Consider the following 72,089-nt stretch of genomic DNA (forward strand, 5'->3'; position numbering starts at 1 on the left):
CATTCCGTATTGGCTCATGGTTGTGTAAACAGATTTTTATGATATTTAATTCTTTCTGTTTTGCTCTAGAATATAAGGACAGTATTCAATCCAACTCCCAAGTAATTTGTGAACCAGATTACCCTTAATGTTTTCTAGTTCTGTCAAGAGGGAAAAATTTTCTCTGAGATTGGATTGGCATTACTATTTTTCCCCGAGGTGCGAAGATCCGAGGGAAAAATACAGGACTTTGCCAGTACAACCAAGGATGAATATTTCCCTCTATACTTTTGAAATAAAGGCCTGGTATATTTGTTTTATATATTTTACTTTTAATAAGTTAGAACAATAGATCTTGATGATCTGAACCAAAATATAGATAATGTGCTGCGCTGACTGACCTATTTTTCCTGAAGCCACACGCTCGGCGGAACGCGGATGAGTGCCCGCACCGTCCCTTCACGGGACTTGCCTGGTAGAGACCCGGGGGGGGGGGGGGGCACTTCCATTGACGAGTGGATACCATGCGCGACCATGGGGTCTCGAAAAGCACCTAAACACGTATTTTCCATATTCTGAAAATGCACCCCTTAACAAGTATTGGCATGTGAAACCCTACCCTTAACAAGTATTGGAAACAAAACGATACTCTTGGCAAGTATTCCCTGAATTGACCCCTAAACAAGTAACAGTTACAACAATATTTTTATTGTTATGTCACTGTTGTCGGTTTTACCTTTACCTGATTAGGTTGAGTACAGCCCCATCTCCCACATCTCGCGCAGAATCGTACTCTAAACACGTAGTGTCGACTCTTGGGGCAAAAAGTACATCCTTTATAAAAACGTTTTAGTCTTAATTTTTTACACCCTCGCAAATTTGACCCTAAACACGTTGCTTTCCTAGCGAAAATAGATACGCTTTTTTATTATTTTAGTGTTTTTGACACCCTTATTACGGTACGTACGTAACGTGCCCTATCTTGAAAAAGACATCTTTTTTATGTGTTTTTTTGGTCGCGCATGGTATCCACTCGTCAATGTAAGTGGCCCCTCCGGGGTAGAGACACCTCACTGACTGGTGCGTCCGAGAGATTGCTTGATCTGTGACGTCAGTGATGGAATATTGTGCTATTCCATCATTGTAGAATATTTGAAAAAAATGTTTTGTTGATATTTTATATGCATGTACATTTTAATTGGAGAGTGGGAAATCTAGGACATCAGACAGTTCTGGTGACTCATGAATGCAGCACAGTAAAAACTTGTAAAATCTCTTTATAGATTATTCAATTCTATCCAATTAAGAAATGAAATATCCTACCCAGATATTATTTGAAGGAAAATGCAACTGTAAATGTTATTGTAATGGCCTGATTCATCAAAAGAAATACTGCTAACAGATATGTAATTGTACCACAGTATATATGTAGAATATACACATTTTGTTGAGTAGATCTCTGTCTTGCACTGTGTTTGACATTTATGCAAGCTTTTGGAGTGATAGAGATCAACGATTTCCTGAACAAGAATGCTCCATAGTTCCTATGTACTATAAATAAGCCCAGCATCATCCTAATATAGCTCTCTGTTCTTTTCTATGATGTGAGTAAGTTGGCTCTCAATCAGCTGACTATACTCAATAATAATATTCCCAAAATAAACCTGTCCAATCATTAGATTGCTCCCTCTGGTGTTTAAGATTGTTATTTCTGAAGTTTTTTATATCTAGTCAGCACAGCCATTCAGTGACTTTTCTCTTGAAGTTCCAAATGACTGGGGTGAAATATGTTGTTGTTTTTTGTGGTAGTGGTGGTAGGCTAGATGGAGTGGGGGCTTTTTTTTTTTCTTTCTTTTTTTTTTGAAGATCCTGAATTTAGAATTATCTTTATTTTATTGTAAAAATCATATCCATGGCATTACAAGTTTTTATTGAAATTAGTTTTGTTTTTTATTTAACTATTTTTGCTTTCATGTTTTATCAAGTAGCTCTAGAATTTTATCTTCATATCGAACTGACATTGCAGATTTTGAGGCAATGGATTTTGTAGAGTTTGTTTGAAAATCTAATATTTGTTCATATAATATTAGACATACCTTTGAGAAAAAAATAAAGGAAAATGGGAAAGTTGTATTTTTTTTCTTAACTTATTTATGGAATACAATGAAAGCATTGATTGAACCCACTGGAAGAATTGTATACCACTGAATTGGCTAGCTGCCTTAAATGAGTTCATATTTCATTCCTCAATTCACAAAACAACCATCAATCAAATATACAATAGAATGCTCATCAAGATGAGTAAGAAGCAAGTTGGGTTTTAGCAGCAGGTTTATGATAGTTAAAATCATGAGTAGCAAGAGCTACCCCATTGACCCTCTATAGCCTCAGCTATTTTGAAATTGCGCTGCCCGAGGGGGGGGGGGGCTTATTTGCCGCCCTCCCCCCCCCCCAGATTCCGGTATATTGTCATGACAAAAATTGGCACACGCATCACCATGATGTAATCTCCAAAATTGGAAAGTTAATTGTCCTATTAAAAATAATGTGACAAAAACTACATGTACCATACAAAAGTAGATGAAAGGAACTCTCAGCAAGAGTACCCCGGTTTGTAGAAGATTGCCCTCTTGTGTTCAGATTATAGACAGTCTCCAACACAGTGCTCATTGTACACAATATCTATCCAACAGGCTCTCCTCTTGTTGACGAATTGGAACCATTTGATTTAGGAGAAGACTGACCTCTAGTGTCTGTAACTGAGAAGTCTAGTACATTGCAGTGAAATTAGGTTAAAAAATTATCTAGTTCAGAATAATTGATGCCCTTTCTTGTGATTCTTTTAGCAGTAGTTAATTTAAAATAAAAGTTTACAAAAAAATCACGGTCAGGTTAACACATGTCATTCTTTAGTTCATTTTAATATTTGTTTATTCTTGTTTTCCTCCTACAGTTTGTTCAACACTCTTGTTTTTTTTTTTATACAATTATAACACTTTAAGTTCAGGCCAAGTATGTTTTCATCTACTGGTAGCAATTTTTATGTATACATGATAAAATGAACAGTCATTGACATTTATTGTTCAAACAAAATTTTTTTCCCCCTCTCTTCAGTAATGAAGTGGAGGCTTCTGCAAATGAGACACATATTTGGGAATTCTATTAAAAGTCTTTCCTCCATTATACTGCAGAGTATGAAATGAAAAGTGGATACTATTGATTGAACTGCTAAGTCTTTGATAGTCATGGTTATTACCTTAATCCCGTTTAATGTCCCCAATCCCTGGCATTAAAGATCTTGTCAACTACTGGGTATTTCATCAAAAGGTGGTTTCAAACCGCCTCGATCATAAGAATCCCCGTTAAATTACGAGAACTTTTTTAGGCTAAAAAATACCCGTTAATTATTCCTGCATTAACACCGCCCCGAAACATACCCTTCGGGATAAATTCCTGAAGTTAGGAGCATGCGCAGTATGGTCTGATAAGCAGGCAAGGCGCGAGATTCAAAACCACTAGCTCAGCAGCCACCCACGGCGCCCGCGCCCAACTACACGCTGGGCTAAAAGTTCCCGTAAATTGCTTTCACATTGCCAAAATACCTGCGACCTTGGACCTTGGAAAAATCCCCGCGAAAGTTATTGTAATTTTGCCGAGTACCTACTATTTAGTGGGTATTTTCTTTCGGGGATATTACGCGTAATTTGCTTTCATATTGCCAATATTACCTGGTATTTTCTGATCGGGTAAATTTCCCGATCAGAAAATACCTGGAACTGACGAACTTCGAGGCGGTCTGAAACCACCTAAAGAGAACACACCTTTGGGATGAGTAGGGGTGAGAGGTTGTTAAAGATTTCAAGCAAAATCATTTTATGATCCATTCACAATTCTTTCACATCATTTTTTTCTCCCCTTTCTCTCTCACCATCTCTAGCTTTCTCTATTTTTTTTAGAGTCGTGGTAAGATGCAGAGGGTGTTTAAGAAACAAGTGCGCTAATCTGAACGAACAAATAAAAATAAGAGTTATCCGCTTCACCCTATCAGCTCACTCACTTCCTTGATGCACCATCCAGCACCCTTTTAGCTTCCCTCTCGCCCTTGGGAGATGAGATTCACAATGGCTGCTCCATTGCCTGGGGAATTCAAATGACGTTTCCCTGCACCGCAAGAGATCTTTATTCTTTTCCCTTTCTATTGTGTCATCTTCTCCTTCATGAAGACCATCAACTACCCCTATTGTAGGGGCTAATAACCACTTCTCACACCAGCAGGGACTGTGCGTGGAGACGAGATGGGTAATTGCTGAAAGAAGAGTCCTTTGCATTCAAGTCTCCTTTTTCCTCTTCCTCCTCCTTCTCCTTCTTCTTCTTCTTCTATTCCTTCTTCTTCTTCTCCTTCTCCTTCTCCTTCTTCTTCTTCTTCTACTTCTTCTTCTTTGTCTTCTCCTCCTTCTCTTCTCCTCCTCCTTCTTCTACTTCTTCTACTTCTTCTTCTTCTACTTCTTCTTCTTCTTCGTTGTCGTCTCCTCCTCCTCCGTCGTCGTCTTCTCCTCCTCCTCCTCCGTCGTCGTCTTCTCCTCCTCCGTCGTCGTCTTCTCCTCCTCCGTCGTTGTCTTCTTCTCCTTCTCCTTCTTCTTCTTCTACTTCTTTTTTCCCTTACTTTATCTCCCTTCTGTCTTTTTTTGTTATCTTACCAGTCAGCTCATCTTTTTTTCAGATGTTAAAGCTCATCTCAGCAGAAACATAATTTCTCTGAAGCATTTCACGAAACAAGTGATTATATACTACTGAAATCCTTGCATGTGATTGGCTGAGATCAAATTTGTCAGTGAAAAATCAACTGACAAGATGCTCCATGAAACCGTGGACCTACTAAGGTCCATGATGAAACACACCACACAGAATATGAATAAGCCCTTCACCCTTTCCTATCTGTAATATCCTCCATTAACATATTGACAATGAATAAAGATAATGAAAACATTGATAAAAGAGACATTTCTCTTCTTCCACAGTTTCTCCAAATATACATGGCTCTGGTTTGGTATAGGTTTCATGTTTGAGATATTTGTTCTAGTTCAGAATAATAAGGGAATATAAGCTAGAGATTTACTAGAGAGCAGTAATTGCTGATGTAATTGCCATATCTGATATGTCTATTATCAATTTATTTCAGCCGCCATCACTAACATGGATTTAGTGGATTCCAAAGCACAATAAATTTATTACCTATTTTGACTGCTTTCACAGACATTATCCATCCCTTCCAAATTTCGCTATTAGATTTGTTTTGATTGGATTCTGTTGCCTTTTTCTTATATTGTCATGCAACTCAATCACAGCACATTGAAACAAAAATGACCTGGGGCAAGTGTAGGCCTACAGTTTGAACGACATTCTTTGATAAATAATTTACGACCATTTATCTATTGATCCCTTGTGAGTACTAGAGATGCTTGTGGCTTTCATCCATATAATTAATATCTGACATATTTTGATTGATAATGTGTTGAAATTATGGGTATTCATGTAATTTTGTCCTTATCCGATTTCCACCTGTAAAGTCCTATTCAGTGCATTAGATTCACTCGTCTTAATACAATGGAGATAATTGAAGGGGATGACCATCGATATACTGATCCCATCAATTTAATGAAGACCTCTTGTATTGTTAACATGAGATCAAGGATTTTCTATCAATAAAAACAGGATGTAAACAACTTCAGTACAAATAGAAAAATAGATTTCGATTCAGTTCAGCCAGAGTACAGCACTTATCTTCTCAACGAATCCGAATATTTTAGTTTTCATTGGTTTTATAAAGTGGACAGAGGTAAAATTAAAAACATACAAGTTTCTTCTATCCCTAAAACAATAAATGATTTGGAGTTATTATGATTGTTTTTCTATTTGGATAGATGTGGATAGTAAAAAATATAGTTTTTAAAATGTACTTTAATTTTGAGAATTAATATTGTGGAATCTGTAATTGAATATTTTTTGGGGTAGCATTGCATCATGATGACTGTTTGGCATACTAGATGTTTGAATCACCCATCCATTTCTTACCAGGGTTGGGGCTTTAAAGAATCTTGTAGGAATCTTAAAAGGAAGGAAGAAGACCTCATTGTGAAGGAATGTAGTAGCCATTGTCCAGTTTTTTGGTGAGTGACCATCAAGTGGACAAAGAACGATACACATGACAGCTCATCTAGCTCTCAGAGGTATCGATTGGCTACTGGCTCCTTTCATTTCTTCATGCTGCAATGCCCGTTCATCAAACCCCCTTCTATTCTTTGTTTCTATCTTCCTTTGTGATGGAAGGAGGGATGGTCTACTGATGATGCCCAACCAAGAAGGGTATGGGGGGAGAAACCCACAAGCCACAATAAAAGGGTTATAATCAATTGCACAAAAGTCCCGTGAATAGATCTGAATAGGGATCATAAAAGGAAAGCAAATAAAAGAAGGTTGGTTTCATCTGGCTTCCTGAAGAATGCTGGCCCTACAATCTTGGTTTGATTCACAGGATTAATGCCTAAGCCGATGTACAATGCAGATTAGCAGTCTTAAAAAAAAAATGAAAGCTGAGATTGTAAGTCGGCGAAGAGAAATGAGTGATGGAAAGCTGCGGTAATGTCTGATTGGCCTCTAAAAAGTGTCTCTCCTTCTAACAGGTGTGTGGATTTTAGCCGCTGGCCTGGGCCCCGGGGATGATTTACACCTCTATCTGCTTTATATCGAATAAAGTTACCTTTTCTTTTGCAAGGTGACTCATCCCTTTAAATTCTAAAATCCTTTCCTTAAAGATGTTACGCTACAAGGTCATAAGATAGTGATGTCTTCAGAATGTTACATCCCCATTATTATGACCACTAGCAAGAGTTGATAGAAATAAAGTTTACTCACCCTAAATTATTAAAACCATATTAATTTTGCCGTAAATGTAGTTATTTCATCTCTGAATTAATGGAGAATGAGAAAGGGAACATTGCAGTGATGAAACCATTAATTCATTTTCTTCATAGTACCGCAGGCAGTATCACTGAATTTTCATACTGTAGTAGCTTTAATAGAAAGGATCTTCACAATGTCCCTTTCTTGTGAACTAGATATCATTTAATGAAAACTATTATTAAAAGTTTAATATTAAAGCATTAATGCAGACTCGAATTCAGGGGCACTCTTTTAGCATAAAAAATGATTAAACAATTTTGATCATTCAGTGGACGTCTATTGCTCCAAGTTTGATTTTCTTTAAAAAGATGACCAGACAATATTTGTTCATTCTACCTTATTGAGCGGAGGATCCAACTCATGAGCACTTCATGTCTTTCATATTCCAGCCAATCTCTTTCCTTTCTTGATAATTATAGTACTAAGTTTTTATATAAGAAAGTCAAAAAGGGGCCTAAGCTTTCGATCCTAGCAGAATCTTCGTCGGAGGCAAAAAAAGTTTTTATATAGTGCAAATTACTGTTAAGTCTAATAGCATTCTAAAAAGAAGGAATGAGAGCAAGAAAGAAAAATAAAATATTGAACCTGTATATGTCATCACCTTTTATTTCTCTATTTTTATTTTAAATTCCAAAAGTTCTTTTTCAGGACTCTCCATGTTCTTTTTCAGGACTCTCCATATGGTGATGTGTTAAACCTCACTTACATTTAAACCTTCTTGTGTGTTCATCATGTTTTTGTTTTGTTTTGATTTTTTGTGAAGTGCACACCTAGTTACCAATAATACATATAGCATTTCCATTTATTTGAATGCAGTATGAAATAAAAAGAGCATTGTCGATTAAATGCCTTGCTCACAGGGATAGGTGCTGCAGCCGGGGATCGAACCTCGGACTCTCCATGTACATGTATAGCCAGACGCCTTAGACCACTCCGCTTCCGCACCTTCATGTCAAGAAGTGACTGGAAGACAAACGGGAGAGGATTTCAGGAAGAGTTTTGTCAGTGATTTTTACTGACAAATTAGCTCTTGGCCAATCGGATGCGAGGTGCTCCAGTTGCTTATAACATCTGTCACTGACAAAAATCTTCGTGAAATGCTCGCAATGACCACTTTCTGTTCTCTACATTGTTAATTCTGATGCTCAAACAATTCCAAATTTAATGAAGTCTGATTCCATGAACTTCTTGCAAAATTTGGGAACATTTTTAGTTTACAAGAAGTTGTAGTTTATGACTGTTCCCCAGGCCGGTAGATTTGAAATATTCATACTGCAAAATTGCAAATCTAGGGCAAACAAGTCTATTGGACTTGATGAGTGTTCATTATATTCATAGAAAACATCAAGTATGAAACTCACTCTTTATTGTTTCTTTTCTAGGACTTGGGAAACGTTTCATGGAAGGATTTGTGAGATATTTTATCTGATAAATATCTGTTTTATCAAATAAAAATGTGTTTTATCTGACAGTTACCTAGGAACTGTGCTTATCAGCCAATTATAATCTATGAAAATTGTCAGATCTGACAACTTGTCGGACAACAAACATTGATGAACTGATCCCCTGAAATCAGTTCAGTAATGAACCAAATCAGTAGTCAATAATATCTTTAGTTTCAAGCAGAAAAGTGTTTGCATCACAACATTACATTTTGATTAATCTGGACAGCTAACATTCTTCAGAAAAATTAATTAGGCCTATAGATAAAAACACATTGATTACTTCCTGTTGCTCTAGTGTGCTCTATTATAGTTATATCCCGATTTCAAGAAAAGAGATTTCTCAATTGTTCAGGTTCAAGACCGTGGGTTTTATTTTGAAAAGACTTCTAATTTGTGAGTCTCTCTCTCTCCCTCCGCCCGCTGGGTCTGAACAATTAGCAATCAAGGTCCTACTTCAAGATCATCAGCATGAATAGTAGGATCAGAATTGCCTTCATTAGGGTTCAGATTATTGCTGGGAAAACCTCAAAATAATACTTAATTTAGAAGTAAGAATAGAATCCATACCTCAACGTATCTAGCATCCTTTATATTTTTCATTTCCTTCTATACGTTTTTTTAAGTGTTTTCTCTTGTACAATTGAAACCCCTCACATTCTCATGGTGTTTGAAATAATTTATGAAATCATTTCATGGAAAATATCTTGTATCTTGACTTTGGAGTCTTGAATTTGTTTCTTATTTCTATAGTTGAATTCAAGCCAATTGCAGGGATAGTACCCCTTTTTTAGCTAATCATTTAAAAATTTTAAATAAAAATATATATGATTGACATTTCCAATGGATAATTAATTTGTTAAACATGATAGACTTACTGTTACAATCAAATCTTGCAATTTATTTGTTATGTTACCAAAGTATGGGGTCTCATTAATTCCAATCATAAATTGATACAAAAGAAAAAATGACTCAAAGCGAGAGCAAATATTGCTCCTGACATTGCAGCTATAGAGTGAGTCTTTTTAGGTCAGAGCCTGTGGGATCATTTAGAGGCCCTCTGTATGTGATTTACGGTCTGTTTTCAACAGTTGTTCTGGCTAACAACCTGGTGTGCCTACACAAGAACAGTGAGGATTACCATTGTAAAAGGTGAATACTTTCTAAACCAGCCCCAGGGTACACGCGGCATGGAAGGTCCCATGTGCTCTTATACAGCAGCAGCACCCTTTCATAATCACTAACGCAGCAATGAGTAGGTAGATCTAGGGGGGAAGGAAGGGGAAGGGGAGGGGGTTACAACTAATGCATGAAATATCAAACCCTACATTTTTTTTCTCCATCAGGTGAGAATCAATCTGACCAATTATTTCCAACAATTATTCCATGGAAGTTTATCGGCCGAGAACACTAGTTTGTAATACTGCACGCCTGCTAGAAATGTATCCGCTTCTGCATTGTACCTAAGTGTCAGAAACCCAGTGTACTATTGCAAAAGATCGTGACGCTGGCCAAAAAATCCCCATCACCCGTTGTACGTCAGTGGGCCTTGTGTCAACACCGAAGTAGTTTTCATGCGGAATGTCGGAAACAGCTTGTCAATTTGTCAATCAATCTTGCAATTGGCAACACCTGGGCTTATCTAGACCAGTCACTATTGTGGCATTGACCAAATCTATAGGTGTCATGACGTTTGAAAATTCAATCGATGGCGGCAACTCTTTGAAATTTAAGTACCTGTGCTCAGTTATTACTGACTTAATTGTACCCGTATTCATTCCAGAAAAGTTCTTTTGACTGGACAGAAAATAAAATTCACACTCTGTGACTGTATGAAACCATAAAAATGTTTATTGTATTCATTAACCATTTCAATTTTAAAAAGAAATATATTCTTTTTTTCTTGCATTAATCTCCTAATAGTATTACCCATTTGAATAAATCTTTCTTGAATACTATCAATACTTTCCATGTTGTTTTCCTTCTTTATACTTTGTATCTGACCTGTGACTCTCTTAAAAAGAAATTGTTACAATATAATATGACCACTGTTCCAGAATAAAGTTTTATGGTATCCCTCAAATATGGTTAGTTTTGATCAAATCCTGTTTTTTTTTAAGGTTATGGCTCTATTGAATCGAGGTATTGAGTATATGTAACTGTTAACAGCAACTGAAAGCATTCTAAATCATTCAGCTTTGGATAGTGTAATGATTTTGCTTGTATCTACAATTGTGATTTCCCTTCAGATCTTCCTTGTATAGACATTTGAAACCAAACAATACCTAAAATAGTGAAATGGGACTAAGCAGATAAGAAGGTTCTTATTGCTTTCTTTTCTCCTCAAAATTTTGCATTATCTGTTTTAATCAGATGATCTCATATTGTGCAGAAACATATCCCCATAAGACAAGCTAATCACCATTGTCCGCATTAGAATTGGAGCTTAGTGCTAAGGATCAAGAAAAGAATTAGTCCAGATCTTCAAATCCTCATTGTCCACTTCAAATACTTGTATATGAACCCTTCTGTTAAAGGTTTAGGACCTTTCTCTGTGAAAATCGTTGAAATGGAGACATCATTGTACTGTGAAAATTTGGTTCATTATAAGTTCCAAACTGTATCAGTTTGATCCATGGAGAAAAATTACACAGGAGCTTGGGGTGATTTTGCCTCCATAATGCTCTAAAGAGGCCAGGAAATAAATACATTTTGAAAAAAATGGAAAATCCACATTAACCTCAATGTTAAAGCTTAGCAGATGAAGGCAGTAAGTCGTGGAAAGTAACCCCCGAAAATAAAATGAAAAATTTTGCCTGGTTTGATATCAACCAAACATTATTCTTTCTCAAAATCGTGTTCTGTTAGTTGTTATTTTGTCATATTTGCAGTCCATCACAAACATTTGTTGTCTTAATGTAAGGTTGTTAGCATTTTGTAAAATCCTAATGAATGTATAAAAACTGCATGATGAAATCTCTCTCCGAAGTCGATTGGTGAGTGCATGAAAGTGGGTGTCAGTAAAGAGATAGAATGAAAAGAAAAAGATGCATTCATGATTTGTTTGGGGTTGATTTTTTTTTTTTGGGGGGGGGAGGGGGTCTAATTGGTATAAAATGAGAAAATCTCTACCTTGCAATCTCATTAGAAATGTAAGCATCTTTTTTTGATATTGACACCAGATATTAACAGTCTCATCCCCCATTGACTTCAACATCCTCTTACTCTTGGATGAGATCTTAGGGTTGTAATAGGATTCTGGGTGTTTGATATCAAACCCACCAGCTAGTACTGACTCTGTTAGGATCCTAATCCTATCAAAGTTTTAGACAATTTAAGATGATTGCCTTCCCTCATCAACCGCTTTTAACACTATCCCTCCTGCAATTGTTTGCAAACATGGGAATTAGCACCAAATTAGAGATGTCTGTGGTAATAAGCACATTTTTATTGAGACTGAAGTGTTTAAGGCTGTATTAGCCAAGTATTAGATGTCAAATAGGATATGTGTTGACTTAACACCCTCACCTGCAGGGTGTAACACCAAAGCAGCTTGGGTTATATAAACAAGCCTTTACTCTGGTTTTATTCCAAAGATGGCTTTATTCCGTTTATCTTCAAGATTACTGATGTCCGCTATTGTATTGTGCTGCATTTAGATACCGTATAACATGTTCTTCAACTGGTTTATCTCAATTTGATGTAATGAGCTTTATGTTATTGGCAGTTGTTACCTGGGTGGTTTTGCCCTTTTCAACAAACTTGTGTTAATGATTACAACTACTTATATGTTATAGTGACTGGTTGATATTTAGTTGTCATTGTTGTGAGCTCATTGAAAAACTGGTAAATCTGATGAATGATATTTAAATCAACTGAATCAAGTGTCCCTTCTGTCAGAGTTAAGTCTGGACCTATACTCTGGTATAGTTCTAAGAAATGCAGTCAGAATTGATAATTACTATATGAATTATATTGAATTTTAGATGGTCAAATACTGTTAAAGGTTTTATGATTTTTCTTGATTATATATGTTTTTAATGACTCTGACATTTGAAGTTTGTCAGTTTATCAATTTTCAGTTGATAAATTCAGAAAATTAAAATCATTTCCATCCTGATGAGTATCCAAAGTCGTCACTTTTCTGTCATAAGTAGCAATTCTTACATTTTCACCTTGGTTTTTTTTTACCAAAGAATATTAATTTTCAAGATGTGGATTCTTCTCTTAAGAAAGTGAAATTCCTTTTATTCTTATTTTTCCTTGTTTTTATTCTGAATACTCTCTGTTTCAGGCAACCAGATAGATTGTGTGTAATATGGACAAGAAGGGGCAGGAAGGAATCCACTGAGGTGAGTATATATTATATTATCACATATTTTGTCTGTTTTTTTCTTCACTTAATATATATTAACTGTTGTCTATTATGGGTATTTTGCATTATTTGTATACTTGATTGATCTTATAATAGATTTGATAAATGGATTGTATTCGCTGATAAATCAAAACATATGGAGATATAAACATGATCATTGGGAATCTGTTTGAGATAAAAATCTTATTATCAAACATCGGGTTTAGATGTTAAAGGTTAATGCTAGTTTTGGTAACGATATCAAAATGAGTTCATACAGAATCCAATGAAATGACCACCAAAGTGTCTGTATAAATAAAACGCATGTGCCAAAGGATTCTGGAAGAAATTGTGTAATTGCTGAGAAATCAGCAAATAAGCACAGGATTCGGGTAGAGCGTCGGGCCCGACGCTCAAAGCAATAATTATACACTGTCCCACGTGCGCTTATCTGTGTTGGGGAAGTTCAGTCTGAACATTTTTCGGCGTAGATTTCAAGATTTCACAAAGTTCAGTTTATGTAACTGTACCAGATCTAGATCCTCGATGATATACTGACAATTAAGCCTGGTTTTACAGACTTTCTCATGAAATCAGTGTTTACTGCAACTACTGGAATTTCTCTTTAACTTGCTTTAAATCTGATACTGTAGAGTACATAGAGATCAGTAGTGCCCTCAAATAAGATTGTGATTTGTTTTTCTTATTATGTGATCGTTACAATCGATTCCTGCTCAATAGATGTTGTCTTCAATGAATGACTGTTGCAATGGATGCGAAATAATTCATTTTAAACCTCCATAAGATTATACACTGTGGAATCGACAGAATCGTACTCATATTAAGAAAACAAATCCTTTAAAGCCTGCCTCCACACTACATGGGAGGCTCAAAATAGACTTAGATTTTGATTTTAGTATTAATTAATACCACTATTCAGAACTTTGTTAGAATTTTATGGGTTGTAGTATTCATATCAAATGATATTTCAGTTTCTTTGAAAATCAACTCTCAATAGATCATGTACTGTGTGCTATAAAGCTTCAGAGATTTTGCCCCGTGATTTCTAATGGGTGTGAGTAGAAATAATGATTGTTTGTTTTTGTTTTCATTTCTTTATGTCTATTTATGAATTCTTTCATATTCTTAACTTTTTTTTTCTGGTGTTTATTTTGCAGCTTCACAAATGGGTACCCGGAATCAAAGACCCATACAAAGGCACAGTAACATGGACAGTACCAGAGAATTTGGAAATCACCGTTACATTATTCAGAGTAAGTTCATATTATTTACTTCATATAAATGATGACAATAATTATAATAATAATAGCATGGAGCGTTGTGGCCCAGTGGATTGGTCTACCGACTTTGAAACAGAGGGTCGTGGGTTCAAATCCCAGCCATGGCGCAGTTTCCATCAGCAAGGAATTCATCCACAGTGTGCTGCACTCAACCCAGGTGGGGTAAAGGGGCACCCGGTAGGAATTAATTCCTTGAAATGCATGTGCGCTGTAAGTAATTACGGCCGCCAAGCTTGATACAAAGAATTATAAGGGTAAGTTTTTTAGTTCAAGGTAGCAAGTTTACCACTTAATCAGAATCTCTAAGCATCCTACTATAATGCAACATTATTATCCTGTCTATTTTTCAAGGAGTTAGGTCCTACCAGGTACCCATTTACCTCACCTGGGTAGAGTGAAGCACACTGTAGATGAATTCCTTGCTGAAGGGACAATTTTGTAGCTTTTATTCACTTTTGACCATTTGAAGATTCAACCGAGACTGTCTAGCTGCGTATGTATTGTCCCATTATATTGTTTTGAAAGTGATGTTTAATATCTATTTTTTGTTGTTGTGATTTCAGGAAAATCGAGCCGATGCTCTGTTTGAGGACAAAGAATGGCTCTTTGTTTTAGAAGATGTAAGTAACGTTGTGGTTCATGAAACAGAATTCATGTTTTTTGCTGGGTACATTTTTTTTATGACAAAACAGAATTTCCATTTAAGATCACAAGTTTGAAATGGAATTACAGGTTTTCAGAAATGGAAAAGGTCCTGAGCCACTAAGAGCTGAATTATATCATCGACTCTTTTAACGTGTTAATGTTGCCATTTGGCACTAGATAAGTCCATAGATCTATGATAACTCTGCATTCAAGTTCCCGTCTGTCTGACGTATATGACCTGATTTTGAGTTGTTATGTACATGTAGGTCAACTCACAAGAATAGAATCTAGGTACATGGCATTGCTTGTATGTTTTCTATGGGTCATCAAATACTTTGTATTTCCATCTCAGTTGAGTAGAAATGATAAAAAGGGCTTCATTCCATCTATATCTTTCCTGTTTCATTTCTTCCAATGAGTTGAAGGATCATCTTAAAAACTTTGATAGATCAGTCCATCTTATTGGAAGTCATACAAAATGAGACCATTGTTTTTTTTATTAGTCTCATGTCCCTTATTTTGTTACTACCTTGTCTGGAAGTTGCCTTTAACCACCAGCAAAATCCATAAAGGATTGATTGGAACGTTTTTGTGACTAAATTGTACAAAATTATAAGATATTGTACGATCATACACAAATCATCAAATTTGTCCTTTTGTATTGATCATAAAATGCAAAAGGAGTATGGGTAAGCAATTCAAATTAGTAAAATAAAATTAATTTTTGGCAGTTCAAGGGGGATATTCTCACTTGATTCCAGTAATAAAGATGATTTCTAAAAACAATTGTTTTAAATTTTGCTGAAATAAATAAGTAGGTATATGCTGTAAAGATACCTCGGTGTAATCCTTGGGTAATACCACATTTGTGGTGATGAAGATGGTGAGGTCAAAGATCATCTAGGGGTCAAAAGATCAAATGATTAAACATATAAATTTTGTTTAAACTTCTAACAAATGATCATTGGGTATTGTCACGTATAGTCCTACAAAGCTTAGGGTCAAAAGGTAATTTTGCATGTTTGTTTTTTTGATGGTGAAATCAGGTGAGACACGTGAACCACCTTGTTATTTAAAATTTTTGTCGAAGAATTATTAAAACAATTCTTCATCTTTCGAAAGAAAAATGATTTGACAACTTTTTCATGATATGCAGGAAGCAAAGAAAGGCAAGCGTCGCGTGTTAGCACAAGGTGTAATCAACATGAAAGACTTTGCTAGTATGGTGCCAACGCAAGAAAGACAGAGGATTACATTAAAACCTGTGAGTAAGAAGATCGTCAGTGCATCCCTAGAGCTCACCGTTTCCTGCATGCTCCTCAGAGAAGGGGCCGCGACGTAAGTCTTCATCATTATTTGGGAGTTGGTTCTAGACTGAGGGTGCAACTTTTATGACACGCTTTATATTTGGCAGATATTGTTATTTCTCAGTCCTTGCAATCCCTCATTTCTTGTAACAGTTTTTTGGCCAATTCATCGTCCTTAACGCATTTCCCTGAGCTGCACTACCCGGATGGTCGTGTTGTCATCATAATACTGGAAGTTAACTGTGTTCTGCTTATGAATTCATACACACTTGTAAAATAATGGTATCATATTCTCTCTTGATTAAGATAAGAGAACACTTTAGTCATACTTGACATAAGATTACGTGTCATTAAAGTTACTTTGCAGATTTAAAGCTGTTTATTATCTAATCTAATATATATCAGTTATAAGAACTATCCCTAATTTACGAGCAATGCTCATGAAATTCAGTAACCTTGTTTGAGATCTATAGCTTGATGCATTTTTGCTCCTTGAAAACTGTTTCTGTTTGTTGAAAGTGATAATCTTTGTATGCCAAAGATAGTACTTTTCCCCAGAATAATGTTGAATTAGAGACTTTAAAACCTATTTTAAAATGTATATGTTCATGGTATGAGAATGCTGCCTTCATGGAATAATATACAACTAATGCATGACACCAAAGGTTTTTAGGATTATTTGCCCAAAGGTGACTTTGTAATTCAGAAAATCAATATCAAAATCACAATCCTCATCATTAACAGCAACTTCATCATCATCATCATCATCATCATCATCATCATCATCATCATCATCATGAAGATCTGAAACACACAAGGCAAAACCAAGTTTGTTTTGGACCGTTCTAAATTTAAAGAGAGTAGCTACTTTACTCATGTCCAATTGACGTATGCTTATCATTTTATAATATAATAAAATTCATAAAGTTTTTGTGGTCAAAGTACTTCTTACCAGTAACTCTCGTACTTCTGAATGCTCTTGTTGATCATTGGAATGTTGATTTTGCTGGTAGCCAAAAAAAAGGGCTAGTCATGTGCTTCAACAAATCATTTGATTAAAATCCATATTACCATCTTATAATTATCCATATTTTCCAATTGACTCCTTACTACCCATGATACAGAGAACATTGCCTGTAAGTATCCCAACTTTTTATCCATCTACTTTCAGTGATGATGATATGCAGAGTCTTGCCAGTATTCTTAGCTTTCACCAACCGGACATTGCCGATCTCAATGATTTCGATGACGAGGACGACGAGTTCGATCGCGAGATCCTTACATCGGAGAAGATCTCTAAATTGGCAAGTCAGTACACCTTCATGGGACCGGATGATAATACAGAGGATCCTTTCAGCGCTTTAGATGCTTTAGAAGAGGAAGAATATACAGGTAAATAAGATGAGATGATGATTGTAATGGTGGCAGTGTTGGGCCTTCATGGTCTAGTGGTTATGACTCTCGTCTTTCAATCTGGGGGACGTGAGTTCGATTCCTAGCCATGGCGTGTTTTCCTTCAGCAAGAAATTGACCCACATTGTGCTGCACTCAACCCAGGTGAGATGAATGAGTACCAGGTAGGAAGAAATTCCTTGAATGCTTGAATGCCTAGGTAGCCAAGCTGAAGCCTGGGAAATAATAGCAGGGTCCACTGGGAGAACAGTTTTCAGAACTGAAGCGGCTACCCGGGGTAAACATACCGTTATTATTAGTAGTAGTAGAAGTATATAAGTGGGGGATGGGCTTTGTGGTATATCATTTATTCATTTCCACAAAATTAAACTATGTACAAATTAATACACAAATTCAGAATGAACTTGGTGGTGGACCAATAAAAATCTTGTCAGGCGTGTTATGATGGCCCAAATTGACTATTGATTCTAAAAAGAAGACAAAAGAGATTGATCTAACTACAGTTAACTTTAGGCCTACATATTAAAGCCAAATCTGTCTAGACCACCCCAAAAAAATAGTTAAACTTACGCAAAGATGTATTAGAAAGTACAATTTACATATACTTTTCATTGTTTTACAACTTTTGTTTGCATTTGATATGTATACACACACATTTTGTTAAATTCTTACTACTTTTTACTATGCAATTTACTTAGTTTTCTTTTTAGACAAGGTACTGTATTAGTTTTATGTTTTGGTTAAAATATTGATTTGACTTTCGTGAAGTTAGACTTATGTGACTTCAAGTAAGGCCAGAGGAGCATTTCATCAACATTTTTGTTCGAGTTGTTGTTGGATCTGACATCTTTCCTTGATTTTGATTGGCTTAGAAGCATTGTTACTATGGTAACTGTCGGATAAATTGGGACTTGGGGATGAAACGTCCAACAAGTCCTTAAATGAAATGCTCCCCTGGTTAACTTTATATTAAGACTAATAATAGTTACAAGAATTAAAGCATTGTTTGGCCTATGATATTTTAATATAGACCTTCTGTAGATGTTGTTATATGAAAAAACATGAGGTTTGGAGATGCTTATCAGAGGGCTGATTGAGTAAATGCTACTGGCTATGATGGGGTTGAGTGTAAAGATGACATCTGTGATGATAGTTATGATTATGGTGGCGATAGTGTTGGTGGTGGTGATGAAGATGGCAAAGAAGAAGAACAAGATGATGATGTTGCTGTTGATAATGATGGAGATTGTGATTTTGATAGTGATATTGATTTTCTGAATTGCATTTAAATGTTCTATACTCCTTAGAACTGGGTAATATCCGGCAATACTACATGTATATCTGGCTATATAGCACGTACGTAGAATTTCTCAGTCTTGTCTTTCCCCTCTTTCCAAAATCTTCATTAGAAATTGAGAATCAATACATGTACTGATTTCATGTGTGAACTCCTTTTATTCCATAAGTGACTACTTTTTGTGTTTTTTCTATATATTTTTATATATTTTATGATTGAAATTCAATTCTTTCATGTTTTGATTTCAAACCTCTGATTAAAACTGGTGCTCTCGTCTGTATTAATCTTTTATTCACTTGTGTTAGCAGACATCATTATATTTGTATTGGAATAGAAGTAATTTCTGAGTCGGATCTTGGTATTGTTCTCCAGTGATCAGGGTTTACATACAGGCTGTGTCTGACTGCCGTCCAGAAATCCATATTGATCTGTTGTTATGAAAGCCTAAATCGGTGCCTACTGCTGTTTAGCACTCGGATGCAAAGCCGCTATGAATTATTAATGAGTTTTCTGGAACGGGTCTCGCAGATTTCAATAAGCAGTGCTAATTCTGAGAGGCACGCCAGCTATGTTTCCTTGTTTGAATTCAAAAATTGTATTTGTTTAGATCGTTTTGTCGATTGCCCATCTGAGGAAAAGGAGTCTGTCATAAAGGTGGCAAAAATTGGCAAGATTGAATCTCCTCCTTTAATCTACTTTAATTCAATTTTCAACCAATTACTAAAAGCGTTAATCAGTGTTTACGTAGAGGTCTGCCATTTGAAATGGATTAAGATTTATTTGAATTAATTGTGACTAAAGGCAAAGTTATTGTAATGCGAAGAAATAATTCATGAATGATAAAGTAGCTGAATTGATATTGATTATTAAAAAAGAACAAAATTAGAATTTAATTGACTACCACCTCTGTGACTGAGGTGGAAGTCAATTAAATTAAAATAAATTTCTAATACCTTCCCCTGAAAATTCATCAGTCATAGGTATAAAAAGGACTTTAAATACATGATATTTAACTGCATAAAAGGGGTTGAATAATGTCTGTAATTGTTTATATATTATTTTGGATACCGTTCAGTTTAAGGTATAAAACTTTTATAAGATATTATAATAAAATAATATTTTATTTGATATGATATCTTTTCTATACATTGCTACATTGCTGCCTCGGCATTTAATCACAAATCCAACTTCTTGTTTGTATTTATTCTTGTTTATCTATGAAAACTGATTTACTTATGAAATACATACAGGTGGCCCCCCCCTCCAAAAAAAAAAAATTAATAATGAGAAGGAGAAATCATTTTTTGAACCACACCCACTGACCTTCACCACTATTTCTTTTTGTCATTTTTGCTTGAAATCTTAGGATCTGGGTACACAGGTATGTTGTAAAATTCAGGGCGCTCTGATTAATGATACTTTAATTTGAACATTCCGAAACAGATATAAGACATTTGTAATGATCTCCCTATGTAGGTCTTACAGATCTCTAAATCCTGAATTTCTAAGGCATGTTTGCTGTTGTGTAAGGACAATGCATTTTTCATGTAACATAATTGATGTATATAATTCCCGACTCATTTATTAGGATTTGCTGGCATATTCCTTGTGATTTTTAAGTTCAAATGAGTTTGGCTGTCAGTTAACAGACTGTTGGACTGCTTGTTATAGCTATTTATTTTGTCTGATTTGATGGAAAGGTAAGAGGATTTGGTCAGATCAATTCTTTCTCATCTAATTCTTCATACTTAAGAAGTATGCTTCATTGCTCTTGTCCTCCCATTTATTTCCCCCCATTTACTCTCCTTCGCTTTCTCTCTTCACTCTCCATCTCTTTATCTTCCTTTCACACCATCACTCTTTCGTTCGTTCACTCTCTCATGTAATGTCACTCTCCGTATTATCTTTTTATTTCTTATTAACTCTTTTTTTTTGCTTTCTGAATATAAACTCATTCTTATATCATAGTTGAACTGATTTCTTTCTGCCTCTTTCCATTTTTTTTCAATTGCTGTCATTTATGAGAATTATCACTGTCTATCCTTGTATTTCCCCCTCTGAGTCTTAAAAAAAATCTATATTTTCTTGTAAGTTAGACTAGCACATGGAGATCTGTCTTTCACCCCTTTCTGTACTTTCTCTTTATTATTTGGGGGAGTATAGAGTCTAAAAGAGAGGGAAAAAAAGAACATAAAATTTATTTGAGAGTGGAAAGATCAAAAGGGTGAAAAAAGAGGGTGCATGCAGTGAATGGAAGAGATTTAGTCAGTGGCACACAATAGTATGAGAGGCATTATGTAATCAGCCCTAGATCTATCTTATTCATATTGGGGCTTCCTATTCAATCAGAGTACTTTTCAATAGATGCCTGAATGAAAAGATGGGGAGGCGTTGGCCTCATCACTTTCTTCTATCCCCCCCCCCCCACTCCCATCAGAATCACTTTTCCCCCTTCTTTTTCTAATTTCTCAAGTAGAGTTACATCTGAGTGGACAAAGCATACAATGTGTCAGATCGTGTTCTTTGTCTCTTGACTTGAGTTTGGTGATTGTAGTGACCATAGAGTGACCATTACAATAGATGATCCCCACTCCTAAAGCGGCTTTACACCCCACATTACCCTGCATGCTAGGGCTGCTGCCAACTAGATCCTATTGTCCGAGTCATCTTGAAAGGTTTTGATTGAAACTTTACAATTCACTTTTTATTATAACCTCTCGACACCCCTCCTATCCTTCCTTCTTTCTCTCTCTCTCTCCCTCATCTTGTAAAAAAATAATGGGGAAGAGGTGAAAAAAACTATCATGAAATAAAAAAAAAGCTTAAGGCACTTGCAACACTGTCAGTTTATATGCTTTCACCCTCCACGTCTTGTGTGTATCTAAATTGATTATTTTCAGATTTAGTGCATTATAGATGCTGATGATTGTTGGTCATTATATCATAATCTTTTTCTCCCTCAGGGGGGATGAAAAGAAAAGGGTTGCTAACATCTTTCCCCACTCTCCCTTGTCCTCTGTCACCTGCTTTTTAAGTTTTTAAGTACAAAATGGAAACCATGGAAATTAGTAAAACCATCATGGCCCCCATTAGTTTAGAAGAATAGAGAAATGAACAGATGCACGTTTTTAAATCTGGGATTTTATCCGTGAAATGAAGAAAGTTGAATTCTAATGTTCATTATGTAAGTTAATCCCTACTCTGGAAACAAAATGACATTTTAAACTTGGTAAGAAGACTAATTGAAAGGGGGGAATAGAAGTGCTTGTTACTTTTTTCTCTCAACTTATATGGCAAAACTAACCCTTTTGGTCACTAGATGTGTAACCATTAATTCTGAAGAAAAATTGATTTAACATCAGTGGATTTTTTCCCCTCTTTAGTCAATACATTTTTGATTTAGAATGACTGAATTAAAGAATCTAATGTCTGTAACCAATTGATGGAATTAAGCCTTGCTATTAATCCTTTTCACCACAAAACCAGTTTATGAAGGGATTAGTAAGCATGTGGTCTAAATATTGGTTTGGTCTATTTTTCTAAAATAAAATAGAAAGCGCTGTATTTGTCTGGTAATTTGGGGGTCTTTTAGTGCTGAAAGAAATTAAAGGACAAGTCCACCCCAACAAAAACTTGATTTGAATGAAAAGAGAAAAATTCAACAAGCATAACACTGAAAAATTCATCAAAATCGGATGTAAAATAAGAAAGTTATGACATTTTAAAGTTTCGCGTCATTTCACAAAGCAGTTATATGCACATCTCAGACAGTATGCAAATGAGGGAACTGATGACATCACTCACTCACTATTTCTTTTGTATTTTATTATATGAAATATTTTGATTTTCTCGTCATTGTCATGTGAAATGAAGTTTCATTCCTCCCTGAACACATGGAATTCCATTATTTTAACATTTTGTGGTTCAGGCAAGGAGGTCCTAATTGTCAAATTCGTAAAAATTGAAATATTGTATAATTCAAACAATAAAAAACAAAAGAAATAGTGAGTGAGTGACATCATAGACTCTCTCATTTGGATGTAACTGGCTCGTTCATATAACTATTTTGTTAAAAATAAGCGAAACTGAAATGTCATGACTTTCTTATTTTACATCCGATTTTGATGAAATTTTCAGCATTGTGCTTGTCTGATTTTTCTCTATTGATTCAAATCAACATTTTTCTGAGGTGGACTTGACTTTTAAATGAATTTCATGCTCTAATGAAGTATCAACTTAAAAGTTTTATTTTAATATACACTGTACATTATACTAACTCTAAAAACTACTAAAAAAGACTTTCTGAAAAAATATGCAGAAATTTGCACCCAATGAGCTCCTCTTCAACCCTCGAAATAAATTCATATGGTCTTGCCTTAACAAATTTAATGTAATGCTTATACTGTACACTGAAGCTTCTATTTTATTGAGAGAAGGTGCCCTTATTGTTATATTGTTTAGTTCATGTTTGCTGGTGGCTTTTGTTCTTTTTCAAGGACATTTTTTTCTATCTCGTAATATGATAAACAGTGAAAGTTAACAAATATTGTGGTATATCAGATCCCATTAAAAAAGGTTTTAATGTGCATTTGTGTGCTCTTTCAATTGGTGATTTTGAAAAGTTAGTACTACTTGAGTTGTCTGTGTCTTTCTCTCACTGTAAAGTTATTTCATCCATACTTTCTCCCTATTGTACTATTGTTCACTTTTGTACTGTTTTTTTCTTCATGGAACTCCCTTTAACTGCATCTCCCCATTTCTGGTGATAATCCATTCCCTTCCCCCTACTTCATCTTACGTCCTTACTGCACTGCTAAAAGGTTCCCTCAAAGTGCGATATTTCATGCTGGTTCCCCCATCGTACGTCCTTACTGCACTGCTGAAAGGTTCCCTCAAAGTGCAATATTTCATTCTGGTTCTCTCATCTTACGTCCTTACTGCACTGCTGAAAGGTTCCCTCAAAGTGCAACATTTCATGCTGATTCCCTCATCTTACGTCCTTACTGCACTGCTGAAATGTTCCCTCAAAGTGCAACATTTCATGCTGGTTTTCACTTTACACCGACTAGCCACACAAACACCACTAAGCAGTGAAACAGTAGCACTAGATTGAAATGTAGCTGGTTTCCCCAAGAATCTGGTCACAGGGTCTCGGGTTTCCATCAGGGGTGGAATAACAAGTGGCCAAAAGTACAACTCACTCTTGGAGGGGTAGAAACTAAAGGGTTAGATTCTGCATTCAAGGTTGCAGATGAATTCTCATGACCATATGAATATGAAATGCAAAGAGAAGAAGTTGAGGGAAGAGAATTTGAGAGTTACTAGTATTTTTGTTTTTGTTTAAAGAAAAATCATGAGCTGTGTGTATGTATGAATGAATGCGTGGATGGATGGATGGATGGATGAGGGCTGCAAACACTCACACATTGAGCGTGAGACTCACGCATTTCACTCATTTCTCACGGTCTCACGCTAATGAAGAAATTTATCATGCATGAATCTGAAATGATTAAATAAAAATGAAAAATAAGCATTTTTAATAAAAAGGCGACCAACCCCAAAACCCTGGAACTGCTGAAAGACTTGTGAAGGTTTTCACGCCTTTTGTGGAAAGCCTTCGATCTCATTTTGAGCGCGTGAGGGAGGGAGGGATTAAGAAAATTACATACTTTATTTATCAATCATCAGTCATATAATAATCGGTAAAGCACAATTTCATTAATTTCGTCACATTTAATCTCATCGATCTAGGTGACCCGTTCCTAAAATGTGACTCTCGCGGTCGACCGACACGTCTGGATGCCTCTTTCAACAGTGACTCCGCTGATGCTTTAGGAGAATCCTACGAACATGGTGAAGGTTTCGATGATTTTGAGTATGATGGAGGAGCTAACTACCAACAGGAACTAAGAGAAAGAGATGAGGATATATCGCCCTCATCGGATTCTACCACTCCCACTGTTTCATTAACCCCTAGTACACCTGTAGCATCAACAGATTTTGGAACTCCTTATATGGTAGCCGATGCAGCAGATTTTGATGAGTGAGTTTCACAATTCATTTCTGTCATGAAGCTAAACCACAAATAATTCCTGTCATTTTATTATAATTTTTTTTTTGAATGTTATGCGACACTTTCAATGAGATAATCTTTCATTATACCAGCTAATATAACTTATCTCTTGAATCGGCCTGAAGTTCGCAATGACTTCATTTTCAATACATATTTATTAACAGAGTAACAATGTTCTTTGTTTGTTTCTCATGGCTCTTTTTCGAGCAGTGCAGACAAGAAGCAGCGGAAACGAAAAGCACCTCAACCTCCAAACGACGGCGGCACCAACTCGTCCCCATCCTCCCCCCAACCCCCCAAGCAGAAAGACGGTGGATGGGCTACTGCGGGAACCACTGAACCTGTAAGTAGCCGCTCTCCATCCCCCACTCACTCTACGTCCTCGATCGTGGCAGCCTCCAGACAGTCTCCCATTCCAATGGAGGGAGACAATGAAGAAGAAGAAGTCCGGGAGAAACCAATCCCCAGCCCTAGATCTTGGGTAACATACTTGCACATAAACGCACAGCATGTGCATGGAGTTGTCCACCTTATTTTCATTTTCTTGTCTGCACATTTTTTGGAGTTTTATATCGGTTGGTGTATGGTATTTCTTTCTTTTTTTGGATCATCAGGTTCTTAGCATGTTTTTATTTTTGTCAGCTTCGCCTTGTAGGAAGTTTATCTCCTTTTCTGTTTACCCATCCCTCTTTTATTTATGTCAATTATTCAGATTAAAAAAAAGTAATTTAATCACATAGATTTGTGTTTTGTCTCATGTTTCTTGAAAACATAAATAAAAACAAGATGTAATATTTCAAAGAACCTCAACAATAATCGCTAGAGGGTATTCATTTGTCTCGCAATCTACTATGGTCAACAAGAAAATTCGTGATCACTCAACAATATTATAAAAAGTTAATTGAAAGTTCTTTCAAATATTACATCTTGTCTTGGGGTTGTAACATATGACATTGTTCGGGTGTCTTACATGTATATTCATTGTTTGCACAAGGTTCTTTGATTTATATATTATAAAATCATTATACTAGTCATCTTGCTCTTAATATGGATAACTCCTATTATATCAAATTGTAAATTCATCATCTTTAACCCATAATGGACTGGGGCTATTTGAATAATACTGGTTACGTGGAGGGTAGGTGGGGGGCATAGTGTCCTTCTCTTCTCATCCCGGCTGCCTTTCGTGCGATTGCAAATTCTTTTCATCGCAAAAACTTCAAGCCAATTTTTTTAGATCCAAAATGATTTTTTTTCAATCATGATGATTAAAATATGCAAAATTATGGGTGATAAACATTAGTTGCATAATTAACACCCTTTATTACTTAAGAATTTATTGATTTTTTTGTTTGCAGATGTCATCTTTGTTCTCTCATAGATTTTCACAAAGAAAAATTGCGAAAACCACATTTTTTCCCAAAGTATTTCTTTGATTTGAAAATGTCTTAAATATTTCTCTTAAATTTTTTTTTTTTTGGTCATTTATTTTCTTTATAAAAATGATCACTGACCAAACAACTAAATTAAACCCTAAATTATATAAGCATTAGAATTAAAGTATAATCAACCCTTTAAGAAATTCATCTCTTATTGACTTTGTACCCAAATTATAAAAATTAGCTATTTTCTACATGAAATCATATTGTTAAAAACCGTGTGATGATTTGTCGCAAAGTTGGTGTCGATAGTTTTGCGAGACTTAAAGCCATGAAATATTTCGGCACTATCTTTGTGCGTTCCGACAATGGAAGAAGCTTTGAGGGGGCCAATTATTCCCCCCCCCCCTGTCAGGTAGTCCTATTAGGATTAAAGGGATGCTCCAGGCTGAAATATAGCTTTGTGGTGATGTAGATATCTTTTAAGCTCAAAATAAAAAGTTTTGCACAATTTGCAAAAGAAAACAGGAAGAAAATTCAGTTTTGATGCACATTTTCAGGCATGAAATTCATGTATTTACCAAAATATTTTATACAAAATAAATGACCAATATGAAAGAGAAACATCTGTTCTGTTCAATTTTGCAAAGATATTTGATTTGACTTGAGGATAAAGTAGGTAAATTTTTAGAGAAAGAAAATCTCATGGATCAAGAAATTCTGCAAGTAGGAGGATTCAGCCACGAGAGGATTCGGATGAATCTGGCCCATTCGCTTATTTAGCATAGGGACCTGCTGTGTGACTGAGTATAATATGAACAGATAAAGAAAAATCAGACAAACAAAACAATGGAAATTTGATCAAAATCGGACAAGGAATAACAATGTTATGGTATAGGAAAGATTTGCATTATTCCGGCGAAACAGTTCTAGGCATGTCTTTATGAATATTCAAAGAGCAAATTGATGATGTCATATCCCCACTTGTTCTTTTGTATTTTATTATATGAAATTAGGTTTATTATTGTTGTTTCCTTCAAGAATTGAATATGTTGGATTGACAACTGATTGAGTGCATTAGATATTTATTGCTGCAACTTATTTCATAAGAAGGGAGACATACATTCACACATGTATGAAAAAATCAAACAATTATGATTTCATGTATAACATAAGAAAAAGGAAAGTGGGGATGTGACATCGTCAGCCCACTTAATGAATATTCATGATGGTGTGCATATAACTGTTTCCACGATATATTGCTAACCTCTAAAATGCAATAACTTTGCTAGTTGTTACCAGATTTAGATGGAATTTTCTTCTGTGAATTTTGCTCTATTTATTTACATATAAATATTTTCAGCCCGGAGTATTCCTTTTAGTATACTAGTATCTCACATCATTCTTTATCTATGTCGAACACAGTTCGTTGTGATATTCAGTGTTCACTATATAGTTTCTTTCTATCAATTAGTATAAATGCGATAACAGTTTAGGTCAAGAAATATTATCTGAGAATTATCAGTTACCAGATAAAAATTATCTTGAAACTTGAATTTGTGTGAAATTATGGCACTTTAGAACTTTGCCTATAACTACAAGAATCATGAGATTCATTTTATGGCCTTGAAAAAATAATTTGATATGGCAATGACATATTGCACACAATAAGCTATTCATTTCAATTTTGTACCCACAGTACTGTATTATCATCTGATCACACACATAAAAACACACCAAAATAATAATTCAAGTCTTGATTTTTTTTTCTTAGACTGTGATCTTAGTCTACTTTCATAGTATTTCATGTAATATGTTCTAGATATGAACGCAGAAAGTGTTTTCCATTGTTTTATTTAGATGTTATGAATTTATGAAATTTGCATGTGATATAACTTTAATTTTCCAACTGGAGCAGACCTCCACATGTTTTTGTTTATGTTTTGTATTTGTTTCTTTTTATAATGAGATAAAAAAAACATTCCTTGAAATCTATTCCATTACCGGACAGATATAAACCAAATCAAATTTGTATTGATTTCATTCAACCCATTGCCATTTTTTTTTCTTTGGATAACTGCTGACTGCATTTTGTAATAAGAAATAAGATTTCATATTTTTTCTTGATTTGTGTTGATCATGCTACCTCTCCAAGAATATCCATATGACTTGAATTCTGCTGAATATTATTTGTTATCAATTTATTGAATATCTATGTTTACTCCATGCATACTTTTAATCTGTAAAGACATGGTAGAAATAAATGATTGATTTAAAGATAGAGAAACATAACGTATCAATCCCACACAGGCTTCTGCAAGTCCTAGCCGACGACGTTCTAGCGAAGGAAAAGAGAGTCCTTTAAAGTCCAACAAGAATGCACCAAGCCAGCAGCTGTTGCTATGGTGTCAAGAGGTCACCAAAGGTTATCGAGGGGTCAAGGTCACCAACCTGACAACCTCTTGGAGGAATGGTTTGGCTTTCTGTGCAATCATCCATCGTCATCGGCCAGACTTAATGTGAGTTGATGGGGGTACTCTTTCACGAGCCAGTATAGAATCTCGGCTTTCTTTTCAAATTCATGATCTTCCTACTTTCTTTATGTCTTTTCAGGGAATAATTTTGGTTATCAAATTCGATTAGCTTTTTCGGTAGTTGAGAAAACATTCAACGAAGGGCTGTCCTGTGTAAAAGTCTGCCAAAGTCTTGTTGTGTTGCTCAGACTTGAAGAAAACGTGGTGCAAGTTGTGTTGCGATACCAAGAAAATAATTCCTTGGTCATAGAAATTTTGTTGTTATTGTAGGTGATGATGTCTGGTATCAGTGGTATGTGTGGAGAAAATATTTGTTTCAAATAGATGAGTTTATTATTTTTATCAATAAAGGTAAAGTAAATGGTGTAATATCATGCATGATATTAGGCAGCCTTTCATGATGATTATTATTATTTCATTGTGTTGAGGTAAGGTGTGCCTCCAAGAGCAAAGTATTAAGAAAGGCAGAAGTCATTTTCAAAATCTTTGTGGTATGCTCCAGAGATTGAAAATGGTTTCTTTTATAGAGCTATGAGTGTTGGATATTATTGAGAGTTATTATTTCATTTTTAATAGTATTTGTAATAATACTGTGGTGTTTATGTTCTTTTTACTTGTTAAGGGTTTGAATTCAAACACTCTGTGTGATGGGTTGTTATAGCAGTAGTTTGAAATTGTAGTTTTATAACCAATCACTGTCATAGATATTTATAGTTCTTGAGCAGGTTTTCAGGAATACATGACATGATACCCTTTTTCTTTTTAATAAATTTTGTATGGTTGCTGTAGTCATTAAAGAACCGTGCACCTTACAATCGTACTGTGACCTGATTGAAAGTGGGAGTTTTTGTTTTTTTGTTTAATTGTATGAAGGAAATTCATACAGGGAAGTCTTACATTTATTCCTATAAGGTTTCCACTTATATAGCAACTAGCTGATCTTCAAGTGGGTCCTGCTTAGAATAATCCAGATGGGGATTGACCCTATCATCTTCTGTCCGTGAAAAAGGCACTCTACCACTGAGCCAACAAATGAAACTTGATTTCTGGGGGGCGTTTCATGAAAGGACTTGTCGGACATTTTATCCGACAAGTACCAGTTTATCGGACAGTTACCATAGGAACAGTGCCTCTCAGCCAATCAGAATCAAAGAAAGATGTCAGATCTGACAACTTGTCGGATGAAAATATTGATGAAACGCTCCCCAGATCTTCATGATATCATAACAATTAATGGTTGGCTGGCATATGAAACTGATAGGACTTTATTCAAAACTAAAAGCAGGCAAATCGCTCCTATTTTGAATATAGCGTTCCTTTACTAAAAACCTGAAATGAGATGATCCTAATGTAAGATACTTAATGGTATTTGTTTCAAAAAGAGATGAGAGTGAGTGTAAGGTATGTAGTAGGCTACTTTATCATTAGGTAGACAGGATGAAACTGATTGATTTCTTGATAAATAGCCTTATAAGTGAGGGCACGAGTAGCATGATTGTGATGTGATGAGCTACTTAATGAAGTCCTTTTAACTGTACCAATACCTCGGGGGATCCCCCCTATCCGGTTACAGTGACCGAGATGTCATAATGGCAGCGAATTGTATCCTCCCAGATCAGCAAATCGGCGGGCGAAGGAGCGCCGAGTCTCCGCAGCCAAGCCTGGGAAGTCAGCGCCGAGCCAGTGCCAGGGGGGCGTGAAAGATGATCCCTCCCCAAAAATGATTTTGCTGATGAGTTGGTATTGACTGCGGCTGGTGGAATAACACTTGCACTTTGTGTATTCCACCCAGCTGCCAAACAAGTAGGAGGCGCCGGGGGCGTGCTTCAACATTAACAAAGAATACAGCTCAGTACGGTGTTTGCAAGATTTACCAAAATTAATTGATATTTAACCGTTCGTCCTTTTTCCTCCCCCTCTCTCCTCTTCTCCCTTTTTTTTTTGCTTGTCTCATTGCAGAGAGTTTTCATCACTGTCACCACATGATATAAAGGGCAATAACAAGAAGGTTTGTTTTTACAAGTCAAGTTTTATTGTAGCAGCGTAATATTGCATGTGCGGTTTCAGGGCTTGGGTTCCGTTCAACTCTGACATTATAAACACCAGAGCTGCTCTACTCGATGTCCTAGAAATACCCTTTCCATTAAAGTTGTTTTTCTTTCTTGCCTCTGAAATATTATTTTATGCTTTTAACAATGTGGAGTTAGTGCTCCGAGCAGTGAACAACAGCATTTCCTCTCATGTGTTATTTTACAGTTTACTGCTTAATGTCCTTACACCGTTAGTTGTCACTTCAAATCTTGTATCATCAACTTTGTTTATCAATTATTAGAACAAATATTAAACATAGAAGTAGAAACATCAAACAAAGAAAGGATGATCATATTTAGTGAAATACTGCAACATAAAACTGTCACAATTTTCTCACAATGATAATTTGTTATTGTTGCTGTTAAATTGAGATTAATATATACATAGCTGATAGTTTTATTGTATTTATTTTGTACCTTGAAGTATGGACTCTAATCACAAGTCATTGATTGCAATTTTTTGTTATTTTGGATTATTATGTAAACCAGGAAACAGAGTTATTATTATCTTCCCCCGTACCTTTTTGTGTAACCCACATGAAAGCTACACAGGGTGTTAATTATTATATATTGAAACAATGGTGGGCTCATCAGACAATGACAGAAGAAAGGGAATACATACATTTATACATATTGAATCTGTTGTACTACCCACTTGTATTCATTTCTTTTATCATACTTTTCATGGTTATAATATCTCAGTCTTAGAGGACAGTAGCTTCTTATGAATCAAGATTCTATGAATTGTTTTTGTTCTGTCCTTGATAGATAATTATAATAAACTCCTGTGAACATGCAATGTACATTTAAATGGGGAGAAACAGAATATTACTAAGATATTATTACAATGAAATGATAGTCCCAAAATATTTGAGAATTAACAAATGACAAGTTTTGCCTAAAAAAGTTCCAATTATCCTAACTAAACTGCCAAATTTAAACATTAAATCCTGTAGGCTTTTGATGCCGCTGCTGCCTGTGGCATTCCAAGACTTCTTGACCCTCAAGACATGGTCCTTTTGGCCGTACCGGACAAACTTGCCGTTATGACTTATCTCTTTCAACTGAGGGCGCACTTTACCGGCCATGAACTGGAAGTCAAAAGGATTGGTCGTACAACGAAAAAGAGCACGTACATTGTTGGGAACTACTCATCAGACAAATCCATGCCAGAAGATGTATTTGCACAGGAAACAAATGTCATCCATGACAACAGGGTTGTAGCAAATGGAGAGAGGACAGAAAATGGAGAAGAGGTTGTTTCAAATGGAGTTCCAAAGAGCCCAGGCTCACCAACTAAATCAGGACCCAATAGCGGGAAGAACTCCCAAAAGAATGGTGAAGACAAGGTGGAAGGAGTGGACAACATGAACATTAAGAACTCGGACAGCAACGGGCATACGGACCTGTCAAGAAGTGCTACCAGTAGCAATGTGGAAATGAGACTCCCAAAACAAACATCAAAAGATAAAGAAGCAGAATCAAATGGTGTTGACTCTGATAAGAGCAGGACTCCTGCAGATACTCCTGCAGAGAATGGGAGGAGCCCTGTAGGAGCTGGTGGAGACCAGGTGTGGATCAGAGCTCCTGCAGGTGCCAAGAAAGACACTAAAGGGGATCTGGAAGCCAGTCAGAAGGTAGGCTAAATTCACCAACTACATCTGAATGATTTGCCGTGTGAATATTACAATGTTAAAGTCATCCATGTTCCACTATTAGACCTCGATACTCTGCTCCATAGTGTTAAATAGTTAGTTTGTTATGTTTGATCATTCATTAGATTTTATGATCTTCTCAGGTTTATTAGACAGTTCAATAGTTTGCAATGTTCTGATCAATGTTAGCTAGCTTTTTGCTGTTTGCAATGTCCTTTTCTATAAATTCAGACAATGGACAAGATTGATTACAGGCTTTCCGGGAAGAAAACCATTTTTTAATTGTCCCTTTCCTTTTTCTTCTTACAGATTTGCTTATCAGGGTATTGTTTCACAAGTATTTAAGGATGTCTTATGGCACTTATCATATCACCATGTTGGTCAGCTTATGCTTATATGACATGCACCATTGTGCAGTCACCAACGAAGCTATGGCATTATAGTCACACTTTAATCTTTGTGAAACACCCCTGCCCCTCTTGAACCTATGTATCTCTCAATGATTCCCAGTTTGCAGGACTTAACTTTCTTTTCTCTCTTCCTCTGTATACCCATGATCTGTCAAGAGTCAGAAAGGCGTTACTCAACCTTCTTGATTTAATGCCCTTTTGACTCTTAACAGATGTTGTGTTTGCTGATGTTTCCCTTGTACTTCTTGTCTTACTTGTACATGTAGTCTAAACAGGAGGATTTGAAGGAGCGAGCTAAACGATTACTAGAGCTAGCTCGGAAGGAGGCAGCAGTTAAAAGAGCAACTCTGAAGAGAGAACAGTCGCGAGATGGAGATGCTAATGAGGTAAAGGCTCATACCTACATTCAGAAAGGCATGTAACCCATTGCCTTCTGGAGGTCCATGTATAAAACCTTTGAAACTACAGATAGTGGTTGGAACTATCTGGAATCAGTAGGTCCATGAATAAAAGCTATGAAACTACAGATAGTGGTTGGAACTGTCTGAAATTGGTAGGTCTATTAATTATACCTATGAAACTACAGAAATTGGTTGGAACTGTCTCAAATTCGTAGGTCCATGTATAAATTACAACCTATGAAAATAGAGAAAGTTGGTGGGTGGAACCATACGGAATCTGAAGGTACACGTACAAAATGCATGGAAGTACAGAATTAAAAGTCAATGGAGGTTATCTTGATTTCCACCTCAGATATGGGATTGAAACTTAAACGAAAAGCAGATAGGGCAAGGCATATCTGGTTGTTGGAGAAAAGCTTTCAACTGTGTTCTGTACAGTCCCATGTAAAAAAAAATTGCTAGGTAAAAAACATTTTGTCGTAGAAAAATGTGGAGCAAATTACCATACAATAGCTGAATAGGGTAAGTGGTGCATTGGAACATGGACCTATTAGAGATGGACTCTCATTGAATTGTTAATGAATTTACTGACATGTGACCGTCATTGTGCTATGAATAGCATTCTCTTGATTTTTTTTCTACTTTCATCCTCCCGTGTTCGGCCGTCAATTCGACCATGAGTTGAAAGATGCAGTTCGTGATTAGACATTGATATTGCACAAACTGTATGTGCAGAAGATGATAAATCACTTAAATCCTGGAAAATTGATGTGCAGATCTGATTCTTTGGCAATCTTAGTTCCAAATGTTTTATTATGAAAAATGTATGCATGTTTTAAGATAGAGGCAATATTGCGTTTGATTGTCTTATTTATAATCCTATTTTTCCAATTTTCCTTCTAATATTCCGGAGATACATGGCTCATATCGTGTAGAGAGCGTTTATCTCTTAATGTTATTGAGGTCATTATGTGCGTGCGGAAGTGTGCGGATCAAATAATAACATATTCATGTCACAAAATCGTCTGCTTCGTAATTTTGCTGCTTCAAATCTAAAGCGTGTTGATTGAAAAGCATTTTGTAACACAGGGCATCAACCAACGAAATCAGACCAGGAAAGCTGTGCTTTTGTAAATAACCAGATGCGCCTTGGTATTCGCTATGTATGTACATACACCTGTATGTTCTCATTAAGATGCACATGGTGGCGGATCTCGTTCAATTAAAGAAATGATAGCGTTGAATGTCCATCTCTAATAGGTCCATTATTGGACTAAAACATTAAAAAGGGTGAGGACAGGGTAAAATGATAAATTATAAATTTGAAATATTGAATATAATGTGATGAGAGAGGGGAAGCAAGGAGCGAGTCAATGAGAGAGAGGGAGAGAGAGAATGACGGGGGGGGGGGGGCATCATGAGTGATTAAATTTGATTTATTTCTCACTGAGAAAGAAAGAAATAATCTGACTGAACGGCAGGCTAAATGAGTACAGGATCTCAAACACAAACAGCTGCGTTAATTGTGGGTTAACAGATAGAAAGATAGAAATATGATAATATAGGTCAAACGGATTTTGATATCCTTAAGATCGCAGCGATTACCTTTTTAATTATCATCAGTATGACCTTCACTTTACTCGTATCTCGCTATTCAAGATGATAGAATGTGTACAGCAATGTATTTTTTTTCCCCTTAATAGTGATGAATGCAGTATCCTAAAAGTTGTGGAATATAGGGGATCTTCTCTCATTTTTCCTTCTCTGCACAATTTTGAGTCATTCAGGATTTTAAAGACATATTGTGTCTAGCCAGGAGACTTGATATCTGGAATTTGTTATTTTTTAAATTTCTTTCAATGTTATTGAATGGTTTGCACCCGATTCTGGTATGTAATCGCTTCATATACATCAGTGATATTAGTATATTAAGCCCATGATGGAAGAAGATATTAGGTACATGTACTGTGTAAAATGGTTATGTTTACATCATTTAACTAAATGGATGATCAACCAATAACTCTAAGATTACATGCATGGGTGACATATGGATTGATATAAGATATTGCACTGATTTGATATTGCTTCTGATGGTTGACATGTATATTAGTTGTGTTCTGTGGTGTTATTTTCATGCTTTTTATTGTTTGTAGACTTTTGTTTACCTGTGATTTAGGAATAGGGAGATTTTTTATGAGTAATTGCCATTTCAGTGTTTTTTATCCTTTCCTATTATTATTTTATCCCAGAGTGGTATCTTGGTTGCCTGCTGTATGTATGTGTGTGTGAATAATCTTAAAGCATATAAATATATATATTTTTTCTATTACTTTCTTAGCCAATAAATCAATCCTGACATTTCCATGCTATTCCAATATTTATGATTTAATTTTTGCCTCTCTCTGTTTCTTTTCCTTTCTCTTGCTCTCTCTTGCTCTATAGATCTCTCTATTTTGCTTTCTCTCTTTTCTCTTTCTTCCTTTCTTCTCTCTTTTGTTTTTTCCTCCCTTTATCTTTATCTTGTTAAAGAAGAGGATGATTTTGATTCAAACCGAAATGAATAGTACAAAATATATAATTATTTGTTATCATATAAATATGTTGAATCATACTGATATAACCCATAATGTTAAAGTTATATCATTGAGTTATTGCCTTGAACTGTGATATCAATGATATAAAATGTTCAAACACTTTATTAGTGAATGTCTGAAATATTAATTCTCTCTGTTTGATTAAGCAGGAGGAAGAGAAGCGGAAAGAAGAGTTGAAAATAAGAGCCAGAAAATTGATAGCAGAAGCCCGCGGTAGCATTAATAAACCTCAAATAGAAGGGATTGATGAAATGACTGAAGCCGTCAAGGAACAAGCTACAATAGGTAAGATACCCCCCCCCCTTTTTCATTTACTTTCATTTGCTTTATACGCTATGCACTTATCATCTAAATATTATTTTGTGCAAACCAAATTTATTTATATGATATGGATAGTGGCTTTATTCAAAATTTAATTTAATTTTCTCCTTGTTGAACACATTTCTTTTTATTTGTATAGTATTATTCTTAATTCCAGAAACCATAAAAATATATGAATGGAAGGAAATACTGTCAACAACAAACAGGGTACTACATATCTTTTTAGAAGCACTTGCCCAGTCGGGCAAGTAAATTTTTTGATGGTTGAAATATACTTGCCCAAAAATCTATTTCACTTGCCCAAAAAAATCCTTGAAAAAAAATAGTTTTACCTCTTCAAAAGAAAGTTTTGCGGTTTAATAAACCATTGACCTTTTCTCTCTTTTGACATGAACTGATCTACCTTGTTATTGCATTTCTTTTTCCAAAGTGATTTTATCTTGCCTGCCATGACCAAAATTAGGGTCAATATCATATCATATATCCTAATTTTGGTCATTCTACTGTGAAAATTTCGCTTGCCCAATTCAGGCAAGTAGTTTTGGTCTTTACTTCAAAACACTTGCCAGACTCTAACTTTTACTTGCCCTGGGCAAGTGCTTGTGTAGCACCCTGACAACAAATAGAACATCAATGTCAGCCTCAAAATATACTACTTTTATGTATTTATATCTCACGCTTGAAAACTTAAATTCATAGATTAAATCTGGGGAAAATAGAGTTATCCTGTAATGAAGGAAGTTACTATCACCAAAAAGAAATTGAAAATGAGAATAGTTTGGTGGAAGTGAAGCACTACAATTAGGCAAACAAACAAAAATATTTACTATTGTGTTATATATAAATGATCACTTGATTGTGAAGGTGAAATGATTCTGGAATATTTGGGGTTTTTTCACATTAGCTTGTATATCTCAAGAAATTTTGAAATAAAATTAAGGTAGAATTAAGATATTTTTTCAGAAAAATCTTACTGAATTAGTGATATTTTCTAGCATTTGTAAGCTTCAACACCCTCTTTTGGGCAGTTTTAAAGTCAATTTGAACATTCTAAAAATGACCATAGTATCAAGAATTCTAGCATAATTCTCTTGTGAAAACTTGGAACACGAATGAAGACTACATGCATGTGAAGGATTTTGTCAATGGGGTGAATTGCTATAGAGTGAAGAGCCTCCCCTGGGGATTTGAATTGCATGGAGTGTGCTAGAAAAGTAGTTCTAACTGCCACTTTACAATAGTGGAGCTTCACATAACCAGCATTAGCCTCTCAAAATCGTACAAATCTTATCAGATTTACTGGGGAGAATAGATTAATTCTCTTTGAAGAGAGAGATACATTGTTGGATTTCTACATTCCAACAAGATTTCTTCCTTCATTCACAAAATAGGACATAAACTTATAGTGGAAGAAGGAAGAATAAGATGAGGAGAAAAGAACAGAGACTATACAGTGTTATCCGCACTTTCAGATGTTGAATTTTCGTACCTTTTTCTTTTGTTTGCTTGGCGTTGCTGGGGAGTTGTACAAGCTACTTATATGGGGTTTTTTTTTTTGGCCTTACAAAAGAGTAAAAGGTGGACCAGGTAGTGGATATGAATGGAGATTAGTTGGACTAGTGAGTTGAGAAGCTCCCGTAGTACTATCCCCGATTCCCAGGTCATTCCGTTTATTTCATGTTTCACGCAAGATGTATAGAATATTCCCATGGGATATGAGACAAGGTGTCTTGAAAAATCACTACCTGTTAAAATTCCCATTTATGTTTTATCTTGTATGAATTTATCATGTCTCCTCCCCCTTTCTTTTATTTTAAAAAAGAGATAATTATGTATTTTTTCAAATAAAGAATGCAGAGAGAAAATATGACAATGTTTAAAATCATTTTTGGGGGATGGGTCAATTACACGATTATTTACATTATATTTATATATTGTATATACATGCCTGATCTATTCCCCATAAATTTAAAAAGTGTACTAATGGAGCATTCTAAATGAAATGCTGCACTTTGGTAGTTGATGAATGATAGAAAAAAATCATCATTGACACAACTTTTCATGTGTATAATGCAGCTTTTAATTCTGAAGATATGTTAATTAATTTTTTTTTGGGGGGGGGGTAGTATTCATATTTTGTCAGTACATGTATATAAACATTACTCTGTCAGATATTTTATAAGAACTTTTTTTTTATAAAGTGAGATTCAATTCTTCTATTTTACACTAGTTGCTCTATTTCATTGCATGTCATCTCAGATTTTATCTACACATGACACTCCATAACTATTTATTAACGAGTGTGATTATAGTTTATTTGATTTCATGAATAGATAGATTTTAATTTGAATTTTTCATTCTATGTTTGCTCTATTTGATCAATATAATATTTACTCATGTCAGTTTGAATTCATGTTTATTTTGTTTTCATGTTATGCTGACACTATTATTAACTTAATATTAAACTCATAAGTTGTTTTTCACTCAACCTTCTAGAAGTCTTTTCTAATCTATTCATATATCTCTTTATTTTCTTTATTTTTCAACTCTTTGATTTTGTTTATTTTTTGTTGTTTTGATGAAATCAATTTGGACCTTTCTGTTATCCCTATGCCCTGCTTGCCTTAGGTCTTGGTTACAACTTTTATCAATATGGTGGTCAGTGTGGTAAGAGATATTTATTAACATGGCATGTGCTCATATATATTTTTTTGGTTCATATTTGCTTCAGCATTTATCAATTATCAGTTATGTCAGTGTAGCGTATTCACTAAAGCCCTTGTGCAGAATCCTGTCACGCTGTGATCATTATGGAAAGCAGTATATATATATATAGTCCCGCAACATAGTCTGTCAGAATGATAATTCTAGAAATTAATTATAAGTGGTCATTAGCTAGCATGGATTGATTGGGAGTATTAACCTATAAAGTGCCTTTGTCACGTAATGTTGCAAAGAGAATGCCCTTTTTTTCTATGATTATCGAACAAAAAAAATATGTGTAGGGATAAAATTGTATCGAACTTAAGAGGATCATTCTACACATGGTATTCAAAATATGCTACCAAACAATTTTTGGTGGGAAATTGCAGATTTTGGTGCCAAATCGGTACAAGTAACAAAACAATTGGTGGAAAGCATTTCCATTGTTATAGCTTACCAAAAAAAGAAAAAAATATTTCAAACTTGAATCAATTCCTTTGTCATCATTTTATTAATTTCTTATGCATTGCACTTCTTTATTTCTAGATATTATATTGTTTTATGACTAGGTGTTCCTGGATTTAATTTTGATCGATTTGAAATGAGAAAATGCTATTCAAGTGGCTGAAGATGTCAAATAAGCAGTGTTTAGTAGTAGCTTGTGAAAAATCAATATTTTCCATATGTCTCCAGTCCACACAAATTACATGCTGTTAGTTTTAGCCCTACTAACAAATTTTGTTGGTTCAGGGTTAAATATCACCTTCATGAATGCAGTTTAATCTTTGGCACATACGTCATTGCATACATGTACAAAGAAAGTTGCCAAAAGTAACTTGTGTATGTCATTTGGTGATAAAAAAGGGAAAGTTTATCAGAGGAAATGCAAGTTAAATATAACAAAGGATAAATCTTGGTTGTAATATCATTAAACATGGTTGTAATATCAGTAAACTTGATTTCAGAATGCTAATTTACCTAAACAGACTTATAACAGAGATATGATGATCAGATAATCAACCAATAGAAGTTGAATTAATGTTGAAAGTTGAATGATTTTTTTTTTTTTGGGGGGGGGATAGTCTGTTTACTCATTTTAGGCATTGATTTTTTGTACAATTTGTAGTAGTATAAATATTCAAATATTTTCTCTAATTAATTTGTAAGAATTGAAATTAAAATGTACTGTACATTTCAAATCTAGCATTGCCATTCTAAAAACTTTTGACTGAGCCTCATTATAATAGAGAGTCACTGTTTAAAATCTTTACAAAAATATGTATATATAGTTTAATTCCATATGGTACCTGTACCTGAGTGAGAAAACATACTGTGAATATTCATTTTGGTTTTCTTCAGTTATATTTCTATTCATTTTGTGTAGATGACTAGAGAACATTTACATTCTGTATATGTTTCATATTTGAGGTCCCGTTAAGAAATTATTTTGTAGCCATATTATACCTGAATTCTAGGCATTGTATCCCCCAAAAGACTATACTCTTTTCATACCATAGGAGACAAGGGGGCTGATTCCGTACCTAAGAATCATCGCGGAAAGTTGACTTGCATCATGAAAATATGTAATAACTCTGCAAATGCTCATCTGATTATTTAAAGAATACTTCAAAAATATGTGCAAGATCTGAAACAAAACAGTTGTGATGTTTGGAGGGAAAAAATTGATGTAAAGTTATGTTAGAAAAATCAGCCCTCCCCACCCCCTTCACATTTATCTCTTTGAGTCCTGTCGTTTTAGGGTTGAATTCAAACTATATATATGTACACCCTACAGAATGATTATGTAGATTAATTACCATTAAAAAATCAAGTATATATCCCCTCCGCCTCTCTTTCACGATATGACGCAAATGTATGAATCCATGATCAAGTTTATTCTCCATGTTAGCCTGTAAACCAACACTCTTTCATCATGACATTTCCCTAATGTCATTTGTTCTTCAAATTGAGAAAAATGAATTTACATACCCTAGTGCTAGCTCAAAATCTTCTTGTATTTATATTTCAAATGTGTGTATCATATTTTATAAACCATGACTACAGAATCATGGTGGTTATTGTTGTGGGGGGATATTGCATAACAGATTTTTTAGTTCTGCCTGAATAATAAACTCTGTTCACTGTGTATTTTTTTTTTCCATTATATCAAATGAGATAAATGACACAAAACATTTATGAGGGGTTTATTTTTCTTGATTTTATTGCACTTTTATTCACTTTGTACCTAGAAGTGTTAATTTCTGTGGGTTTTTGTGAAATTAATGAGAAAAAATAAAACCACTCTTAAATTAATGTATTTTCATATGAATATCAAGTGGTTTATTTATAAATTCAAAACTACCCTACATTATGTGTATGTGTATTCAACTTTAAGCTTTTTATGGGTTTGCCATTGAACATTCATATAAAGAGAAAAAAGGAAAACATAGAAATAAAATCATTCTTTATATCTGAGATATCCATAATTTTCTCGAAAATATCATTTCATAGACATGAGACTATTTTTAAAGAGTTTGTACATAAATTAGACAAAGCCCTGCATGTAATAATCAAGGCTGATTGAAGATCCCCGTTTTGTAATTGCATGCCTCTATCCACAAATAGCAGGTATTTAAGTCCATTTGTACTAATAAATTCCAGTTATTTACGTAATCCACTTATTCATTGATTAAGATCTAATATCATGAATATTCATGCATATATATGTTGTTTGTAATAATACTTGAATCTAACATGAGTAAATTATGTGTATGGTACAAAGAAAGTGTTTCTCCAGATCTGGACTTTTCATTTTTGTCGAAATCATGTGTGTTCCCTATTTTTGTATTAAGTGCACTAATATGATAAAAGAGTTTAAACACTGATCAGTGCATGACATGTTACCCTTGCTCCTTTTTTCTCTCTCTCTTTTCTACCTTTTTCTTATCTCTATGCATACCCCCCCTTTTTTTCTCTCTCTCTCTGTCTCTCTCCCTGTCTTTCTAATTTTTTTCTCTCTTTCTCTCTCTCTCATTCAATAAGTATTCTTGCTCTTCATAGAAATTTTTTCTGCCACTTCTATTCTCCATCTTCCATTATTTCTTCTAGTATATCTTCTTACATGTATCTCTCTTTATATTATTTTCCCTCACTCTGTATTGAGCGGTCTTTCCCTTTGTGCCCCTTTCTACTTTTCCTTTACACTTCTTTTATGGTGATGGTGCAATATTACTTCATTTAAATTCTATTACAGCTTAGCTGCAAGTTTGATATTGATATTTTTTCATCAGACTGGCATTACCTGACACTTATTTCACCTTATTTAGTTCTTGTTTATTTATTGCCCGAGCACACCTAGATTATGATTCACATTATTCCTCCAGTCCCCAGATTTCTTTCTAATGACTTGTCTCGATATTATGTGCATTCTAGATATTCTCTGTAGTAGTTTCACGTAACTAATGAGATTTTTTTCCCTGCAGATGTTAGTGAGCAAAAACTTAAGAAGTGAAAAAGTGTATTTTTTTCCTTGGCATGGATATGATTTTTCTTTTAACATTTTGTCTAAAATATTTTTTCTTCTGAAATTTGTTTGAAATTGAATATGAGATGCACAAATTTCCAGTTAAAGGAGGAAGTATTATTTGGTTGCTGCTAATGTGTGCATGACCCAATGGTGATAGAAAAAAGTACATGTCACTGTGAAATTTTAATTTCCTTCAATAAATGATACTTCTTCTGTGATACATGGTGGATGTTTTACATGAATTAGTTATAGAGATGAAATAGTAAATTTCATTTGTTGGTTGTTTCTGGGCTGATATAGAGGGCTGCATTCATTCTTGCATTAACTTCATTTGGAGCTTGAATGGAATATTTAACATAATTTTTTATTATCAAATTAGATAAGTTTATAGAGTTGTAAACAGATAGCTTTATTTATACTGTACTTTCTATCATTGCTCTGGGACATTAGATAACAAAGAGAACAACCAAATTTTTTAAATGTTTTCTCAAGCAGGAAATCTAATTGAAGATACTTAATTTCATGTAAAGCCAAGTAAGAGAAGGTCATATAGCTTGTATACAAATATAAAGAAAGAGAAGGTCATTGAAATCATTTTCTTTCTCAGATGGTAATTGGTAATTACGATTCATAAAAATATTCTAAAGTTGAAAAGTTACCATTTTCTTTATGATATTAAACAATACCTGGCCAAATTTGTTTCGTGTATCCTTCATACTGAAGTATTTTATAACTCATCAACTTATTTTATCTCTTTTCCGATGTTATGATGACAAATGATGTCATTTTGTCCGGTATCACATCCATGATGTGTGTATCAAATACGTACACGTAGCTATGATTGGGAGTGTTTCCAATGATATTCCTATCCAGCTATGATGTATGATATTCCTGTCACTCCCTTAGGTGAGAAGGCAGGAACAGATGGACAGCCACTGGCCAGCCCTGACCAACCCTCACCGGTCAGCCCCGATGATAATCAAATCACCAAGGGGTTGACCAAGGGTATAGCGGTCAAGACACCACTCCAATCCTTCACCAATCTCGTCCAGCCGGTACAGAGAAAAGGTTAGAGTTTTATGAGGGTCGGAATAGGTGGTTTCAGACCGCCTCGAAGTTCGTCAGTTCCAGGTATTTTTTGATCGGAAAATTTACCCCGATCAGAAAGTACCAGGTAATATTGGCAATGTAAAAGCAAATTATGCGTAATCTCCCCGAAAGAAAAAACCCACTAAATAGTAGGTACTTGTCAAAATTACGAGAACTTTCGCGGAGATTTTCCCAAAGTCGCAGGTATTTTGGCAATGTGAAAGCAATTTACGGGAACTTTTAGCCTAGCGTGTAGTTGGGTGCAGGCGCCTTGGGTGGCTGCTGAGCTAGTGATTTTGAATCTCGCGCCTCGCTTATCAGATCATACTGTGCATGCTCGTAACTTCAGGAACTTATTCCGAAGGGTATGTTTTGGGGCGGTGTGAATGCAGGAATAATTAATGGGTATATTTTAGCCTAAACAAGTTCTCGTAATTTAACAGGGATTCTCATGATCGAGGCGGTTTGAAACCACCTTATGTGGATGGTTATCATTGACTGGACACATTGATCCAGATGGGCTGGTGGTATATTGATGTGAGAGAATGATGTTATCTTGGCCAATATAATAAGATGAAAATGGACTTTTAATGAGAGATAATCCTCATTAAGGATTTTTTCCAACTCTTGTGAACATTGGTACAAATAATGCCTAAAGCATCTCCATACTTTATTGAAGGATAAAAAGCAGTGTTGACCAAAAAAAATTGCTCAAGGGCACAGGTGCCATGGCAGGGATTGAACCCTAGACTCCCATGTATCTAGTCAGGTGCTTTAGACCCCCGACCACTGCACCTTCACCAGGAGGAAATATTTCAGTCGTAATCAGAGTTATGATGTCCAGACTTTCATTTTGTGTAACTTACACAATCTTTTTCTTTAACAATTTGACAGGTATTAACCTGTCAAATTAATCTTAAAAAGAAGCACTGGGAGAAATCACATATCTTTGGGGTGGGTTCATGTATTCCGAAAGGCTACCATGATTTTATTTATAGGCAATTCGGTAGACCTTTTGTCTTATTGAGTTTAATGTATTTTGGGAAAGTGCACACCATTCGTGAGGTGTATAAATTGACTGAAAGTTGAAATATCATCTCTAAGGCTGTCAAGCTTCTACCTGTCCAATAATTATATCCTGTTTGTTAGTCAAGAGAGGTAAGTTTTTCCTTCTCTTATTTTTTTTTTAGCCAAGACTCCAGATGACTCGTCAGATGAGGCCAGGACACCGGATGGACAGACCAAAGAAGAAATCAAAGATTCAGAAGAGAAAGATCAACAAGTGGAGAAGAGTAAAGAAGGAACAGAAGATCTCATGGATGAAGTAAGATTTTTTTTTTCAACCCTCATCAAATTATCTCCACAAGCTTGATTGTAAGGATTTGTATTTCTAGATATAGATATCTTTTCAAATCTGTTGTTAGAAAAGAATCACAAGTCATTTCACCGGTGCTATTATTGTGAAATGTAAATGACATGTTTCAATTAATTCATTTTTCTTTTTTTTATTGTTTTATAGATGTTGTTGTTTTTGTATTGTCTTATAGATGTTGTTAGTGTTACAGTGAAAACCAAGTCATTGACTACTGACTCCTCCCTATTCTCATAGGCTTGACACTGGGATTTCTTAGTTCCGTTGTCAATGGGTTAAGCCAATATTTATTGTGGCTTTGATTAGTCAGGTCATATGAATTTCTACTGGTTAGCATTTCACAAAGCATATCGTTGGTGATTTTCACTGACATTTGAGCCAATCAGATGCAATAATATCAGTAGCTTATAACAGTTTTCAGTGAAAGTAATTATTTCCTTCATGAAACACCCACTTGGGGAAAGTATTGCCAGTGGATTTCACTGACAGATAATCTCTCAGCCAATCAGATACAAGGATTTCAGTAGCTTATAACAGTGAAAATCACTAACTAGTTACTTCATGAAATGCTCGCATTTTTCATATCAAACCCACAGGATCTTCAAGAGACGAGTGAATACATCCTCGGTGAATACTCTGCTCTGGATCGGGAACAGAAGCAGATCGACGAGAGGGCGGCATTCGTCGAGAAAGCTCTTCGACAGGCCATGGAGGAAGGTAGGTCCACACAAATCATAATCATTTATCACTTTGCTCAATGACACCATACTACTGGAAATGCCATAGCAAGTTCTGACTAATGTGCTACTAATGGGTAGTTTATGTGTAATATTCCTTTCCCTGCAAAATCAGAGAGAGAGAGAGAGAGAAAAAAAAAATCAGATTTTGGCCTTTTATAGTCCAATAGTGACTGTTTGTATAATGACTCATCCAAAACTGGAATTCTTTTACCTGTTCATTTTCTCTGGTCAAGGACAATACCTTGATTGTAACAAAAATATTTTTTTTTGTTTTGTTATATGAAAAAAAAAATGGGAAGAATCCATTTCATGATTTATTTTGAAATGTAAGAAAAAAAACTCAAAAAGATTTTTTCAGGTTTAATTGGAGGTTTGGTGAATTCTGAGTGTGCATGTGTACACTGGTCAGGTCAAGCCTCTTTGTATTGTTCGACCAGAAGCCATCGGCAACCATCAAACCTTCATCCTTTTCATAGAATCGGCGAGGGGTAGAGAAAGACCAATGAAAGAACCCAGGCATTGCCTCAATGGCCTTAAGAGAAGGGCCTTGTATTGCCCTATTACAGCTACCCTCATTCACTATACTCCTCTACGGGGCCAATTACAGCAATCAACCCGGCTAACGTCTCGGTCGGCCTTTCTCTGTCACAAACTCCCGTCCACTTTGCCTCAAAACGGTTAATCCAGCAATTTGCGATGATAAATGCAGGATGATTACATACACCCATAATTGGCGCGTCTAGTAAGGTATAATTCGGTATTCATGTATCTTGTCAAAATGCACAAATTGCTGAAGATTTCAGATGTCAAACTCTTCTGGTTGAAACCATTGGAGGTGGAACATGACGTGGACATTTTGGTGTACAATCCAGTGCATTCTTGGTCCTCCTGGGACCACTATGACTTCATCTCTAACAGTCTTCCCAACGCCTCGGGCCCAATGTTAAATGTTTCCATTGATGTACTTACATAAAGGGTCTATCTCTTGTGTGGAGTTTACTCCCGTGTGCTTTTGGATTCATTCTTTTTAAGGATAGGCAGTAGACTGTATCCATTGTACAAGGGGATTTCCTTGCCTTTGAAAGCCAGGTTCCCCAGGTGTTGATATTTACAGGGTCATTTATATATATATATATATATATATATATATATATATATAGTAATGGATGTCATTGAGAAAGCCATGTGATTGACATACAACATTTGTAGAATATGCATGTATTTATGGAATTGAATAAATACATAATTGAATTTAAATTAAATTAGATGAATTGAATTTAAATTAACTGAATCAAAGTTAATAGAATTGAATTGAATGTTTCCTCACGAGAAGTACCTGCATCAATCAGTTGTAATCATTCAAATTTTGAGTGTATGTTTCTTGGTTCAATGATAGAGATAATGTTCAATGAAAAAAAAAAGAAATGTGTAGTGTTACAATATCTGATAGAAGGAACGCAAATGAGCTTATGGAAAGGATGGGCTTGGAAGAAACTGTTGTGGAAGTGGTATAGAGAAGTGGTATGAGATGGATGGGGCATATAATGAGGAGGGAAGGTGATGAACTTGTGGGGAAAAAAAAACATTGGATCGGGAAGTTGACGGCATCAGAGGAGAGGGAAGTTCAAAAATCTCATGGATAGATATGGTGGAGAAGGAAAGCAGTAAGGTTGGTCTGAATGAGGAGGATGCTTAAGACAGAAAGAAATTAGAGGGAGCGGCATAATAGCGCAAGAGTCAGTGACCCTTCATAAATGGGAAAATGCTTACTGAAATAAAAGATGATGATGGTAATAATCATTATACTGATGATGATGATTATGGTGATGATGATGATGGTGATGATGATGGTGATGATGATGATGACATAATAAAAACATATTTTATTAAATTCCAATTTACAAAGTTTAGGCAAACCTGCTTTATTAGATCCACCTGCATGATAGAGACCACAAGTTTGGCTTCCCCTCGATCAGAATTCTACATTAAAACGTGTCCATAGAACCACTCTTCTTGTCTCCCTTTAGATGATCTTTATATACAGTTTTCATTGTAGCATCATATCTTAAGTGCCAACTCTCCCTTTATTAGTAGTAAACTTATCTTTTTAAAAGTACCAATTTCTGTGATATCAAGGTTTATTTTGAGGTGCTCAATGGGTGAAGATCTATTGCTTATTATTTGAAAAGTTTTCTAACCCTATCACATGATGTTATTGCAATGTTGTCTATGTCGGAATGGAATAAACGAAAAAGAACCTCATAATTATGTCATAGACCCTTTTTTTTTATGACCAGATTATTAACCTACCATACAAAGGTTTACCGCTTTGACAAAAAAAATTACATGTATTTCATTACAAACTTTACAAAGAAATATATGTTTAATACCAGATTATAGTTGTCACCAGCTGAAATTGCCTATCACTATGTTAAGTGTTCTAACCTTGAGAAAGTCATCACTACGCAAAAAGGAGAGTCAAAAATCAACTCTGTGTGTATATTTCATACGTAAATGTACCTTCGCTTGAATTATCTGAATTACTCTAGCATTATACACGGAATGTTTATACAGGTCATTGTTAGTTTTTTAGTAGTTCATACAAAGGGTTGCTTCAGTTTGGGTTATTCATGGTTTTTGTGGCAAGATACGGATTACAGATTTTTTAAAGAACTTCTTGCAGACTTAATTTTTTTTTGGGGGGGTGGTTAATGAATATGATTGAAGCTTGATATGTAGCTTTAAATGTGACCTGTATGTGAACTATGAATGAATGTCTAGAGAGAAACTGAAAATTTCTGGGTTTTTTTCTTATATTTTTCATGAAGCGATAGGTTGGTGAATAAGAGCTTAGGAGCAATATTACTAGAATTATTTGTCAGTTTAGTAGTAATATTCACATAAAAAGTTTGGAACTTCCCTTTTGTCAAACATCTCATAGATTTATGATGTGTTTTTTCTCTATGTTTTATTTGGACAAAATCATTTTCAGGATTCAAGAACTTCTAGCTTTCTCGTTTTATTGAACATCTCTCACTGGTTCATACTGCATATTTTTTTCCTAGATTTATGGTGATAAAATTATTTTCAGGATATATCACTCATTTTTGTTTAAAAACTAATCATGAATGTAATGGTTGTTTTTCTCTAACGATGATAGGTACGGATGATGAAGCAGCTCTTATGCAGGAATGGTTTGAATTGGTCAACAAGAAAAATGCTCTCATCAGACGGCAGGAGCAGCTTAATGTCATGTGAGTTATTCCTTAAGGCTCTCCCATTATTGAACTTTAATAACTACTGAAAAATATTATACATGATACCTGTAATTATGCCACAAACCTTTTATTTTCCCTCTGTCTTCAAGGGGTAATTTTCTGTATGATCTATTCTTATGTATTTTTAGAAAATTACAAGATTCAATTGCTACAAAAATATGATTATCTTTTTCTCTTCATTTATTTGGGTTTTCAATGTTTCATTGGCATATATATGTGTAAATAATTAATAATTAACCTTGTTATCATTCCAAATGTGTATATGACCATTTCAATTAAGTTGTATCGTATATCTAGTGTAAAATGTAGGGATTGATAATTAGATGTTTACATACACTTTGCTTTAAAAAAATAATGATCTGTACAACTGAAATCATTCTAAAAAGTAATGATTATTTCTCAACCAAATAGATATTTGGGTAAGTTATGATAATATATTGACAACTTGGGTAATAAGGTTTTAGGAAATTGGGTCCTTTAGTACCATACCAACCAAGCATGTTTCAACAGAGATGTACAGTTCTTTAAATGTTACGCTCTGATGATATTTCTTATTACTTTCTTTTTGTTGATTATACAGGGAGAAAGAGCATGATCTTGAGAGGAGGTATGAAATGCTTAATCAAGAACTCAGAAAGATGATGGAAATCGGAGGTAAGCATCAAACTTGTATTAACATTTCAAGACCTGCGTCCCGTAATACAAAAGTTAACAACTTATCCCACGCTTGATTTTTACGATTGATTGTACGATGTAGTCAATGCCATCAGTTGTAGAAAAATGTTCTACGATCGTTGCTAAGCTTTGTGTTACGGGTCCCTGGGGAGCGTTGCATGAACATTTTTGTCCGACAAGTTGTCGGGTCTGAAGTCTTTCCTCGATCATGATTGGCTGAGAGGCACTGTTTCCATAGTAACTGTCGGATAAAACAGTACTTGTGGGATAAAAAATGTCTGACAAGTCCTTTCACGAAACGCTATCCTGTAATTATGGCTTTCTGAGCTCAAGAACACAAATTTTAACAATTGTGCTAAATTGCAAGAGCCAAACAGGATCATTGTTGCAAATGCATTTTATTCAAAACACTGTCCAGCAACCAATCAGAGTTGCTCTTTTATATTTGCTCTCCTTCACAAACCTCTGTGGTAGAGCGTGTAGGTCTTTGACATTCAAAGCTGCCATCCATGCCATTACGTACACTATACAGCCAGCAGTATAATTATCAAACACTCATCTTGATTAAAGGAGAATGAAAACCTTTAAAACAAGTTAGATAGAGTGAAAACAAAAATAAAAATCAGAGAATAAGATCAATGAAAGTTTGAGAAAAATTGAATGAACAATAAAGTTTTGAGCTTTTGAATGTTGTGATCATTGATGTTATTGAGATCCTCCAATTGGCAATGTGACCTAAACCTGTGATGTCATTTGTATAACTCCCAAATACATGTAACTCTTGTACATGTTTACTTAATTCTTACTTTTATCAAAATTATCCCTAGATCTGGGGACTGTTTCATGAAATTTGTCAGCACTGACAAGTTGTCTTTCTCCGACAGTTACCATAGTAACAGTCAGAGGCCAGTGCCTTTCAGCCAATCAAAACCAAGGATTTAACTGAAATTGGGCTCCGTAACACAAAGGTTTGCGATGAATTGCAAAATACGAAAGAGCCGCACTGATTGGCTCCCGGTCAGTATTTCAAACAGAGTGCGCATGCAACGATGATCTTGATTGGTCATTGGTATTTAGCGATTGATTGCAAACCTTTGTGTTACGGAGCCCTGGTGTTCTTTTTATGGGAGGTACAGTAATGTCATAGAGGTTTCACAAAATATATCATGGACATAAAGTTTTTACTATCATTGGAATGAGCAAAGATATATGTTTTGGTGTACATGTATATTTTCAGTGTACAAGGGGAGGGTTGTACATGTGTGACATTGCAAAACTTGGTCGCATTGCCAATGGGAGGATTTCTAAAACATTAGTGATCTAAACATTGAAATCCTTATAGATATCTCTTCTTTTTTTTGGTCAAAATGTTCTCAAACTTCCATTCATCGTATTCCGCGATTTTTCTGATTTTACAAAAGCTGAGCAGAGGTTTAGTTTTCCTTTAAATTCCTTTTTGTCCGGTGACATTTACAAAGTGTATGCTAATGCAGTTGTTAATAATGAAAAGCTGAGAAAAGCGTTTCAGTTACATGCACGCACTGCATTATGCAGATGATTCTTTTAGCTGGAAAGGTTCCTGACAAAGTTAGTAAGAAATCTAAAATATTCATATTTTCATAAGTAGGTATTGCGTATTAATGTTTCTTATTAGTTCAAAGTCATGTATATTTCAACAACATATGAATATTTTCAATCACAGTCATCAACATATTAGGTACTGTAGGCAAGATTTTCATTTTCTATTAGTGATAGTACATATATTCTGTTTGTCTCATCATTGTTACATCATCTTAAACGTCTTCACAACTCATCGTAGAAATCATGTATGATGTCAACATCAGTGTCAAGTTATACTGCACGTCAATATTCAGAGCAATTTTCATCATCCAGGGCCTTTTATCATAAAACTTAGCAATTGATCATAAGGATGAGTTTTACAACTGATCATATACAATAGTCAATGCTATCAATCGTAGATATCAGCATCACGATCAAACACTAAGCTTTATGTTAAAAGGTCCCAATCGCCGTAATATCTCCTAATCATCCTCATCAACTTACACTACAAAATATCATACGCTACCATTAGTGTTCTTTGTAAGCATCTTTTTAATCAACCCATTGAATGCATATTGATGCTCTATTTTCAATTGGTCTAATGCCAATTTGTCCAATTACCAATTTGTCGACTATCATTTGGACTACCATCAGGTCATACACTATCCACGAATGCCATTTCGTCCATTCACCATTTCGCCTAATAACCAGTAGGTCCAAGAGTACCAAAGCGATGACGTCAGTTGCTATGGTGTCATGGCGGCCTGGTGAAAGAGAATAGCAAGAAAATTACACAAAAATTACTGTAATTATAACCATACGTATGACCTAAAATTGATAATCTCATTCTCCCTCTTTCATGATGGACAGATTGGCAGAAGACGGAGGAGGAGAGACAAAGGGAGGCTCTACTGTTAGAAGATCTTGTGATCCTTGTCAATAAACGCGATGAGCTTGTTATGGAACTCGATGCCCAGGAACGAGAGTAAGTAAATCTTCTGCTTCATCAATTCAACTTCATCAATAGATGTTACATAAAGGACAGAAATATTGTGTTCCCCTCCTTATTGTTTGTGAATTTATTTTCTGTTACAAATGTATCCAGAAAGACTGCTATAGATATATCCAGAAAGACTGCTTACATCATTCCTTGATGTTAAAAGCGTCACTACTCTGTTTTATAGTGTAAAAAAACCCCTAGAATTTAGCTCCAAAAATACCTATATATGTCTTCTGTTTTTATGACTGGGTAATTTTTTTGTTTACATCTTCGGCTTCCTTCAAGCAAGTACAAAATAAAGTTGTACATATTTCTTTCATGAATTTCATAAAGCAAGCTTTTTTTGTTTGTTTTGTACAGGATGTAATTAAGGCCAAAAATGAATGTTTACCAAATGAATCTTTTTATGCCTTATATCTTTGCATATTGAAAGTAGTGATTTTAATAGATTTGGGGTTCATGTGGTCACAGGTCAATGGTTGCAGGCAGCATTACATACAATAAGTTCTCACGATAACTAGAGAACAAGGCGAGGGATTTGACTCATTTATCTATATGGGGAGTGATGAAAATCAAGTAGATTTTGGGGTCACTGGGTCAAAGGTCACACTTGTTGTTATTTTGACGTTTTAGAAGTAATTTTTGTGTAATTTTCTTGCTCTTCTCTTCCAATACAGGGCTGAGGAGGAAGCAAATTACTTGGAGAATGCTTTACTTAGGAGACGGAATAAAGGATCAATAAAAGATGAGAAGTGCAGTATACAATGAGGAAAACAAACGGATCATGACATGTTCGTACATAGACTAATTGCTAATAGTTAAACAATTGCAGTCAGAGTTTATGAAGGTAAATGAGGACAAGTGACAATGAGAACAAATATCTACCTGTGATGAAATTTCCTAAGAATACTGATTTGTTCTTAAATTCACATTTTCTATGTGATTCCTGTGTGTTAAGACTCAAATATATAAGGACTGCATCTTTTGATGTAAAATTGATTTTGTGTGAAGGAGGCTTTGTCACGTACAATTAGCTTCAAATGTGATTATAAACAAAGGGATATGTAGGAACTAACGAAAGGAAAATTGCTTGTTCAGGAGAGTGAAAAAAGTTTTTTTTTTTTTCTTTTTCTTTTTTTGCCTGTGCATGATGGTTTTTATCTTTAAAGGTACTAAGAAGCCAGATTATTGCAAAACCAGAGTTATGAATGAATGAATGTATGAATGGATGAATGAATGAAAGAATGAATGAATGGATGAAAGAATGAATGAATGGATGAATGAATGAATGAATGAATGAATGAATGAATTAATTAATTAATTAATTAATGAGTGGGTGAGTGAGTGAGTGGAGAAGTGATTGAGTGAATGAATTATTACACCAAATAATAGACAACAGAAATTTATCAGAGTAAAGGAAAATCTTGATCAATTAACATTTCAGATTGAATATGTGACATGTCATGAAATAAGAGTATGTGTAATAACTTTAGAATCATTTATTAAATTGCTGATTGCCATTTTTTTGTTTGTTTATAAAAAAAACTTTAAAAGAATATTTTTATTTCATTTTCTTTGAAGAAAACTAAGCTTTATGTGTAGTATACTAATACATTGAACATGTATAGTTATTTAATTGCCTTGTACTTTTGAAATTAATTTCCTACTTTTGTGAAGTACTTTTTGTTTTGACAGTTTGATTGGCAAACCATTTAGTATTTTGTACATGATTTGAAATTGTACATTTTTTTTTAAATACAGCTAAGTTGTACAATTTATAACGGATATTATTTGTGCCTTTCAGAATTGGATTTGGTTAAAGGTATTTAAAGTTGATATTTTGTATACACATGTTATTTGGGAGTATTAGTGTACATGTTGATATAATGCAAAGGTGTAATATCTTATGTTTAGGTCAAGTATTACCATTGCCAGCTATTGACATATCATAAACAAGACATGATTGCGAGATCGAAATAGAATAACATACACTCCGCAGTATATGGAATAAAAACATTTCCATAGTTTAAGGAATATCATAGATAATTTCTTTTAATTTCTAAAACAATGATTTCCAACAATACATTACAAGTGATTTATGCTTGGAGAAGCAAAAAATTATTTTTGAAATGCCACTTTTCTAGTTTGTCTGATATATTGATAGATATACGCAAAAGTTAATAGGTTTATATCAATTTTCTACATTTTTCTCAAACATTTATGTACTTCTTTGAAGATAAAAAAAAAGTTATATATTTTAGGGCGTACATGTATATACATGTACCTGGTTACTAGAATTGTCTATTAGATTCAAACATTTAGTAAAGAAAATATTGTAATGAAATATTTTGTTTGGAAATATTTGTATATATGATTAATATTGAATTTGTTTTGCCTGGTATTTAAATAAGTGGACATTGTTGCATCTTTGATAGAGGTGTATATCGTATGAAATATTGTATATAAAATACTCTATATTTGTTGGTGAGAGGTACAGTTGATCTCTGATGGTTGATATTAATAGGTGTGTTTACGAGGATTAAAGAAAGAAAGACATAGAAATACAGAGAGAGAGAGAGAGAGTGTGTGTGTGTAAGGGAGAGAGAAGGAGTGTGACAGAGAGAGAGAAAGAGTGCAAGGGAGAGAGAGAGAGAGAAGGTGGGGGTTATAGTGAGTAGGAGGAAACTTTGTGTTTGTGGTTGTACATTCGTTTTATGTATATTGCTGAAAAAGTATTCACCTAAATGTGCAACAACAACCGAAAAAGCTATTTATTTTGTAGTTATTAGACCCTGCTATTAAATAGTCAACGTAGATAACAGTGGTAGATGCAAGCTAATGATTCAATTAATAGTAAAGTATTTGACTATTTCCATCATTATCTTTGTTATTATATTGAAATCCATGCCAAATTTATTAACCATCTACAACCTAAATCAATGTTATGAAAAGTATACCGATAGTCCTACAATTTATTCATAGGCATTTGGGTTTGGGGACTTACTGGTTGTTAACATATTATATGAAATGGTCTGTGATCATATTGTATGTTTATAAATGGATAACATATTACTTTAACTTGAAAATGAAATATAGATTTACTGGGATGTAGTAACTTGTTCATGTTATAGCATAATCTGCAAAAAGTGATCAATTGAACATGAATTAACTCTATTTTTTAAAGTTTGTACGCAGAGTGTTTATTTAATAACATCCAAACAAACTAATTTCTCTAATGATTAACATTGGGTGATATCAAGAGTGGTGTTGAACACTGATGGTGTTAAACACTGATGGATGGTGTTTTTAGGATGTGCACCGGCCTCAATGTCCCATGTGAGGAAAGACTGGTGTTTGGATTAAAACCACTTTATTTTGCACTGTTGGTGATTAAATTTTTACCATTTTAATCCAAAAGTCTGTTTTTAAGCTCAGCTCTTCAACCTGCATTTTGCCCAAACCAACCAAATACTAAACACTTAGCACCTATACTCAACACCATACACTTAATATTGAACTTGAAATCTATTATAATGGTCATTCATATATGTATAGTTCTTGCCATTTGTTCTTCCCCATATTTGTTACAAAATTAGATTAAATCTATTATTTTCTCCTATTACCTGAAAAATCTTATGTTTTTGTTTATGTAATTTACAATTTATCTGTTATATGATTGTGGATTTACCATGTCTATTCTTGACTTCACTCTTGTAAATCATTCTCATTCATTATGTGTGGAATATGTCACAGGGTTAATGTTTACATTAGGTTAGAATCTTTATTTTTTCAATTTCCGGGGTACCCATTCACCTCACCTGGGTTGAGTGCAGCACAGTGGGGATGAATTTTCTGTGTGAAAGAAAACATGCCATTGCTGGGATTCGAACCCTTGGCATTCAGTTTGAATGATGATGAGGGTCTGAACCACTAGACTGTGATGTGCCCGTGTGTTGTGGTTTCATCTTTCAATATCTTTATAGTCAAAATGACGAAGAACAACTCTCTCCAATGAATTGTAATACATTCTGATGGAAGTTAACCAGGGTTTGTTTTATCCCCTTTTTAATTTGCCCTGTCCAACCAATTCGTGCCTTTGTGTTATTTATTGATAAGGTGTGTGTATGTATCCTATTTCATTGTAATAGTAACAGGTGGATTAAGATTCATATGAAAGGTCAGAATCTTGTTCAATTCATTCAGTTTCCTTTTAACAAAAATAATCTTTGTTTGTCGCGCGAGTTTGATGACATTTGGCTACCGGATGTTTTGATGAAGATGATTATAATCGGGGCGTGTCAAATGTCAGTTTCCGAATTTAAACAGCAACATAAATCATGATTGAAAATGTGATTACAAAACGCAGATATAATGAGAAACAAAGGGTGTGTTCAATGTCCTCCATTCTGGATCTTAAAAGTAAATGTCTTTCAAATCATGATTCGAAAGAAAATTTAATCGTCCAAAAAGATGTGTTTGTAAACGCGATTAGCTCGGATTTTATGACCTACAGCATTGCGAATCGGCATTGAACACGATTGAGTTTGGAAACGTTTTTAAATTTGCTCTCATAATGGAAGCCTTCAACAAGCAGGTTACAGAATTGACCTTGTGATGGGTCATACTGTGCACTAAAATTGAGCTAACGAAAGTGGGAAATTTAAAGATGATCAACAAATTATCAGCTTTATATTTTCAACAGTGAACAGCTGATCGTGTTTGTGTTCTCTGTTTTATAATTGTTTTCAATCATGATTCCTGTTGATGTTTAAACTTGAAAATGAACAGTGAACACATCCTCAAGTTTGTTTATGACTTTATCAAGTGAATAAAAGAAAAGATATTTGCTGTTTGTCAGGTATGATAGAATTAATAAAGCAAGTAGAAAAACATTACTGAAAGTTAACTATTTAGCATATTTTGGGCACAGCCCCATAGTTAACACACTTTCAATATATGACCAAATTCTTTGAGCAGATGTGATGCATCCAGAATTATTTGATTTCATTTATACAGCAAACTAACTTCAGTTGATTGGTGACATGATATTTCCTCCGGCAGCAATTGCTCCGTGCTTTATATAGGATTAGGGTTGCAGATGCAATATGGTTTCATTTTAGATTTAAGGTTAGTTTGGGGGGTATAGTGTTGAATCCTAAATTGAAGTTGGTCAACTCATTAGTGTATGGAATTTACAGCGGAGCAATTTTCGCCAGAGCATATGTCATGGAACCATAAAAGTAGTTTATATTTTGGATGAGATAAAGACTCAATGCAAAAGTGATTATGTGCTCATTGGCAACGCTTGCACCATCTCATGGCAGCAATTTTTTGAATAAAAAAAAATCATTGATGTTTTTTAATTTGATAATTTAATAGACATTGGGGGAAAAAATCAATAAAACAAACAAGCAAAGTACAGTGCAACAAATACAAACTTATCGATTTTTGTATGGTTTTAATTCAATGAAAAGAGAAGTTATAATTGGTACATTTGAGAGTTCTACCTTGTCAAAATTTAATTTTCAAAATATCTAACAGATATACTGTGCCAAAATTTACTTCCCGGTAAAAACTATAGGCATCAATGTTTTCTGTAGTTCGATGAATGCTCATTATTATGATTATACCTTAATCACAAAGTCATCCTAAATTATTGTGAACTAAAGTTTCCCTTTTAGTCGGTCCATTCATGATAATTATCATGGGTAGCTCCATTTGTAGTAAGCATTATGAATGTCAAGGCTCCAACATGCTTCTTAGTGCTTGTGATTTAGATGGTTTTGTCATGTTCAATGTATGAAAATTATATGTAATGGATACAAAATTTAAACCATTTGTCTTTCTGTGCTTATAAGGGAATAGTGATGTGGTTCTAGAAATGTTCAGATCGTCCAAATATTACCTTTCATTATGCGTAGGATAATAATTTTATACTCCGTGGATGTAACTAATGCAAAAAAAAATTCTTTACTGAACATTATGTATGAACCCATTTTTATGTAATATATATGGGTGAAATGTAAACTACTTTGCAACATTCATTATCATTCGTACACAAATGACTATTTTGCCTTACACTTATGTTGACTTATTTCATTTCTTCAGGGAGAAAAATAAACCAATTGAACTTCTACCGATTGTCCAGTTCAACAGTAGAACATATTGTATATGGAATACTTTTTTGTGATGATTGGTCATCTACCAACTGTATTAGATAGTGGATTGTTCATGTTAATAAATTCATCTCTTGTTGTGATAGTAAGATAAAGCAACAAATTTGCAAGAAACTCTGAAAATGCTTTACGTTGTCACTCACACAGATCAAAATAGGTATTTATGTATACTCCTTGGGCCTGTTGTATAAAAGTTTTTACCTAAGAAAACTCTGGTAAAAACTGAAAACTAAGGTTAGGCTGATTTCTGCCATTGACTTTAACGCAGGGCAAAAACTCCGGTAAAAACAACCTGAGTTTTCTCAGGTAAAAAGTTTTATGCAACAGGCCGCTTATGTTGTATTATTATTGTATGCAGCACTTAGCATGCAGGCACAGTCATGTTGCAATAAGAAATAAAGGTGGTTGGAGAAATTGCTAACAAAAACTCTTTTTATTGCACTTTCCTATTTCTTGATGTGTTGAGACCTTTTCCTGTGATTTTTGTTTTCATGATTTGGTTTTTTGTTTTATGATAGTGTATTCACCTCTGCCATTTCCCCTTATACCATTTAAATGAACTGTCATTTGTCCGGTCATTTAAAAATCCCACTTTGTAGGCTTAATGATTTATGCATGAACAAAACTTAATACAGGTAAAAGCATTGTTTTCTTTGTCTGCAACGTTACAGGAAATAGATCAATTTTTAAAAGGTTCTTGATAAACCTTTTAGATTTTATACCCAAATGGTAGGGTACCAAGTAATAAAAGTTGTTTTCTGTTAGTAGTAGGCCTTTATCAGCAGTTTCTATGGAAACCCTGACAGCTTTAGGATATGAAACCTTTACGAATATCAAGAAGTGGTGTGCGAACGGGATGGTTAAGAAAGATGACTCAATTTAGACATTTTTGTCCCCCCCCCCCCCTCCCCTTTAGGAAGAGTTATGAAAGAAATGTCGACCCTTTACCCCCTTTTCAGAATAAAATGAAAATGCAATAAGAATGGCAGAACCCAAGATGACAACATTTTGGGGGTAAATTTTGGACAATGCGATTACTCCTGGACCGAGCACTGATTTTGTTAGATGAGGGGAGATAACAAGGTAGCATTGAAAAAGCCTGTGCGTTCGACCAATTATTATCCATTTATCTAATTGAACTTGTGATTAAATAGATTGATTTCTTGTTAACCTCTCCCAGGTCTCACGGAGGTTCTATTTTGTTTGATAGTGATTAACACGAGGGTTCGCGTCTATGTGCCTATCAGTTTCAATTAGATTGATGGCAAAGGTTCTAAGGCCACCACTTAACATCGGCATGTCTTTGAACTCCAGTCATACGGGGGGCAGGTTATACACCCTCTTTTTCCCCAATATCGTTCTGATACATCGCGGCCCTTCTGTCACTTCTTTACTTCTACAAGAAGGGAACTCAACTTCAAAGACGACCGACTTGGGCAAGAACACACGCCATACGTGTACTAATCACACTCCCACCAGATCCATCTCTTTAACGCCACCCCTTTATATCGCGTTTTCGAACTTGCCCCCCAACCACAATAACGTAAACCTGACACCCTTTGCAATGAGCCAAGAATCAGTTCTTTACCGTGTCATAATAGTCTAGAAGAAAAGGGAGGCCAAAGCTTTATTCAACTAACTATTATGGGAAGTATACATTCCCTTCAAGTTCGACATACGGAACGTGAATACACCAACACATTTAGGGCAACGATACCACACCTCGAGTAATCAGCGATCTTTTCTATGGTAGCTGAATAGCCCCCCTCCCTTTCGAACCTAGAAAGAAAAGATGCAAGCATGAGGCACACACCACCACCCATTTTCTTCTCATCCGCTATACCCGGCGACGTTCCATACACTTTCCCCTCCTTCCACGGGCACCCAGCCGCCGGGCTGAAATTCATTTACCATTCATAGAGGCACGCATGGATGCCGAGTGAAATATAGAAATCACCTCGGAAAAAAAAGACCACTCCCCAATCACACAATTGCGTTTCCATTGCAAAATCATTTTTTGGGGGAGTTTCATTCCACAATTGAATTCATAGCCATAATAATGGGCGGATGTACCACGCACAAAGACGTTTGCTAGCGATATGGTTGAATTAGTTAATGAATTTGTCTGAATTTGTTGAATGGGGGCTCTCATGTTGTATATGTCATGGATATATTTTGGATGCCCGCAGGATATTTTCTATGTTTGGTGTGCGCTCACTCACCCCTTACCCATTCTCACCATCTTCATCCCACCGGTACAGAAATGTTTCACTTAGATTGCTCAGAAAGTGGATGGTTAGACTAAGAGACCGGGTTTGATTTGATGTATTAGCCTGCATGTTAGATGAATATGTCACGATGTTACTAAACTCAGGCGAGAATCAAAGGAAAAGGATTGATTAACATACATGTCGTCTGTTATCCGTCGAGGTTTGTCATCTTAGAAAGAAAGCTGAAATAGCTCTGGGCAAATTAGGAATTCAATCAATGAAAGACCGAAAACCAAATCAAAACATAACAAAAACTTGAACATGTTCTGAAGTATGCATTTTTCCCACCCTCTATAGCAGAGAGATACGCTAAAACAAGTGTCATCGAATGTCTTGATTAAAAGGGGTTGTCCCGTAACTAATTGGAGAAAAGCTGATAAGAATTCGCGCGCGTGCTTCTTCATCAAATTTATCTAAATCGCATTATATGAGCGGGCTGCAGAATCATGTGCCTAATAAATTAGTATTTCCGACTCATTTGTCGCTCCCGTTTACCCCTCTATCCATGAGCCCGCTCACTGCGTCGAAACCTGGAAACTACTGGCGCCTTAACTTTCCCGCCAGTTGGTATCAATAGTCGTGTGTTTTCTGCAAGAGAGATGGGAGAAAACCAGCTAAATGACAAAATACCATTCGTATGTTACAAAGTAAATTTATTTCTACAACATAAATTCTCATGTATTTTCTTGATTCAAGATCTATTTTATTTGGATAGAGCGTTGTCTTTTGTTATTGCATTTTGCCATGGCGTAAGGGCTAAGGGGGGAGGGGGGGGGCTTCAATACTCGACAGTGTATTCGGCTGAAAGAAACCAAGCATGCATGCACTATTTAGTGGCAAGTGATTTTCCACGTTTATGAACAATATGAAAAGAACGGTACAACAGTTTAGATCAATGCGACAGACTTTTAACTTGGCAGTGACGAATTGTGATTAATAAAATAGGTTCAAGCAAATTTCGGAAGCGTTTTGACAGCACGCGTATATTGGACAGAACACACGCACCGTTCTCCGCCTGAGCGTTAGCCGTATTCGGGGACAGAAATCCGATGATTAAAATATTTTACGTCGACTTAGTACACTGACTGAAGTTGAGAGTACCCGAATGAAAGTAGGAAAAGCATGTTTACATGTTAATCTAGTTAGAATGCTGAGTATGCAAAATATACGCGTAGAGGATCGTGAAGATAGTGTATAAAAAAATGAATATTAGCATAACTTTATTTCCACGATTAAAAAATAAACAGGTATCACCGGTTAACTTACAAATACTTTATTTACACTGATTTTTATTTCATTGTTGGCTGTTTCGAAGGATGATAAAAATTATGTTTTTGCATTCTTTTCCTATTCTCGAATACACACACATCTACGTCATCTAGCAGTCGTGCGTGTATTTCATTTGATTGAGTTAAAAAAAATATAATTACACATTGGTTAATTTTCATAATAATTTTTTATCAACATTATGCACAGTGAAAGGAGTTTTTTTTTTTTTTATTTTTTTTTTTTATTTTTTTTGGGGGGGCTATGATATGTAGGCGTATGCAGGTTTGAGTGGCTTTTGCGTGTTTGGTGTGTGGTATATTATGTTGTCATACAGTGCCCCTCATTTTTTTCTTGAATAAACTAGTATAAATGTATAACACATAAAAAAGATCACCTCATCTGTCTGTGTTTTCTGCATCATCAGCCCCCCCCCCTCTTATTTTCGAAATCGCTCAGTGACCCCGTATCAGACTCTTTTTCATGTTTAATCATTATGAAGTTATTTTTCATCTTTATTTTGTGTGGCGCTCTGTTCTTTCCAGGAAATTAACTGGCCACGATGGAAGAATTTAACCAGTCAACATCATTACTCATTCAATTCTTCTTAATTTCTTTTACATTTTCCTAAAAAGCGCCTTGAGCATTCTACAGAGTGGATTTGGCGCGATATAAGTCTAATTAGTATTATTATTATTACTCCCATGCAAGATCTGTTGAAAAGAGGCTTCATAGCGTATAATCAAATCATTTTTTTACAAGATTCTGTATAGCACACCTGATAAAACTGTAACTTTCAACATGTTCAAGCCAACGAATAAAAAAATGTCACAAAGACTGTCTTGTACACACAGTAACTTGAAAACAAAGACATATAGAATTTAATATCAATAATGAGTATAAGTTTATCAATAAAGGATATTGATAGACTGCGTAGCGATTCTGGTAATGAAACAAACGAGAATTGAATTGACAGAATCAAACAATATTGTGGCGGTTGACGTCGTAGATAAAGAATATATATTCAAATTATTTGGATTCCATTTTTTTATGCAAACAATATACATTATTTTAAAGCGAGTTTTGCGTTTATAAGGACCCTTTTTTCCCGGGCCCAAAATGATTCTACAAAACTTCGCTTTAGAAAAATAACATAATTATCGAAGTATAATCATGATAATGGTATTTTTTATTCAGACTGATCTATATTCACTTAATGCATAGGAAATGCGCACACAATTTTTTTTCTCACCACACAGTTGAAATAACCATGGTATTTAAATCCAATTACCACTCGACATACTTACTATTTGCTAATTATTCCTTAATGACAAATCCAAAGAAGTCGTTAATCTGATATTACATATTAAGAATAATTCCTAGTTCAGCGTCGATCTGAGGTTTACTCTAGCACACGCTAGCAGCAAACTGGAATTTTTGTGAGAATTTGTCGACTTTGTTCTACACTTAAATACTACCTTACCCTTACGTTTCTGTCAAGCTTGGAGTTATTTTAGGCTATGTTTTTGATCGGATATACTGTGTCTAATGCGGTTTGGTATCTCCATATAGACTTTATACGGATAAGGTTTTTTTTCTGACTATAGTATGCATACATGCAGGCCGCCAGGTTGTTCCGCGCCATTTCTAATCCATCCAAGCCGGGGTATAAGCCGGGGGAAGGACCCAAATCCTCGTCGAGGAGAGAGAGAGTATAAGTATCTTGATCTTATTATACCCATCTCAACGGGAAAAGAGAAATAATATAAAACGAAGATAATACGACTTAAGACATCATCGATATCAAGTTCAGTATTTTAAGACACAAATTAATGACATTAAGTCAAGCTATAAAAAAAAGGGAGAACCTCACATCGTCTGCTCTCATCTGAAAATAATTAGTTATATTTTAGATTGTATCTGATTCTGTAGAAATATGCAGTATTTGCAACGAAGTAAACGAACAATTACAAGATAGCGCACAAAAGGATTGCTTTTCATGTTTATATGTTATATTCAGATGCTTAGTATAAAAGATAAGATTACTAACATTAGTTTTCTTGGAGGTAACAAATAGTGTCACCTGTTTCGATTCCATGGTTATCTTTGTCATATCACTATTTCTTTTTGGTAGACTTTTGATGTTTTACTTTGAATATAATCGCTGCCCTTAGACATAGCCAGAGCGGAAAACAAACAGTATTAAAATGAATTTTATTGTAATGCATGCAATCCTAATGTATGTCTCGTTCAATCGCAATACTAGAAAATTCTACAAAAATTGACTGAAAAAAATAATGTACAAAAATTTGTACAAAAAAGATAGTCGGTTTTTTATTGACGATACAAAGTTTCCGTGTGAATGTGTACTAGTATCTGTTTTAGGGGTAAATTCATTTTACAAAAATTGACTGAAAAAAATAATGTAGAAAACATTTGTACAAAAAAAGTATTTAATTGACGCTACACGAAAACAAATCATTGTTTCTATATGTGAGTGTGCGTCTGTTTAATAAACCTTATAAGGGTTATGAATCAACCACCAATTTTTAGTCTTTGGTTGGTTACCTTAAATACCTTCACAAAGCTCTTTGAATATTTATCTGCATGATATGTGATCAATGTGAACAATTAAAGTCGAATTTTGACCACCACAAACCTCGCGTTTTATTACTTAAGACTTTTTGTTAAAAAGTTTATATTACTTCCCGTTAATGGACACCCTCCTGTGAATTTGCAACTTTCGTTGAAAGATGTATGGCCTACTACATAATTACACGCAGATGTGCCGCCTCTGTTATACACGTGGCGTCATCTTGAAATGCCATTCTTCTCCTTAACTTTCAAAATGCTGTACACGGAGGCGAGCCTCAAATCTTTTCCTCATGAATGCCGTTCTTCTCGTTACATTTGAACTTGTAATATTCAATAAAACATCGTGGGTTGATTTGTCCGACTGTTAGAAGCTCCATAATCTAGCAATTAGCCATACTTTGAGGTACCTAGACCCTATGCATAACAGCGGGTGGTGCTAATCATTGCTGGGCGCCATTTCTATTTCCTAATGCACACTGAGTGCTTTTTTACCGACATTTCTTCTTCTCTTTACCAAAACTTTCCTCTCACGTTTCCCTTTTAAAAATGTCATTTATCTCTCATTCCTTCTTCCCACATAAATGCACATCCCCCACACACACTCACCCTACGAGTCTTTTTTTCTCTTCTTCTTTTCGTATTTTTTTCGTCGTTCTTAATATCTTGCATTACCATCAATATCATCAAGTTGAGTTGTTTTGCATGTTGACCTCATTCATCTATTGCCTTCTCTCTCCATCCTCCGTCCATCAATTCAAACTATTTCATCTCTTTACCTTCTCTATTAATCATCTTTTACATCGAACTTACCTTTTTCTTATCTTACGAAGATATCTTATCTTATTTCCTGATATTCTATAAATAAATCAATCAATGGCAATTTTCAAAAACTAATTTTGTCATATACCCATCTTTCTTTCCAGATTCTTACCTAATTCTAAAATCTTCGCAACCCCATACAACAATTCAATTTTTTAAATATTTTTCGTTTCTCTTCTCGCATCATATTCTGCTATCTTTCTCTCTACCTCACATACACACACGCACCCCATTTCCTCACGCATACATACGCACACATACCCACGCTTACACAACCCAGTCTCTCAAACGATATAATTCTCACACACTTACCATCGTGCACTGCCTCGTGTACTTTCACACATACACACATCAATTCTCTCGTACACTCTCACACATGCACGCACTCACGCTTATACGCGTGAACCACACACACACACTTACGCACACCCTCACGCACATTTACTCACACTCTATCACACACACATCTTCATCTACTCCCACACCTTCACCCACACGCACTCCTTACTCTTTCTCTCTCTTTCCTTCTCTGATCCACTTTCCCTCTTTTCTGAACCCCTTTCTTTCCCTCTTTATCTGTTACTTCCCAAATTTCCTTCCGCTTTTTTCCACATTTGCCTTTCCCACTATCACGCCTACAGAGAAACAGAGTCATATTTTCCATTTTGTCATTTTCCCCCCTTTTTTATGTCTTTCTTTCTTTTTTTTTTACTCCATCATACATTCACAATGGTTTAAAAGCCTGACGGGATCTGGTGGATTTGTGGCCATTAGTGGCGGTATTTTGTCAATCTGTTACAGAAAGCCACCCGTGGACGTAGTGAAAAGCTGGAATTGATGTACATTGTTCCGACACGGTACTCTAAAAAGTCACCTTCGGGTTATTGCAGTAATGCAAGGCAAGACGACTTCAGTATGAATATTTTAAATAGTAATTTACAAGGGAAGGAGAAAGAATCTAAAGATAAAACTATTGTGCCTTCGAATTACTGTGCAGACTGGTGGTCTATTACACCGCTGCTTCTTTCGACTCGAGCTTTAAAAAAAAATATGTGTAAACTGCTTTCTCGTCTTTCTGTCGCTTTCTTGAAACGGCTTTAAGTAGAAATCGCAATGGAGTGTGAGTAATAGGTTACCGCGATGAAATATATCATAAAAATATTCATATTTACGTAGATATTATCAGCCAGTAGTCGAATATAATTCTTGACAATTCTTATTCACAAAAAAATACGCAAGACAGCAACTTTGAATATGATTGAAAATTCAATAACTGGTCATGCTGATTCAGTTACTAATTTAATCATAATTGTCATCTATTAGGTCAGACAGGAATGACTTCATTAGCCAATTAGTCATTTATTTATGGAGATATAAATATTTCGCGATAGAGATACCTGCATACCGTTAATAATTATTCTGTCAGGCATGGTCACAGTGAATTAAAAGCCAACGCGCTGGGTAAGTGGACGAATTGGACAATCCTTGATTATTCTATCGTCTTTAAAGATAGTTAATGACTTTCATTTTGTCGGGTATTGTTGATTATACACTAGAATGAGAAACAGTAATACCTCTCATTCCGCCAAAAGTAATTTGTTCCTACTTTTTAAAAGTCAGTTCTCTCCTTTAAAGAAATGAATCTAAATGTCGGTTTCATCTTGCATTGATCTTAGACGCATCAAAAAAATTAATATAAAACAAGGTTATGTAATATAAATTTATGTAATGAGCACCCTTTACATTTATTTATGAAAAAAAAATTATTTAAGTTATATTTACATATTTTTAATGAATGTATTCTCTACCATACATACTTATTAGTTCTTTCTTCTGTTATGGGATTGCGATTATTCTAGAGCACTTTGCAAATTTATTTTACATAGCATATAGATTCGAATTTAGCACTATATAGCGCGGAACGCTTCCAGCAAACCAATAACCTGCCGTGTGAGGCCTGTAATTGATTGTGTCAAATTATTTGATTTACAAAACTGTCATATGCAAAAATATGTTACAGTATTCAGTAAAATTTTTTCTTCATTTTTCTTTGACATTCATCCATACACTCCCTCTCTTCTATTTTCCTTGATTTTCTTTGCTTATTTCATTGTATTGTTTTTACTTCTTTCATTATTTCTGTCATTCGTGTACAAAGAGTGCTAACATGTACCCCTTGGTCCGTTATATAACAACCTTGTATCTGGAATTCCATCGCCTTTCCATTGACCTTCTGATGACAATACAAATACAACAACGATTAAGAATATTCTACATGAGAGAAGGAGAGAGAGGGGGATAAATAGTAGTGGCATGTTGGGAAAAATGGCAGACTTAAATTGAAGTTTAATCTTTCCATATGAATTATTTCTATTGAGACTACCATTTCCATAAAAAAAACTAAAATCAATCTATGTAACGTCTTTTTTAATCATAAACCAGGCTGCTTTTCACTGCATACAGATTATGTTTTTTTTTCTGTCAAAAGAAATAACATTTACCTTACATTGCATTTAGAATTCAGCAATGTATAAAGCAAAATATTGTTATAATAACCTCAATTTTTCTAATTAAATTTCAATTTGATTTCAATTTCAATAACTTTAACCATTTCATCGCAACTGAGTCATGTTTTTTCTCAGTCAAATTCCATTTTCTTCAATCATTTATTGTTCTATCACAAAATGAGGGTCAAAGAAATTAGAAGCCAGCAAGAAGAAAAGAAACCACTTGCTAATGAGATCAGGGTGTTACTGATACCGAAGGCAATGCTTCTAGAGTGTCTCCGTTCTGAATGGAAGCGACTCGGCTAGGAGGTGAGAAGCTGGTTGTTTGTTTCGATATGAAAAAAAAAAAAGAGAATCAGGATATACATGTGAGAAATGTGAGGAAAATATGAGTTAATGGAAGATGGATTTTAAGAACAAGGAAGACAACGCCACAGTGTTGCATTATGGAGTAAATACAACTGAATCAATCAGGAACCGAGCGGTAAAGATTCGCGACCGGACTCTGGATACACCATTTTACGTTTACATTTATGCTATTGTATTTGTTATACATTCATGAAGTTCGAACAAAGCTAATGTAACAAGTGTGAGCCTGTCCGATATTACATGTTTGAACAGCTATCATATTTCAGAGACTTATTTCTGATATTTTCTTTACATGGAAAACAAGAAAAAAAAATCAATACCGTCTTCTTGCTTTTTTCCAATGCAAAATTTTAAGTGATCTTCCTATATTGGTTTTTCGCTCACAAACTTTGGCTATGAACACTTAGAAGTATATAAGCGCACCGTAACAACATCTTGCCGTATCAAACTTAGACCAGAATAAAACCAACACGAGCCATTCTTCATATCTCCTACAAGATATTGCGTGTGGATATGTAAACCTTATCTGGTTGCATGTGCGGTGCAGTGGTATTTATTTTTCTCTCTCCTTGCCGCGCCACTTATCTACAGGATTAATACAATCCTTTTAGCAAACCTTTCCACTATCTTGGAAAGGGACACACCTGGCTCTGCATTCCACATTCAACACTTCGTCTCTGTTATCTAATTAATGCACTGAACACTGAATGGTTGGATTTCCATCACATGACATGCGTATATTTTGTTATATTGCACGATCGTGAGATATAACTTCAATGTCCGAACGTATGAATAATCCCGCATACGACATACGAAATTAAATTTAATTACTTTTGTTTTTATAAATGATGTTTCATGCCCAAGATTTATAATGAGAGGAATATTAATTTACATATCTTTCTCTAGGTGAAAGAGAAAAAAACAATACATAACTTTCTCAAGATTATCATTTTATAAATTCCAGAAAACTTTATTGTATTGAAAAATTAATATTTCTTTACTTCAACATTTAAATTTTTGTTTTATTCAATTTGTAAATGTCACATTGTTCTACGAAAGCGAATTTTGAATAAAAAAAACATTCCTCGTGTGGTTAATTTCACATTGAACTTCGGCCTCGGTGTAACAAAACTCTATATACTTGAAATAATATAGTGATGTATGTGATTAATATAACAAAAAGAGACATACACCCACTTCTTTGAGAACTGACAATCTCCGACAGAATTTGAAATCTATAATATAAAATATGCAAAATAATTGAAAAGCGAAAAGAAGAGAGAAACTTATGAACGTCATACACCCACTTTTTTGAGAACTGACAATCTCCGACAGAGTTTGAAATCTATAATATAAAATATGCAAAATAATTGAAAAGCGAAAAGAAGAGAGAAACTTATGAACGTCATTGCATTTGCATCGACTTCTTTTATTTCATATTAAATCCTGAAAGTGATATACTAGTAATATTGAATCCAGGAATTATGTTGTACTTTTATGTTGTAAAGGTATTTTCGAAGGGCAGGGACGTTTTGATGCCTAAAGAAATTATATCTAAAAGATTCTAGTTTTTGGATGAATTTCTGATGCACGTAATTATTGTCAGAAAAATAAGAATTATTGTTCTTATCCATTCAATCCCTTAAAGAATGTTGCACTCAGACTGCCGGGAGATCATCTTCACCTAGAACGAGGGAAATACAGATAATACCTGTTGTTTTCCGGAGAGTATTATCCCCTAAAAGCACAAAGATTATACCTGAATTCTTTGTTTTGCCGATGATAATCTATGGATAATCATGCCCTGTTTCATTTTTATCTAGTTACCCGACCAAACTGTTTTCCAACAATATTTTGTAGAACTTTTAAACGAAATTATTTTTTCACGTCTTGTTAACCATTTTTTATGAATTTGACATTTTAGATTTTTTATTCGGGTTCCAAAACACAATTCTTTTAAGATTTGAAGTTGCAAACTTATTGTAGTATAACTTTGATTCCAGCTATTAACGGCGATTGCAATTTCCAAGAAATACATTTATGCCTACATTTCTGGACAGTTTCAATTATCATTGAACGATATCAAAGTATCATTTCATGCAATATTTTTTGTCATATAATTTCTAGAACTGCCATATTTGTATGGCATATTCTATTGTAAGATTATATTATGTTGTGTTATAACACGATATATATTTCTTATGTGGAATTACACAATGCGACATGCGCTTATTTTTATAAACACATAGGCCCGTATTCTGAAGTCAGGTTTAACTTAGACCACGGTCTAACTCTATGCTAAAATTATTGGGAGCCAAAATTTCCAAAATTCTGTTTATTTTTTATATTTCTTATGTTTACTATTTCGTTTTCTTTTGATTTCATAATAAATAAAAATACTTCAGTTATCATTCCCAGACAATTATGAACAATTTGAGTGTCAAATTTTTTAATAAAGTGGATTTGTACTGTTAGGGATTTGTGCCCCAATTGGCTGTTCATAGCTAAACCACAACTTAATACCAGGGCCATAGAGAGAGAACGTATAGCATCTTTATATTTCGAATTAAATTCGGCATGATCCATGTGAAACGTATTAAGAAATCAAACAAATTAATCTCAAACGTAATAAGGTAATTTTTGTCGTGATTGTTTTCGAAGGGGTTTTAAGGGAGTCATACGGTATAGGGTTAGGGTTAAATGGACAATGAACTAATTCCATAAAGCTTCCATAACCTTTAACGATAAATATTCATGACACCCTTTTCATTGATTTCAGATACTGCCTTTTGAAAACTGACTGTAATGATAGGCCTACATGTGAGAAAGATATATCCTGGAACCCATCTAACACTAAAAATGACAAACCGTCTCTGTCTATAGGGCTGTATATATTCCCTTAAGATGATTTAAGAGGGATGCTGCTATATCATTCATTGGTATCGAGATGACTGAGACCTTTTATTTCATGTTAACTCTTTTTGAGAGACGTTGGACAATCACGGCATACCGCAGGCTAATTTTTGTGAGAACTTGCACACAAAAAAGTACTCTCGTATCATGCATTATTTCCGCCTTCGACAGGAATAAAACAGGAAAATGACTAGTATACATTTCCCGAGTATTCTCCCCAGGGATAAACTCTGTATAAAGTACGACATCGATTCATCGTCTTGAGATGCGTCTCTCCATCTTTCTCCTCCTCCTCCTCCTTCTCCTCCTATTCTGGCATGCCTAAAGAAAACACTCACCACGGAAGAGAAAAGACAAGAAGTATCTTCGGCCGTATAGATGGAAAGCATGAGTGCGAGATCTTATCGCTGTTCCCTCGGGAGTCGCCGGCCAGCAGCGCCATGATAGAGCTGTTCACTTCTGTCTCGAAGACAAGACGTGAAAAGAGATGGAGAAATGGGGGAGTTGAGAAAGCAACTAAAGGAGAGAGAGTGAGAGAGAGAATAATATTGAACGATGATCAGAGTAAGATATAAAGTGACCGCGGGAAAATACATAAATAGAGACACACAGTCGAAATAGAAATTGAAAAGTAAGAAGGAGGAAATAAATTGAATGGTTTTGTGGGGTTGAGAGAGAACAAAATATTCTTAAGTCAAGCAGTGGATGTTGGTAAATAATAGTGTGAGCTTTTAGCGAATCTTAAAATGGTGAGTCAAAGAATACAGCCATCAGAACATGTTTGGTAAAAGGTTGTTATTTACTTGTCTCTTCATGCGAATATAATTGGACACTCTTTTTTACCAGGTCAGTTTTATGTGCTATACATCGATAAAAATTATAGAAATTGATAAGTCGATGTTTTCATTTTTTGCACGTAGGGAATGCTATATGTCTTATAATGGAATATAATGCTGTTCGTGGCGTGTTTTTTTGCTTTCTTCAAATGCTGATTACTATTCAACATATTTCATTTTTTGTAGAAATAGGTAGGAGACCATTATAAATCTTAAGAGCGAGAGAGAGATTTATTCCTA

The 72,089-nt window shown here is 34.9% G+C and overlaps 1 protein-coding gene across 1 annotated transcript; it reads left to right on the top strand.

Annotated features, from left to right (window-relative positions):
- The first annotated feature begins 11,351 nt into the window (after window positions 1-11,351).
- LOC129264404 (EH domain-binding protein 1-like) lies at window positions 11,352-58,701 on the top strand. The gene is made up of 21 exons (XM_064101510.1): window positions 11,352-11,377; window positions 12,676-12,733; window positions 13,914-14,009; window positions 14,600-14,656; window positions 15,838-16,019; window positions 17,160-17,380; window positions 24,450-24,741; window positions 24,982-25,252; window positions 28,461-28,669; window positions 30,644-30,692; window positions 31,731-32,411; window positions 33,106-33,225; window positions 35,984-36,119; window positions 38,784-38,822; window positions 43,291-43,452; window positions 44,664-44,797; window positions 45,442-45,562; window positions 48,746-48,839; window positions 49,444-49,517; window positions 51,969-52,083; window positions 52,776-58,701. The coding sequence occupies exons 1-21, from the start codon at window positions 11,352-11,354 to the stop codon at window positions 52,864-52,866; spliced, it is 3,228 nt and encodes a 1,075-aa protein (XP_063957580.1). The 3' UTR covers window positions 52,867-58,701.
- Window positions 58,702-72,089: the final 13,388 nt, after the last annotated feature.

This window comes from Lytechinus pictus, chromosome 7 (assembly GCF_037042905.1).
Source record: "Lytechinus pictus isolate F3 Inbred chromosome 7, Lp3.0, whole genome shotgun sequence".
Lineage (NCBI taxonomy): Eukaryota > Metazoa > Echinodermata > Echinoidea > Temnopleuroida > Toxopneustidae > Lytechinus > Lytechinus pictus.

Coding starts and splice junctions, on each gene's coding strand:
- LOC129264404 (XM_064101510.1), top strand. CDS start 11,352: ATGAAATCTCTCTCCGAAGTCGATTG. Junction 30,693..31,730: donor TAAAGGGCAATAACAAGAAG/GTTTGTTTTTAC, acceptor TAAATCCTGTAG/GCTTTTGATGCCGCTGCTGC. Junction 52,084..52,775: donor CTCGATGCCCAGGAACGAGA/GTAAGTAAATCT, acceptor CTTCCAATACAG/GGCTGAGGAGGAAGCAAATT.